At 36.4% G+C, this 72,089-nt stretch overlaps 5 protein-coding genes across 6 annotated transcripts in view; 2 read left to right on the top strand and 3 right to left on the bottom strand.

Annotated features, from left to right (window-relative positions):
* Nucleotides 1–6,685, top strand: part of LOC141712100 (uncharacterized) — a 7,166-nt gene extending 481 nt beyond the window's left edge. The window contains exons 1-2 of one of the 2 annotated variants that reach the window (XM_074514901.1): nt 1–616; nt 6,150–6,685. The exon at nt 1–616 is cut by the window's left edge and continues 481 nt beyond it. In XM_074514901.1, coding sequence (XP_074371002.1) covers nt 1–586 — 586 coding nt within the window. In that variant the 3' untranslated portion in view covers nt 587–616; nt 6,150–6,685. Of the gene's footprint in view, nt 617–712; nt 945–6,149 lie in introns of those variants that run through there. The other variant, XM_074514900.1, reaches the window with a different exon arrangement.
* A 16,882-nt stretch (nt 6,686–23,567) lies between these two features.
* LOC141714099 (uncharacterized) lies at nt 23,568–24,290 on the bottom strand. The gene has a single exon (XM_074517640.1). The coding sequence runs from the start codon at nt 24,288–24,290 to the stop codon at nt 23,568–23,570; it is 723 nt and encodes a 240-aa protein (XP_074373741.1).
* A 17,243-nt stretch (nt 24,291–41,533) lies between these two features.
* On the top strand, nt 41,534–42,452 carry LOC141712099 (TLC domain-containing protein At5g14285-like). The gene has a single exon (XM_074514899.1). The coding sequence runs from the start codon at nt 41,624–41,626 to the stop codon at nt 42,365–42,367; it is 744 nt and encodes a 247-aa protein (XP_074371000.1). The 5' UTR covers nt 41,534–41,623; the 3' UTR covers nt 42,368–42,452.
* Nucleotides 42,453–44,140: 1,688 nt separating this feature from the next.
* LOC141714098 (lysine histidine transporter 1-like) lies at nt 44,141–47,973 on the bottom strand. Its single transcript, XM_074517639.1, has 9 exons — nt 47,913–47,973; nt 47,275–47,351; nt 46,644–46,813; nt 45,901–46,284; nt 45,408–45,801; nt 45,214–45,319; nt 45,027–45,118; nt 44,877–44,945; nt 44,141–44,782 (listed from the first exon to the last, which is right to left on the bottom strand). The coding sequence occupies exons 1-9, from the start codon at nt 47,971–47,973 to the stop codon at nt 44,684–44,686; spliced, it is 1,452 nt and encodes a 483-aa protein (XP_074373740.1). The 3' UTR covers nt 44,141–44,683.
* A 1,305-nt stretch (nt 47,974–49,278) lies between these two features.
* Nucleotides 49,279–53,012, bottom strand: LOC141712098 (lysine histidine transporter 1-like). The gene is made up of 8 exons (XM_074514898.1): nt 52,843–53,012; nt 51,416–51,573; nt 50,893–51,276; nt 50,397–50,790; nt 50,214–50,319; nt 50,022–50,113; nt 49,827–49,895; nt 49,279–49,741 (listed from the first exon to the last, which is right to left on the bottom strand). The coding sequence occupies exons 1-8, from the start codon at nt 52,885–52,887 to the stop codon at nt 49,643–49,645; spliced, it is 1,347 nt and encodes a 448-aa protein (XP_074370999.1). The 5' UTR covers nt 52,888–53,012; the 3' UTR covers nt 49,279–49,642.
* Nucleotides 53,013–72,089: the final 19,077 nt, after the last annotated feature.

Below are 72,089 nucleotides of genomic sequence, written 5' to 3'. Positions count from 1 at the left end.
GAAAAGAACAAAGAGAAAGTACGTTAGGGTTAATAAAAATGTGAAAAAGAATAGTGTAGAGAAAACACAGAAAAAAAGTGATGATGAAACTAGTTGGTTGGATGAAACGCATGTAAGAGTGACGTTAGAATTGCTTCCGGGGAGCTCAGTGGAAAGAGGGGGTAATAATCTATCAGATCTGAGAGGAGTGGAGTCATGGGTGAGTATAGAGTGTGTGACAGGTGGTTTCGGACATGGGAGGAGGATAGGGTGTACGGATGTGGAGAAAGTGAGGAGTTTGGAGAGGGACACGTGTCCAGGGTTTGTGTCTGATGGAGATGGAGGGGTGAGGTGGGTCAATCTGGCTTATAGGAGGATGGTTAATGGGACTGGGACTGGGACTGGACCTGAGGGAGTGGTGGTATGGTTGATGAATAAGGAGAGGATTCCGGTGGGGATGGAAGCTTTTTCATGCAGAGTAAGGGTAGAGTGCGGCGGAGGAAGGAGGGGGAAGGTGGTGCCGTGTGATGTGTGGAGGATGGATGGTGAGTTGGGTTTGTATGCATGGAGATTGGATTTGGAAGCTGCTCTTAGCTTGGGCCGTTGATTCCTCCATCTCTCACCTATCATCATCCAGGTATAATTGTATAATATCTATCTATGTGTGTGTGAGTGTGAGACCCTGGTTATCAAAGTGTTTTATACATATAACTGGTGGAATAAATGGTTGCAGCTAGCTTCTAAACAAAGTACAGGCAGCAGCAGTACCAAACTTGAGCAATATGGTTCCTTAACTCCAAAAAATTGGGGTTTATATTTGTTCTTGTTAAGTAATACCCCTGGAATATTGACAAGGGATAAGAATATAAACTCCCTCATTTTCAGGGTGTAACTAATTATTTAACTATTGCAATGCAAATTTGGTAATGAACCGGAAATGTGAAGGTGTATTTGTGTGTGGTTTACATATACCTTCATCGGACAGAATCTAAGATTTTAAATTATCCGTCGTATCTCATTCGTAAGTAGGGTCTCTCGCATACTGGGATATAAAAAAATATACAAATGTTTAAGAATATGACTATATATACTTTTATATATGAATATGACCAATGAACTTGTTGTATGATCCGTATAATAAGTCTATGTATATCACCAAATATATATAAGAATGTAATTGAATTAAGAAGAAGATAAGGTTGAATACCCAGGTAGGTGTTGTGGAATCTGAGAAAAGCTCCAGTAACAATTTTAATATTTGGTTCTTTCTCTTTTTGCTGGGTCTGCCAAACTAAGAGATGTGGTGTAGCAGTTCCTGATGAATAATCAAAACTCCATACAGTACTTATATTCCTTAATACTTGTGATTTTTCTGATAATATTACACTAATATTTTTGCAAAGACCATTTCTGTAAAGGCTAACATTTTGACAGCACATCATCTATATGAGCCTTTACCTAAAACAAAACGAGAAACATACTTGCATGATGAGAGTAGTACATTTTACCTTGCTGTCTACATATATTTAGTAGTGTGTATATTCAGTCAAACGGAAGGCCTACCCAAAAAAATAGGGACTCGTGCCTATTTACTTAACTTAAGCCTCTGATTATATATAACTGCTCTATTCGATGAGTTCAACCGAACAGCGACCGAGTTACGACTTCTGAGTTAGCACAGAAATCTACTACAGTTTTAATAAGAAAACCGGAACGGCCTTTCCTAGCTAACTACTAGTTACACTAGTTACTAGCTACTAGACATGCATAATGTAGGAGACCGCTTAAATTCGAGGGTAAGAATTGTGCATGGTACACTTTAAATCTTTCATGCCTTAGAGTATGTCCAATAACTTCTTTAAAAATACTCTTAACTCCAAATATAAAACATGATAAAAAATTGCACTCCAAAAGTGTTTTAGTGATTTTGTTATATATATATGAGCTCTTAAGTTCGATTATAAGAATTTTGACAAAAAATGGCACTCCAACAGTGTCTTACTACTTTCTTATATCACCAAAACATGAGCTTCATTCTTCCCTTATAACATTTTTAGCAATAAAAAATTCATTTCTCTATTTTCTTTTTTACATTTCTCTCTTTTTATTCCACTTTTTGTCCATATTTTTTCAAATATATTAATATAATAATAATAAGGAAGAAAAATAAGGATCATTGTTGGAGTTGAAATTTAAAATTATGTTTTAAATTACTAAGAGTTAATATTTTATAATATTTATAAGAAACCAATTAGAACAATGTTGGAACAGACTACTTATTCAAACTCTTAAGTTGAAATTTAAGGAATGAGGACCAAAACTCCACAAGGATTGGCTCAGTTGTTTAAAGAGAAGAAAATTGTCGAAATGCGGTTTACCTTGATTCACGTGGTTTGCAGGCTATTGCGGGAGCACATAGGCTGCGGGTTACCTACGATAAAAAAAAGTATGCTCCAACAGTCTCTTAGTAATTACTTAAATCACTAAAATCATCCATTCACTTTTTATTTTTAATAACTAGCACCATTTTTTTAAGAATCCTCTAACCATTATTTTATAATATATTATGGGGACTACTATCTCTTTCTTACTCTTTTACATTATATTTTAATTGATTCAATGTATTTTTAATAGTAAAATATTTTATAAGAAACAAATTTAAGGTGTATTGTTAGAGACAAATATACTTTTTCATGTCTTAACTTACTAAAAGCTAATTTTTTATATTATATTTAAGGACTGAGTTAGCATAGTGTTGGACTTGCTCTAAGACAACTATCTCATGCCTTATTTCAAAAAACCACAAGTCATCCATTATTTCATTTTTATCAATAAAACATTGTTTCCTCTCTCTTCTTTTTAGTTTTTTTCTCTCTCTTCCTTTTATATCCCATTCAAATTTATTATTATTATAATAATAAGGAATGAAGATAAGGATTATTGTTGGAGTTCAAATTCAAAATTATGTTTTAAATCACTAAGATTTAATATTTTATAATATTTATAAGGAATCTGTTGGATTTGCTCTTAAACATTTAAATAAACTAAACACCTAATCAATTAGGCATGCTTGGCAAGATAGAAATAATAATTCGAAAGGGCTGCTTTGGTGTAATTTAAAATAAATAATTTATAGCTTAAACTTGATTAAGGTAATTTATAACTTTGAGTGATAGCAAGTTATTATTTATAAGTTATTAAGGTGTTTTGATCATTTGATTTATTAGTTATTGATGTGTCTGGCAAGTCATAATTTATAAATCATAATTATTTTAAAAAGAAAAAATCTAATTAAAAAATTTAATACATGATTATAAAATAAAAAAGATAAAATTATAAAACAAGAATAGAAATAAAAATTAATAAACGAAAAAACTTGTAATAAAAATTACAATATTTACATAATATAAGGAATATTTACATATTAATAAAAATGTAAAGTAAAAGTTATAAAATTATTATATCAATTTAATTTTGAAGAAATAAAAGAAGAGAAGTAGTGTCAATATTAATACTTAAAATCATTTTTTTATTTATAAAAAATGATAATATTTGTTTTGTTATAATAAATATAATAAATTATTTGTGCATGATAATTATAATTTTTTTTATTATATAAATATTTATGTATGGATGTTTTTAGTCATGTAAATTCCGAAAGAGCCTTTATAAAATGGAATATGGAACGCACACGGGTGGGCTGCAAACTAATAGTGTAGGGCCAAGTTTTATCTTAGTCAAGCTCAATTTTTTTCAAAATAAGTTGAACTGTGCCAATTTTAATAACCAAATAGAAAGTAATGTTCAAACTCAGACTTATTTCCGAGCCGAGCCTAGTCATTCATTAATAATTACGTATATTTTTTACTCAATTAAATTTAAAATATAATTGATAGTTTTGTACATTATTTTATGCTACATTTTATAATTTTACAAATTATATCAAGATCAAATATTAATTTTTATTCTATAATGATAGACACAATCACATGTTACACTTATTTCTTTATTTATATCATTTTATTTTTCAAGTCGAGTTTTAGAAATATATTCAATCTTATTTTGAATAATTGAGACATTCATAACTTAAGAGTACATTACTTTTTAATTTGTCAATGTCGAAATCTTATTATATTTTGATGTTTTAGTTAAATTTATTTTTTATAAATTACTAGTTATTTAATATTATATATGAAAATGTAAAGAATCATAGATGAATAGATAGTGATAATAATGTTTGATAGGTCAGTTACGAAAATATATGTGTTTAATTTATAAATAGAAACAAAAATTTTAAAATAATTAAATTATTAAAAAATAACGAGAAAAATGTAATAATTAAAATATTTAGGTAATGAGTCATAATTTATTATTTATAATATACATAAACTTTATCCAAACAGAGTCGAGTTACCCGAGTTCGAGCCGATTCCAAACTTAACGAGCCGAGTCTGTGGCGAATAGACAAAAAGCCCGACTCAACTAGTTTACATTTTAATTCATTTTCAAGGTCAACTTATTTAATAAAATAAACCGAGTTGAGTTCATTTCAATGAGTCAATTCCGACTTTTGTTTACGTACATCTCTATTTATTTGCAGTCATGGAATTTATACGTAGGAATGGCTTTTTAATAAAAAGAAATTTAAGAATACTAACTTAAAACCCGTGTCATGTACGAATGACACATAATTTTTTAAATATTATATAATTTTAAAAAAATATTTTGAATTCAATTCTTAATTTTATTTATTTAAAAACTTTAAATGATATTAATTCATGATAATTATATTAATAGACGTATATGTTGATAACTTTTTAGAACATTTACACTTATTTAAATTGATAGTATTAGTAAGTGGGGAAAATATTATTATAACGAAATTATTATTTTATTGAAGGTAAAAATATAATGTCTCCATTATGTTGGGACCTTAAAAAATATTATTTTAGCATGACGATTACTTAATCGATTAACTATAACTCTAAAAAAGATATTTGAAAAAGATAATATTATTAATTGAACGATATAGTTTTATTGATAATTATATTTAAAAAAAATATTTATGTTTTAATTAAAATTTGATTTTTTAGTTCACATTACTTGTTTCACGTGGTTTGCAGGCTATTACGTTATCCCGTAGGGTTTACCCAGTGCGCACCCGAAGGGTAGCGGCTGCGGGTTACCTACGATAAAAAAATATAATACAAATTATACCTAGTCTAATATTAATTTGATTTATCTCAAATAAGTGGTTTACATTATTTTATTTTAACCCCATACCCACTACACCAATCAAATCAAACTAATTATTTTTAGTCCAATTTTAAATTTTTAAACTCTAGATCAATAAGATAGTTTTGTTTTATACTTAATAATTAGTATAATGATTTTGTTTTTGTTGGTCGAATTGTATTTTTATTTTAGTTTTGTGTTAGTCTAAATCAATTGTATAATGTTTTTTTATTCTGAAAAATAAAATATTTTATTTTGTTTATCCAACTTCACTAGTATAATTATTTAGGAGGACCGATAGTATAATTATTTTATATTAGCCCGAGTCACATTATATCAACTAAATCTAAAACTTCTAAAGTAATGAGCCCATGCATTTAGACATTATATTTAGTTTGCTTAAGTTTGAAGTAACAAGTTAGAATAATATAGAACTTAATATGAATTAAAATTTAAATTGGTAGAAAAAGTTGAATTTAATATAAATTATAATGATATAGAGTTTGATATAAAATAAAATTGAAATTGGTAAAGCAACAGAGTAAGTTGACTGCAATATCAATTAGAATTAGAATTAAACCCAATAATTATTGACTTATTTTATGTTTAATTCCAGCTCATTAAAATAGTTGAGTAAGGGTAATTAAGTAATTTTGTTAGGAATATGTGTATTAGTTTGATGATAAGTTAAACAAAATACTTAAGTATAAATCTAGTGTTTGTAGCCTCAACGGATAAGACCATTTTGGCTATCCGTTGAAGGAGTAGCTTTACTTAGAAATAAGTTTGATATTGTAGTACATTTCATTCTCTGTATTTAAGTTGTAATTTTTAATTGTTGTGGGAAATTATGAGTCATGTTGAATACTAGTGGATATGCAAATAGGAGGGCTAATTGTAAATATTTCATGCCTTGTAATTTTGTATAAGTGAAGTAGTATCAACTGATATTAAAGGCCTTCAACGGATGAGAAACAAAACTTCAACGGATAACATCCATCAACGGATGATTGCATCAACGGATAAAGCTTCAACCGCTAATGCATCAACGGATAAAGCTTCAACGGATAAAGCCATCAACGGATGAAAGCTTCAACGGATGCTAAGTTCAATAGCAGTTGATCGTGACAATTCATAAGCTGACAGAGGTACATGGATTGACAGAGACAAACTGGAATGTGGTAGCCTCTTGGAGGAATCAAGAAAAAGCAGCATTTCCATTATGGTGCAAACAATGAAGTATTCAAAGATTCACAGCTAAACCTAAATTGCATTGGATAGAGAAATGAAGAAGAAATATGTGAAGAATCTTTTAATTGTATTTTACAGTTTTGTCTTCACTTGTAAACTTGGTGATATATATAAACCAAGTAGCAGCTAGTAATTAGTGTGAATTTTCTAGAGCTGCTTAGAAAAATCCAGAGAGAAAATCATCTAGTTTGTACTAGGACGCAACTGAGATATAATTTTTTGAACCACAGATTTTCTGAAATAACACATCTCTGGTGGAACAACAAATCCACCAGAAAAGTTTTTAAGTTCTTTGTGTTCTTTACATTTGTGTTTGAATATATATATCTGTCTGTATTAGCTTCAAGCAATTCACACACACTTGTTCATTAAAACACTTAGCCTTAGAAACTGCTCAAAACTTGAAAAAGTTTTGAGATTTACATTCAACCCCCCTTCTGTAAATCTCATTGTTAGTCCACTGGGAATAATAATTGGTATCAGAGCGAGCTCTTAAACATACAAAGAGTTTAAAGATCTATTCTGTTAATATCATGAGTAAGAAGGATATTGGTGTAAAGATTCCAATCCTGGAAAGAGATAACTATCATCACTGGAAAGTGAAGATGCATTTACATCTTCTCTCTCAAGATGAAAGCTACATCAACTGCATTGAAAATGGTCCTCACATCCCTCACAAGGATCAATAAGGTAATTTAAAAGCTTGGATGCTGGGTAATGAAAGAATTGGATAACAAGGGAATCAACATTTCAGGGTTTCAAAGATTTGGGCTGTCAAAGCATAGGATGCAATAATTGAGTATACAAGTAATTCAGTTCAGTGTTTGGGATTTTGTTTGCATGTATTTGTAGAGTAGTATCGTGTGCTTGAGATTCGTGTTTGGGTACACAACAATCAATGGTCTAGAAAGAATAAGGTTCATGGCTCAAGAGCAATAACTGAAATCAGGGTTTGGGTTTCAGTGCTTCAAAGCACTTGCAATATCAACAAGACTATCAAGTACTACAATATCTCGAGAAAGATCAGAACACTTGCCTGGTATTAGCTTACTACACTGCACTCGCTTCCAATCACAACCATCTTACTCCTCAACTATCTGTTTCCCTTTCCTACGCCTTGCCTCTTCTGCTTACATATCATAAGCATCTATCAATAATCGACTCATAGAATTCTATTCAACACATACTTCTATCTACCCTTCGTTTTACCCAAATCCGATTAACGGATTGAAAGTTACGCAATAATTAGTAAATATCGAATATATAAACCGACAGTCAACCAACATATCACATATAACACATAATACGTCACATAATCAATGAAATATCATTTATAAAGACATTTCTGGTCATAAATAGGCTTTCTGGTATTTAAAATGATTTTTAAAATATTTTTCGGAATTAAAACGGGTCGTTGGATCAATTTCGGGATAATAAACAGGGTTCGGTTGGCCAATTCTTGCTCTGAAACAATTTTAGAATAATTATCGAGTCTTGAAAATAATTTAGAATAATATTTTAAACCTCGAAACTATTTTTTGAAATTTTTAAATCATTTTTAAATAATTAAATCTAATTAAATAATTAATTAATAATTAATTAATAATTAATTAAATCAATTAATCAATTAATTTTTGAATTAATTGACTAATTAATCAATTAAAAATTAACTGAAATTAATTAACTAATTAATTCAGATTTATTTGTGAATTAAAAATAATTTTCGAAATTAAAATAATAATTTTTAGAATTTTCAGAAATTAAAAACGAATTTTTTATAATAAAAATAAATAGGAAATATGATTTTTAAACATTTTTAAAACAGGAATCCAATTTTTGCAAAGTCCGGAAACCTGGGGGACCAAACTTCATCATCTACAAAACTACATGGACTAAACTGCAATTTTTGCAGTTCCAGCCGCCGACTCGCCGGAGTGTGGCCGGAGAACACGATTCCGGCCACCTCAGGCCACCAAACTGTCCAGATTTAATCTACAGGTTACCAACAACTTATTCGTGCAATCAAAACTCAATAATCATCTCTGTTCTCACTACTAGAAAAAGTAGAATAGACATCGCCTCTTAGACATCAGTTGCTGATGGCACCGATGTAAAACGTATTTTTTACATCGATTAATCACCACCGATGTCTTTGAGTAACATTGACATTAGTTTTTGAATTTCAACTGATGTTGTAAGTTTGGTTTAAAAAAAATGGATCCACACATTCCTTTCCCGTAGCCAAATATTTCAGCTCCCTCTTAAATCTCCCCCCTTCTTCCTTAAATTTTTTTCAAACTCCCCCCTTTTGAATTACACCCCTTTTTTAACTTTACACATTAAAATTAAAACATAAACACAGATCTCATATCATTATCTCTCTCACACACACACACAAAATCTCACCCCTCTACGAAGAACCCTAAATTTCACCAAACTCTATATCTATCTGACTTCCATATACCATCAAGCTAAAGTTATTACACCTTAATTTAATTTTGGAATCACTAACCTCAATTTGTTCGAGTGGATTAGTTAGAAACTCAATTCGATTTGTTCGAAGCTACAAAGCTTGAATTGGTTAGTGGGCAATCTTGCATTTATATGTAAAACCAATTTAGTTTTATTTAGTTTCACATAGTGGATTTTTAATCAGAAATCGTAATTTTTTTAATTTGTTCTTTCTTACTTTTGATACTTGAAGGAGGTTGGAGAAAGTGGCAGAGGAGTTTATTAAGAAGCAGGTGAAGGAAGGGAAGAAGCAAGCTAAAGGAGGGGAGAGTGCGGCGAAGAAGTATGTCGAGAAGTATGTTAAGGATTCGTAGAAGTGTAGGATGGAGGTTGACAAGTCGGTTAGGGTTTCTTTTAAGAGGAGTGGGAAGAGGAAGGGTGGCGATAAGGAGGCTAGTTCTTCTAAGAAATCAAAGATTTGGTAAGATTTTATATTGCCGATTTTTTATCTTGCATTCTTCGTATCTGGTTATATATGTAATGTTCTTTTTATGATTGATCATGTGTATTGTTGGTATTGGGATATTGTCATGTTCTCGTCACACGCACACGCTTGTATATAACACTAGTAAGTATAGTGTACTGTTATTAACACTAGTAGGTTATGCTTATGTAGTTCTAATGATTTAGTATTTTCAGGATTGGTTTAATTGCTTCGTATTAATCATGACAAAAATCAAAATTAAGATTCTGAATCGTTGTTCTAGTCTACCGCATAATGTTTCTTTGGAAACATTGTTTAATTTAAATTTCTCAGTTTCACAGGCTTGGAATATTAATGTGATATGGATGTTATGTGCAATGCAAATGCCATTAAATAGTTGATTGAATAATTTATTAATTGACTCAGTGGCCAGAATAATGTCTTCTCCTGCAGTAAGACTACATACCGAGTGGGATATTGTTTGCAGGGAGCAAAACATCTAAACTTTACGGTACTAAATTTTTTCCATCCAAATTAATAGGCTACAATGTAACCTTTTTCTGCATCTGTTTGCTATTTAAAGAGAGGTGAGGGATAATCATTGCAGCTAATTCCTAGATTTTGAGCCCTCAAGTCCCTGGCTTATCTCTGTTTTATCTGTTTGTCATCAAATTCCTCATGTCTCATTCACATGGTATTTTCCTTGAACTTCCAGATAGGGTCCACGTAATGGATCGAGCAAAACCTTGCAACTTTAGACTCCAAGGCTGTAGCTTATATTAATCTTGATTGTGCGGTTCAAGGGCCTAGACTTTTTGCAAGCACTACTTCTCAACTAGACGATCATCTTGTTGAGGTCACAAAGAAGGTAAAGCAAAACATTGAAACATTGATTTTAATTACTTGATGACTATAGTTTATTAATTTGTACTATCTAAACCATGAAACTTTATTCTATTCTGTATTTGTACGACCTAAACTACCTCTTGCTTAAGCTAGTCTGACTGGAATTTGGTAAGCTTTGCAATAGCCTTTTAAAAGCTTTGCAATTTGTACAAAAGAACCATAACATCATCAAAAGATGGAGTACCCACCAGAAAATGCCCAAACTTAACGAAATACTCAGAGGCAGTTTTATACCAAATCAATTTCGGGTACTTTTAATTCAGAAAAAAAATCAGTATCGAGTTTACAAATTAACATGGTTCAGGTTCCATATTAGACAATACCAATTGGGTTTTTTAATAATTCGACTAGTGTTGTTCAGCACTTCACCGTGATTCTGCTTTTATTTTAGCTAAAACGAATTGCAGTATATATTTAGATCTTTTTAATTTCCAGCATTGAATTCTAGTATCGAGTTTTTGTCATCTCTGGATTATAGGACACAACATATTACTTACAAACCTTTTTTAGCTAATACAGTAGATTCCATTTAAAATGTTTAAGATCACAAGTATTTAGTTAATACTTATTATTTTTGCTTTGCTAGTTATTCCTAATATTTAAGACTCTGCCTCCTGACAAAATTTTGGTTCAATCAGTTATTATCTTATATCATTTTTAATCATTGAAAATACACTGTAGGAATTTGGAGTAACAATATGATGTTGTAGCCAGGGGCATAGCAACGAGAGTTTGCAGAAGACGGGTAGCTAATTTTTTGCTCAACTCTTGAGATGCTGCTTTTATCTGCTTCACTATGAGTAATCTGCCATTTCATTCTATAGAATGGGTTGAACATATGAGCATATTTCTATTTGCTTATAATTTTAAACTAGTAAAGTGGGCTTATTACATATCAATTGTGTGTCCTGTACTCCCGTTACCTAAAATAATAGTTTATGATATGCATAATTTGAGAGGAATATAATAAAGGTTATTATAATATAGTCATCATCTCCACCCATTTGTGGAAAGATTCTGCAATGCTGGAATTACAAGTATGCAGCTGTCAGAGATGATAATTGTAGACTTTTTACTTGAGGAGACTTTTGCAGTGTGTTCAATAATTAAGGAATTATATGTGGCTGGTTAGCTTCTTATATGTTGCAGGTTATACTTGTATATTTATTATTACTTATGATGATGACACTATGGCTTATTTTCATGTCCACAATTAGTAGCGGAGGCCAGATATCCCTTTGCATCATTAGCTTTTAGTGTGGAAAAGAAGATATCATCTGCAAGCAGTATGGGAGCTATTAACTGGAAAGGTAATATAAAAGTTATGCCATAATTTATATGTGTACTACAGTAAGATAAATATGTATGTTAGCCTTATTTACAATGTTATTACATGTCGATTTTCCAGCTTCCATACGAGAACATAACACTAGTTCAAGCGGCTGTTGGAGTTGTCCAGAAGGTAAATGCATGGGTATTGCCTATCCCTCTTCTGTGAATTCGCTAGCTTATACACGTTCCTCCTATTCTTTCTTGGTGTTGTTCCTCCTATTTATTTAAATGTTCCTAAAAACTTGTGCTGGTCTTCTTTGATTTTGTTATACAGGGGCTACGGCCAACTATTCCGAAGCACACTCTTCCAAAACTTGTTGACCTTCTTGAGAATTACTGGCAGCAAGATCCAGTTTTAAGGCCTGACTTCACTGAAATAATAAGAATTTTACAGCAAATAGTCAAGGAGGTAGTCCTCTTCTTTCTGGTTTCGCAATAGCATTCACAATTATATGTTTATGAACACATATATTAAGTTTAAGTACTCCAGTTTGTAGTTCAACATGTGACCTAGAAGCATTGTCATACTTATTTTGATATTGATCATGCTGATTTTAGGGCATCGTTATCTAATATTTACTTTAAGTATGATGTAGTCTTAAGTGCTATATTTAAATTAGACTCACAAGAATGCACACTCGTGAATATATTTAATCAATTGTGACAGAATAGCATGTAAGATTCTGAATATAAAATATGAAATTTTTACTATATTCCAGTCGGTAATTGAGGATATTTATAAAGTACATGCATTATATTTGGATATGAATTTAAATGTTTATGATGTGTGAAATGTTACATTACAATATTTGGAAGTCTCTTGAACTTTTAGATCATTAATAAATCACAAGTTCATGCATTTACCTTGCGCGTATCACTCGCAGATAGATAGAATGGGATAACAGGATTCTTCTGTAGAGGATGAGGTCCGATATCGATACAATAGCGTCATCTTGCATTACAGGAAGACATTTATTCAAGAAAACGCTCAAAGGTACATATGCTTATTGTTATCATACGGGACCAGAGGCTACATGAGCTTTATTAAGGACTGGGAAGATGCAGAAGAACGAGGGCATTCCTCAAATGATATTTTACATGCTATTGTCGGTACCAAGTCAAATTCTTTGTATAGACAGTAGTAGAATATATGAATGGATGGATATGTGTAATACTTGATATTTGGATTAGATGAATCTGTTGTACCAGATGTTTGAATATTTATTGTTAGATGTATAGATAACTGGTATTATGCAGCAATTGGTTTTGGTAGTTCATTGGTTTTTGGAATGTATAGTTTTTAAATATTCATTAATAAAACAGGTACAAATATCATTACAATGGAAAATGATGTCTGTCAAAGCTTAATACATCAGTTCTAGTGGACCATTAACATCAGTAAAAATTGATGTTAAATACTACAACAACAAAAATCTTAAAACAAAAAACTGATGTTATTAAGTATTATAGACATCAGTTTGTTACAAATAGACATCGGTTACCAATTAAGAACAGATGTCAAAGGTATTGTTAACATCGGTTTTTTATGAAAACTGTTGTTACTGGTACGAGTAACATCAGTTTATTGGTTAAATTGAAAGATTTTGCTTAGCTCATATATATTTAAGTTGATAAAAATATCATATTCTGATGATATATGAATATTAGATATGCATGAGAAATTTAATATCAAGATATATAAATCGGTTTTAAACAAAGAACTGATGTTATATGCTGCATTTAACATCAGTTTAAAACCGATGTTAAATGGGGGGTCTTTAACATCACCCACGAAGACATCGGATTTTTGCATTCATAGACATCGGTTTTTAGCCGATGTCTATTGACGTTTTTCTAGTAGTGTCTGGCCGGAAATTGGCCAAGAACATCGTCGGTTTCCGGCGAACATCGAAAACTTTCAAAACACAACTCCCTTCTCTACAGACCTCGTTAATTCATGAAACTTATACGACTGGGTTGCAAATTTTACAGAGAACACAACTCACTATATCACAACATCAATCTATTACAGAATAAGAAACCCCCAAATTTCAATTAAGAACATTCATACGGGTTATAAACCCTAATTTTAAAATTCGAAAATCAAACTCAAATTTGAACATGTTATTGAACTCCAAATCAGACGTATGACATATGAAAATCATCAGGAAAACAAGCTCTACAACATGCAATCATCAAATCATACAAACAATCATCCGAACAAAAATTCATATTTTTAATAAAATAAATTCGAAAATAAATAAATTTTCAGAAAATAAACCTTTGATTCTGCAGTAAAACAAGTTCTGGAATCTGATAGTACCCCTTGAGACCTTCAAACTGGTTACTCCAACTTTCCAAACGGATTTCACTAACACCTTGAATTTGTGGTTTGATTCTCAGAAAGGTTTATGAATATATGATTTTTCTCTGTAAAACTATATAATTATCTGTCTGCATATGATTTTGATACGAAATAAAATACGGTAAAAACTATTTATAATTACGGAAAATTAGTATCCCGTTGGATCATTCCGGATATAAAATGGTACGTTTATTTATAAAAACTGATCCAAACGGTATCGGTTTTCGGGATAATTATCCAAATCAGTACAATTTATACTGCGGTCTTGGTCTCAGCGCCTAGTTACACGTACTACGAAGTGATAATTGGGATAGTTTAATAAAAAGCTCCCGTTTATCGAAAATACGGGTTTTATTGATTTACCGAAACGAATATTGTATCGAAAATGTTGCGCCGGGACCCACGCAGGATAAACTGTACACCGGATCGAAAAAGTCGAAACATGGAATATGCTCGGAATATTACAATTAGGTTAGGAAGGAGTTCTCGGAAGAGTTTCGGGTTCCAAAAACGTAACAACGGGTGACGTCAGTTGGTTCCCGTTTTTATAAAATAGATTTTAATTACCCGGAAAAAGATTTTATAAATTTCATATGATTCTTATAAATCCATAAATCAACATAAAAATAATTAGGAAGATATGACAATTATTTATATTTTATTTTGGACATATAAAAATTAAAATACTCAATTAATATTATTTTTGAATATCCAAGTACAGATATCACTTAACAATTAACTCACAGAATAGATACTGAACACACATAATAATTATTTAATAGCAAAAATAATTACACGATATATCCCGGATATTACATATATCATCTATTATTTATCCGATATAATTTTTAAAAAGTGCATATCACACCGCAACATATTTTTCAACTATATAATATGTACACATCTTTAACATATGAGTTTATAAAATGTTTGTATCTCGTACCGGTTATAAAGAACAAAGATCGAAAAACTCATTCTTACATAAGAGGTTACTGTACACAAATAACTCCATGTAACATAAAATATATTTTATTCCACATGCATTTATACCAGTTTTTTTATAATAGTTGATGTTAGATCATCCTCGTGCCTCACACAGACTATAGAGCTAATAAAACTAGAGGGGATAACTATCTTCTTGGCCACGGGTTCGAATCCCAAGGGAGAAGAATCCATGATTATGCCTCCTGAGTCAGAGCCTATCGTTTAAATACGGTTTACCTTGGTTCACGTGTTTTGCAGGTTATTGCGTGAGCCTGTAGGGTTTACCCAGTGCGCACCCAAAAAGTAGCGGTTGCGGGTTACCTATTGTTATAGGGAGAATTTCGTATAACAGTGTTTTGGAGGTTATTAGCCGGAATAAAGATCAAGGGTGGTGTTTGAGGGCGGAGGAAGGTTATGTATGGTGGTGGCTGAGCTTGTATGTTGACTCCTTAAAAAAGAATAGGGTTTTGTTATTCTCTATCAAATGTCGACTTATGTCTCATACAAGTGCCTACGTACCCAATTTATAGGGATAAAATCTCATGTAGTTCTTGGGGAACAAGTCACATAGGCTAGGGTTAGGGTTCTTCGACCCGTGCAGCCCAAGCCCATGATAAAGTCAGGCATTCAGCCAATTAGTCACGTATATATCGACCGGCTCCACACGCTTCCTACAATCTCGCGGCATCTCCGTATTTCTTCCCGTAATTGCAGGAATAACCGGTGTCAGCCCCGAAATTTATGAGCAACTCAGTCATCTTTGAGTCACTTTCCATATTACACACAAAGTCCTCAAACGCGGGCCGGCCTGGTCGCCTCGGCCCGCACAGTCTTTCCTCTCAATCAATAAATATGATGTTTCCTTTATTTCCATAAGATGTGGGCTCATGGTCCCGGCTCGCATATGGGCACCTGAGCCCAGCTCGCATGTGGGCACCTGAGCCCAGTTTACATGTGAGGACCCAACTCACATGTGAGAGCCCAGCTCACATGTGTGGGCCCAAATCACACATCACGAGCCCAGCTCGCATGTGCTATTCCAAGTCCCATGAATCCACAATTCTAGCTCACATGTAAGAGCCCAGCTCACATGTGAGAGCCCGACTCTTTAATGCACCCATGGGGACCTGTTTAGGGCCCATGACCGAAAGCGGGCATAACAACTACCCCCCAAAATTCCTAGTCACATTTGGGGCTATGAATTTTTCAACATTAGATTTTTTGACCTCGCGAGTACGAGCCCACGAGGTTGCACCCAGCCGCCTCGCATGCCTTTCAATAGTCATGAGTTTATAAACCCATGAGAGCTATAGAACAGCTGGCGTAGGAATGCGTGTCATCCTCTGAGATGATGACATGTGGCACCTCCCATTTCTCTCTCCTATCTCCTATAAATATGTGAGATTCTCATTTCATTTCTCATAATTCCAAGAACACTTATCAAACTACTGCCCATTTTGATCAAGGATCTACCACGGTAAAAACCATCATCACCACAAGAATTGTCTACCGGCGGTGATATTCTTCGAGAACAGATTCATCAGGATCATCCTACGATTCACCTACAGATACCCTTTTGATCTTCAATCATTCATCTTCATTATTATTTGTTCATATGTACCATGCGAGCATACACCACCTATTCGATGCGAGCCCACACACAATTACGAACGACGATGCGAGCCCGTCTGCCCCCATAGATACTTAGGCGCGACCCTGTGTGTGAGGTGAGGACACTTAGGTGCGACCCCATACTTGTTTCTACTTTTTTTAGGGCTACACGCTAATATTCACCATCTTTTACAGATGTCGAGTGCGTCTTCAGCCCGCTCCTACGGATCGTCTCGCTCTTCTTCGAGTCCGGCTCATTCATCTGCTAGTCCGACTCGCTCTTCAACTACTCCATCTCCATTAAACCAATACCCACCTGAGCAGCGAGGCTCGAAGGACTTTCAACGCGAGCTGACCTCCCTCTCCGGCCGTCTCATCTAACCTATTTCTCCTAGTTCTGCCATCACCCCTCAAGGGGCCCTAAACATTGCTCGAGTTGAGAACTCGATGCGAGCCAGTGGCTCCGACACGCTGAACATCCACCTCGATCCTAACCCTGAAGACTACACCAGGGAGACTAACATTTATGACTGGAGAAATAGGCATGTGGACCTTTCCAAGATACTGGCATCTCTCGGGATGGAGGAACTTTTACGCCGCGAGCCCGCTCCTATAGACAAATAACGGGCCGAGGAGATTCTGAGGGAAATGGCTGGAGAGAGAGAGAGAGAGAGAGAGAGAGCGGGGGGGGGGGGGCTCGCCTTAAGCAAGCTGTAGCCAATGACCTCGACCCCATTCATCTTGACTCTGAGTCTACTGACAGCGATCTGGGTAGTACTTACTATGATACTAAGAGAGTTAAGGAGCCTGTTACCGCAGAGTATCCCATTCTGGGGCTCGAGGGTGAGGAAGACGGCTTGTATTGGTCTTATGAATCCCCTCAAAGCGAGGAGGTTGTAACACCCCCAAATCCGGGGTCGGGGATCCGGGTTGTCACGAGTTCCATTTCCCTTAATAACACCCAATCTTAATAAATAATCAACTGCTCTGATACCACTTCTGTAACACCCCCAAATCTGGGGTCGGGGATCCGGGTTGTCACGAGTTCCATTTCCCTTAATAACACCCAATCTTAATAAATAATCAACTACTCTGTACTGTGACCCCACAATAAACACACACACCACAAGTTATAGTCTCAGAGATGAATATCCAAAAATAATCACAAGTCATTTTATTCCACAATTATATGCCAATACACCTTAAACGGGTTTCTGAATAAATTTACATTTCTTTGCCATTATTACAATTGATAAAGATACATAAGTCTGGTACATCAAAAGTTGAAAGCCTAGCCTATTGGTAGTTCCTACCTCAGCTACAGCGATATCAACGCCTATAGGAAACTGCGGAACATTTCCTAATCTCTTGCAAATCGGGAGCTTGATCATGTTCATCTTTTCTATCTGTTGTTGTGTGATGAAAGAAGAAAGCAAGGGTGAGCAGCAAGCCCACCAAAATAATATGTATAATGATTAACAATATATGAGCCTTCTCATAGTACTCATGAAAGTCTTGGTCAAAAGAAATGAACCAAGTTTGATATCTTAATGCGATGAAGTCGCAAAATATTCAGTATATATACATATATACTTTTCAAAATCTTGGAAGTCCTCTTCCATGCATAATATACACAGAGTTCTAGTTTATAACTGTATAAAACTATCGTTGCAAGGTGATCTCATATATCTAACCTTGTTTCAACGTTTTTCTGAAAATCTTTGTCATGCATAAGATAATCATTTACTAGATATAAGTATATTGGAGTATCTTGTAACTTCATCTTTTAAACTTATATCTAGTAAATGATTATCTTATGCATGACAAAGATTTTCAGAAAAACGTTGAGACAAGGTTAGATATATGAGATCACCTTGCAACAATAGTTTTATACAGTTATAAACTAGAACTCTGTGTATATTATGCATGGAAGAGGACTTCCAAGATTTTGAAAAGTATATATGTATATATACTGAATATTTTGCGACTTCATCGCATTAAGATATCAAACTTGGTTCATTTCTTTTGACCAAGACTTTCATGAGTACTATGAGAAGGCTCATATATTATTAATCATTATACATATTATTTTGGTGGGCTTGCTGCTCACCCTTACTTTCTTCTTTCATCACACAACAACAGATAGAAAAGATGAACAGGATCAAGCTCCCGATTCGCAAGCGATTAGGATACGTTTCGCAGTTTCCTATAGGCGTTGATGTCGCTGTAGCTGAGGTAGGAACTACCAATAGGCTAGGCTTTTAACTTTTGATGTACCAGACTTATGTATCTTTATCAATTGTAATAATGGCAAAGAAATGTAAATTTATTCAGAAACCCGTTTAAGGTGTATTGGCATATAATTGTGGAATAAAACGACTTGTGATTATTTTTGGATATTCATCTCTGAGACTATAACTTGTGGTGTGTGTGTTTATTGTGGGGTCACAGTACAGAGTAGTTGATTATTTATTAAGATTGGGTGTTATTAAGGGAAATGGAACTCGTGACAACCCGGATCCCCGACCCCGGATTTGGGGGTGTTATAGAGGTGGTAGATGTGACAAGTTATTTCAAAATCTGCAACTACAACTACGTTTTTGCGGCTTCTCCTGAGCCTTACATACCTCCTGCCCAGCCCGAACTTGAGGGTGAAATCATTTTTTGAAAGCAGATCACCCCAGATGGGGAGGAGAGTTCCACCTCGGCCGAGGAGATAAAGGTGCTCGCTTGTCGCGACATGCCCACCTCGCTTACTCAAAATCATCTGGCCGAGCTCATCGAACAATTCCAGCTCGAGGGTCACGTTATCTTGCCCAGGACGCACATACGATGCTATAGGTCCAACCATCAAGAGAATGGAGGCAGCGTGTCTCGCATGGTTTTGTCAACTTTCTTGGCTAGGAATCTCTTCACCTCTCCACCCCTGCATTAGGGACGTCTGTGAATACTACCAGCTCCCACCCTTGCAGATCAACCCGAATGGATACCGGGCCACCCTCGCTCTGTACATCATGTACCATAAATGCGGGTACCCTACTTTAACCGTGAGGCAGCTAGGCTACTTTCTCAACTTGAAGCACTCGCCAAACGACTGTGGGTATTTCTATCTCTCTGTCTGGCCATGCTTCAATAAGAAAAACCTCATCCACAACGGGCCGAGCAACTCAGGAAAGTGGAAGAGCCCCTACTTCTACATTCACGAGGTGCCTCGAGTTCAAACTCACTTCTACTACAACCCATATAAGATAAGTCCTTTATGGTCGCATTTCTTTTCTTTATAATAGTTCTCTTTTAACAATCAACCGTTTTACTCATCTCCAGCCACCTCGCCTCGCACTGTCCTCCAGGGGAAGGAAAAAATAAACGCAGACAGCCTTTTAGGACTTCCTAGGGCGGACAGGGATATTCGAAAACTTATAACGACCTCGAACCTGGTCGCATGTGGGTTTTTAAAGGAAGGAGTGAAGCTGAATCCTCAAAAGAAGAAGTCAAAGAAAAGATCCAGGAAGGGTAAGAATATCGGGCCCGCATATGCGAGCTCATGTACTCGCATTTTTATATTTTCTGCACGCGTCTCACTTTACATTGCATTTTTATTTCCTGCATCTCTTACCTGCTCGCATCTTTCTTTAAATTGGTTAAGGTTTTTATCTTGCATGCACCCTACTGTAACTAATATATTGCTTATTGTCATCTTTCAGAAATGGCCATCTCACACATTCCCTTCATGGAGGAGGCTGAGCAAGCCGCGACCTCGGGCCTAGTTCAGCCCGTAGCTGCGACCACAGTGGCTCGCTCTTAAGTTAATCCTCCAGCTTGCATGACCACTCTCACTGAGCACCTCAAGAGCGGAGGGCCCTCTCCTCGGCTAAAAAGGTATCAAGGCCCCAAAGAGGGAAAAACCAGTGAGCCCGACCCGAAAAAGGCTGCTCCATCTGATGCCCCCCTCCCCACTTCTTCCTCTGCTAACGCGGTCATGACCATATTTTTCCGGCTCTCTCAGGCTCATATCAGCGACCAGGATGTGAAAAATTGGACTTCTTCTCTTGAGGCCAACAATGATGCGCTGACCAGGGCTGCGGCTGAGATGTACTACCGCCAGTTGTCTAGGGCTCGAGAAATGCGAGCCATCAGCCAGGCCAATATAAAGCTCAATTCCAAGGTAAAGTCCCTTCAGAGCAAGGTCAACGAGCACGGGCAGGATAAAGTTAAGCTTGTATTCAATTACAATCATAATATGCTTGATCTATCCTCTGCCCATGAGAAGGCGCTAAGGGACTAGAAGGAGGCCCATGACCTGGCCGCGGATGAGTGGAAGAGGGAGAAAGAGGCCCTCGAGGAGAAGGTGCTCGAGCTGGAGGGGTCAGTTTCTGCCTTGACCGCGGGCGGTGAGGCCGCCCTCGCAGATGCTAGGAACCTGGGGGCTAGGAACTTCATGAAATTTTTTTTATCAGCAAGGTTCCTGACTTCGATTGGGGTGCTTTGGGCGCTAGTACAGCTAGGCATGCTGAGAAGTTGAAGCTGAAGATGGAGAGGGATGCTCAGATAGCCAAGGAGGCCCGACTCGTAACAGAGCAGGCCTGGCTCGCAGATGAGCGAGCTCGAAAGGAGGCAGAGGCTGACAAGCCTTAGTTTAATTTAATTCGAAGATAGACTTTTGAATGGGTAAGCAGGCACCTTACTCGCCTCGTGTATGTATTTGAAATTTCTTGCCTTCGGGCTCAAATATTTATAACTTTGTTTGTATAAATTGTCAAGTCTTTTGTGCCCGCATTTACTTTTATCGTGCTAGTTGATTTTCCTTATTAACTTTCTCTATTTTGTATAAACTTAATGTGCCCCTGCTGACCAAGGGTTATCATAACCCTGGCCGCGTATGGCGGATGCTACACATTGACAGCGAGCCGAGCTCACCAGCTCGCATCGTTGTCTACTTTTCGGGTAAAACAAGTAAAATCAATGATAATTTTAAGTAAAACAAGCTCACATCCATGCTAACTCACAGTTGTTTCATGTATACTTGCATTAGCGAGCCGGGCCCATGGGCTCGCATCTCGTTCATGTGTCCTCTCTTCGCATAATATTAGCCATACAATTCAAATCAGATTTGCTCGCCTTCTTATTCCTTTTTCAGAAATGATCTTTTGCCACTACTGGTCTAGGGTTATCATAACCCTGGCCACGTATGGCAAACATCTTTATTTGGTAGAAGGCTGGGATCCTCGGCTCGCACCCTCGAGCTCATGTTGCCTTTTTAAACTTGAAATAAACCCAAGGAAAATAAATTCGCATCCCTATTGGCCTATTATTGTTGTCTGGCCGCATATGGCTGGTTTGTTTCCCTAGAAGCGGGATGGGACCATAAGTTTTAACAAAGGGGACGTGAGCCAAGGATATAGGCTCGCATCGCGGCTATCCTTAAATTTAGAGTCAGTTCTAAACTCACAAGGTATGCTTCTAGGTGATCGTGTGGGCACCTCTTTCTACTTTCACAGTTTTATCTTCATCTTTAACAATCCGTTTTGTGCTAACTATTTTTTCAAGTGGGCCGAGGCCCAGCTCGATTTATAGAGTTGTTGTAAAGTGGGGCGAGGCCCGTCTTGACTTATGATCTTAACATGTTAATGAAGCAACTGTTTTGTCCTCACATGGGCTCCCAAGGATGGGCTCCCCTGCTGGTATTTTAATCAATTAACATGTGTCAAAATATCAAGGCAATAAATAAATAGAAACCATTCATTCATAGATAATGGAAAGTGAAAAGATTACATGCCTGTGGTCTCAGGGAGGAACCTATATGGCATCCATATACCAAGGAGAAAGGGGTCTCCCCAGTTGTAGTCCTAGGGGTCGTTTGTAAGATCTCAGGACCTGTGTGAGTTCTTCTGGCCATGTTCCTTTCTTGAGTCTTTTAGCGACTTATTTAGGGCTCTCTTCTTCATCACTGGCCTCTTCTACAATACCCTCTTATACCAACATGATGGGCTGAGAGGCCTCCATCAGCAGGGCCCCTGGGTGCGGTTCCACTTGAATCCCCATGTGCTCAAAATAGTTCTCGGGCAATTCCTCGATTGAGATCATGTTACAAGTCTCGTGTCCCTCAAAATGTACTCTTTTTCTACCTTATGCCTCTTCCATGAGGTCATCATTTTCTCCCGGATTGACCGTCTCCTTTGATGTGTTCCCTAACTCTGCTGCCCTGAGTGTCTGGTTGTAGTAGACTCTCGATTCGTATTGACAGCTCTTCAAGAAGCCTACCCCCGTGAGGGTTGGGAATTTTATTGTCATGTGATGGATCGAGGCCACCATCCTCATTGCCCTCATAAGAGGCCTGCCCATTATAACATTGTAGGCACACGGCTGATCTACAACTATAAACATAGCGATCTGGGTGGCCACATAAGGCTCTTCTCCTACGGTCACCGGGAGCCGAATCGTCCCTTTTACTCCAATTGATTTTCCCGTGAACCCGTACAAGTGTCCACCTGTCGAGGTTAGTTCTCTATCCAGCAGCCCTAGTTTTTTATAGGCATCATAGGTTAGAACGTTTGTCGAGCTCCCAGTATCCACCAATGCTCGATGAACATTTACTGTCCCAATCTTCATTTTTATGACCAGGGCATCAGTATGGGGGTAGTGCACCCATTTTGCATTATTCTTCCTAAACACAATGTCATCAGCCTCCTTTTCAAAGAGCTCCGGGGGCCTTTGGCTCAGATGGTTGACGTTGGTAAGGGGTTTGTCCTTTGCTTCCCAGGCATATCTGTCCATCGCCTTCCGGCTGTATCCACCAATATGAGACCCGCCTAGAATAATATGAATACTGTCGGCCCGAGGTACCCTCTCTTTGTCTTTTGGGGGTGGGGGAGGGACGGTATAATAATCAGTCCTATGTTTTCGAACCTCCTTGAAAACCCACTCTGTAAGCTTCCCTTGTCTTATCAGCATCTCGATTTCATCCTTTAATTATCTATAATCAGCGGTATCATGCCCCGTGACCTCGTGGTATGCACAATACTTCGAAGTATCCCTCTTGTTGTAGTCTGTGAGAGGGGCTGCCTTCCTGGACACCCCCTTCCCAGCATAGGTAGCATATATGTGGTCGATGGAGGCTATCAGAGGGGTGTGTGTCTGCCATTTTCTTGTATAGGGCCTCCCCAAATCTTTATTTATCTTCTTGGGGATTGAACTACGCTGATATGTCTTCCTCCTCTCATCAGGGCTCGAGGACCGGTCTCTCTTGTCTCGATAGTTTTCTCTAATTTTCAGCTCCCTCATCGACTTCTCCACCTTCTTAAAGGGTTCCGCTTGCTTATAGAATTCTGCCAAGTTCCTTGGCTCGCTAGCCTGGAGGCTTTTCCAAAATTTTGACCCTTTTTTCAACCCCGCTATCAGAAAGTTCTTGATGGTCTCTTCTCTAGCACCTCTCACCTTAGGAACTTCATTATTGAACCGGCGAAAGTATTCCGCCAGATGCTCCCCCTTACTCTGCTTGATGTTGGCAAGCGTGGCCACATGAGGTGAGTAGTGGAGGGTGGATTGAAATTGTCGAATGAACAGGTCTTCCAATTGCCGCCATGTCCTTATGCTAGCCAGCCCTAATTTAGAGAACCATTGTTGGGAACTCCCTCGGAGTGATGTTGCAAAGAGTCTGCAGTGGGTTGGCTCTGGCACCAGATAGACCTCCATCTCTGTGTTGAATTGTATAAGTTATTCCGCCGGGTCGGCTTCGCTGTTGAACAGAAGATCGGGGTTGTGCCTGAATACTCAAGGCAAGGGAGATGATCGAATAGCAGCCGTGAACGGAGAAGGGGTCTGTTAGTTCCTAATAATGCAGAAAGAATTACAGAAGGGGGGTTGAATGTAATTCTTGTAAACTTTTTCTTGAACAATAAAATGTTCTAACTCAAACTATATATATAAGTGTTTTGATTTGCAAGGTGCGGAATCACAAGTTAAATAAATCAAAAAAACAAAGTAATAAAAAACACAAATTGTCTCACAGCTGCTTTACAAGTGAACAAACAAACTATAGAGAAATTTTTAACAGTTACAGCTTTTTATATTTCTCTTCTAAAAGTATTTGCTTAGTTGTTTATTCAACTAGCTACACTTGGTTTATATACCACCAAGTTTACATGGTAATACGACAGGATAATAACACAAAACTATCAAGTCAAACTCCATGCTGCTTCACTACTCTATTCCAGCATCTTTGAAAATCTTCTTAGCTTGCATGGAAATGGTAATGCTGCTTTGTTTTTCATTTCCTGTTAAACAGGCTGTCACATTCCTTTTGCAAACACCCAACGCATGTGACTATGCTGTCACTGTCAACAGATGTTTGAATTGATCATCCATCGGGTACATGTTTGTCATCCGTCGGGTTGTCTTGTTGATCATCCGTCAGGTAGCTTTGTTAATCATCCGTCGGGTACCCATTTATCAATTGACTCCATTTCATTTGTGCAGAATTACAAGACATCTTATATTTATATTTAATCAACCTATTCTGCACATCTACTAGCAGTCTACATGACTCATAAGCTATTATAGAATCTACACAAAGATGTTTACAGAAATGTACTACATGACTTATTATTACATAAGCTACTCACCCGATAGATATCAATTAGTCATCCGTCGGGACTATATTGAATCATCCATCAGGACTATAATTGATCATCCGTCGGGTGCTACATTTTTCACTAAGTTAAATCTACTAAGGTATTTTGTTAAAGTAATCATCAAGTTCACAACATATTCCCAACAATCTCCCCTAATTTATGTCTACTAGAATTGTAGCCATAAATTAAGAGAAACTTGATGAAAACAAAACACCCTAAAAATACAAATTTAAAAGGTAGTAGATAATACTAAAAAGTGCTGCAAAATTTATTGAAGAATTTACAAGACATAGTGTATAAAAATTTGCTCACAGTCATTTTCAAGGTGCTCCTCTAGTCTGAGCAGATTGATCTATTTCCTTGATGTTCTCGATTTCTTTCCAAGCTTCCTGTTGTTTTCTTCTATCTGATTTTGGAGCTGTCTGTGGAATTCAAGTTCATCAGCTTCTGACAGATCTAGCATTTCTTGCATTTTCAGTAGAGTCTCATTGTTAGAGATGCTTAGCTGGTCCTCTAGTCTGAAGAATCTTCAAACTCCCTTATCATCCATGAATTCCATCAGCCAGTAGGGCCTTAGATGCACTCCACTCCCTGTGTAAGGAATAGTTAAAGTCTTTGGGAGTGCATATTTAGCTCTAATACTCCTCAGTTCTTCAATCTTCTTTAGAACTAGTCTTCTAGTTGTCACATTGAATCCAAAGTTCTTCTTGAAAGATGAATAGACTTTTATCAGTTTAGATTGGCTCTCTTGAAGAATCCTGTGAAGTGGCCATGTCATTTCTTTTCCTCCCTTGTACTTGAATACTAGCCTTTCAGGTAGCTTCCTGTAAGCATCAATCCCTCTAACTTCTTCCAGTTCATCTAGATAGAGGTTTAGATCAGAGAACTCCTTGATGTCACAGATGTACATGATGTCTCCCTTGTTGACCTTGGTTTGAGCTTTAGTTAGGGATTTGGATCTGAGAGTTGAGGGCTTCACTTTCTTGACTGCTCTGGTCTTTATTTTCGTTGGCTTCATGAAATGAGGTAAATTGAGTTCAGAAATTGGTAGACTCCCCTAGTCTATTGGCTCATCCTTTGTAATGATAGGTTCGCAATGAAAATTCTTGGATGGATCTATCTTGAATTCTTCATGTGCCACAAAGGGCATTGATGTTTGAGTTGTTGTAGAAGTAGATTCTTTGGGAAAGTTGTTTTCCATCTCCTCATCACTGAAATCCAATTTTATCTTAGAAGGAAGCTTGTATCTAATTTTTCTTTTCTTTTGAGGTGCCTCTTGCATTTTCTGATCTTAAGATTCAGTGGTTTCATATGGTTGTTCAGGAATTTGTTGTGTGGGTTTCACAGCTTGTAACTTGGCCAAGATAGCAGCTTGCTCCTTCTTTTGTTTGAGCTTTTTAGCATCTAGAGCAGCTTGCTTCTTTTCTTGCTTCAATCTTGCCTTTTCTTCCCTTTTTGCTTCAACAAATTGAGGGTGTCCAGCCACCACACAAATTTCCTTACCATTTCTGAAAACCTTGGCAATTCTCCTTTTTAGAGCTGAATCTACAGGATCTTTGTTGAATGCTATAGACCTGGCAAATAGCTTCTTCTCATCAGGCTTTGGTGTTTCATACACTGTGTCCAAAGGGTTCTTGAGTGAAGACTTTGGGTAGTTCACCTTTGGCTTCATGATTAGATCTGCCTTTGGGGGTTTGATACAGGATGTTTAGCCTCTCTCTAGATAGTTCATGCTCATATCATTCACAGAAATTTGCCTGACTTGAGAGTGATGAATGACTGATTTTTCTGGCTTCTTTGCTAGACCAAATTTCTTTTGAATATCCTCATCAATTTTCTCCCAGTTGATTGGACTCAACTGCTTCTTCTCAGCTGCTCTCAAAGTGGTTGTTGCTTCATTTATCAGATCAATGCTATCTGTAGCTGGTGGCTTTGTGAAAGCAATTGTTGGCACAATTGCTTTACTCACTTGAATGTTAAGCGCTTTTTGCTCCCCCTTACTCCTAGAACTCTCTTTCTCCCCCTTTTTGTTATCAACAAGTTGAGTAGAGGAGGAGGTCTGTGCAGCCACCAGTTTTTGAAGAAAGTCTGTTTGTTGAGCTTGGTGTAGATGGATTGTTGTAAGAGAAGCTTCCATAGCAACCATTCTTTTGTCCAAGGAATCCACCTTGGTTGCAAGATCAGAATTTTTCCTGAGTTGTCTTTTGATGTCTGTCATTGTTGTCTCTGGAAGTCTAGCTTCCAACTTGTCAGAGATGTCTTTTTTAAGTTGATCAACTTCATTTTTTATTAGAGAAACATTTTGACTTTATTGGTAGCCTGAAATTTGCTGTAGTTAGAGAGAAGTAAGATGTGCTTGCAGAAGCTTCTTGGTGCTAGCATTTGTGGTTGATTGAAGTGCAGACTGTGTTTGGCTAATAAGTTGGATGAGTGTGGTCTTGAAATGGTGATCATCACATTGCTTGGAGAAGGCCCATGATGGCATGCTTGATCTGGAACTAGGGCCTAGTTCTCCCCCTATGTCCAATGGCTCTTCTTCACTATCTCCATCCGCACCTCCAAAGAATTCTTCTGAACCACTAGTCTCATAATCAACATCACCAGCTGTTGAGGGCAAAGCTTTGATGGCATCCTTAGCTCTTTGCATGGACTGTGTGGTGTGCACCAAATTGAGCATTCTTTCTGTATTGGCATTGCCCTGTCCAGCTAGAAGTTGATATGCTGAAATATGGTAAATAATTGTCTCAACATCCAAGGAGGTAGAATCTATAATAGCTTGAGTTTGCTGAGATAGTCCCTCCCTGTTTGCATCCTGGACATTCATTAACTCACTTACAATGACATCCACCCTTATATCTCCATTACCTGCATTTCTCTCATGTTCTCTCTTTTCTTGCATCAAGGTCTCATCTTGGCTCCACACCCTCACACCCTCACCTTCACCATCTAAGATGGGACTCCTCACACTCACTTTTTCCAGTCCTGGAGAAATGGACTGCATTGGATCACTCTTTTCCTCTCCTTTTTCCTGGGAGCAACCCAGACTCTCACTCAAGTCACTACCTTGCCTTAATCCTAATAGTGATTGTACAATTACTAAGTCATCTGTAATTGTAACTATAGTTGAACTTTGGAGTTGTGCAGAAACACCCGACGGATGAGATATATCCATCGGGTTAGTAATTTGACTATCCGACGGATGACTGCTGTTAGGCACATCCGTCGGGATACAATCACTACTCGACGGATGAACAATATCCATCGAGTGAGTAGAAATGAATGAGTGTGGAGTGAAGACTATTGTAGATTCTGTGCAGATTGATGAAAATTTTGGCATAGATGTCTCAACAGTCTCAGAAAGAAATGGCAAGTGAGCCAACAAATCATCTAGAAGATGATGCTCACTTGCATGGATTTTTGGCTTCTCCAAGAGAGTTAAAGATGGAGAATATAGTTGAGATTTTTGAATCATGTCAACATTCAAAGAGTGTGTGGGAGAATTTGGTATTTGAGGTGTTTCAATTTGTACAGATTTTGGCTGTGACTCCATATTTGTTGGAGCCACATCAATTTGACTTTGAGATGGTGCAGTGACTGGGTCTTTAGCTCCAGTTTGCACTGTGTGTGTAACCTGTGCATCCCCAAGGGTTTTAGGTTTTTTTTTTCTTGTGTAAGTTTGTGGTGACCTTGTGTCCCTACCCCTTTTGTTCTGTGCTCCTGGTTGAGAGCTTGTTTCAATAGTTACATCCTTTTGGGAGGATGAAACTAGAATTGAGCTTTTGTCCTTATTAACAACCACAGTTTGTTGGGAAACTGTGGTGTGGCTTAGTTTGGGTACACTATGCTCACCATCCTTATTCTTAGGGCTTCTTTGATTTTCACCTTGTCCCTCACCTATCTTTCCCACCTTCACACTCCCCTCTTTGTGTTTAGTGGATTTTACAACTGGCATCTTTTGAGAGACACCAGGGGGCTTTCTTTGTCTTTGTTTTTGAAACTTTGGTTTTGGTAGCTTGGGTAGGCATCTGTCTGGTCATTGACACAGATGCCACTACTACACTAGAAGGCAAAGAAATGTTTGAGGTTGGAAGAGTAAAGACAGTTGAAATTACATCACTTACCTGAGGTGCCTCCATTACTTGAAAGTAGAAGAGTGGCACCCCTTTGTGGTGATCTGCTCTATTGAGATCTGCAATAATTCTTCTTTCTTAAACCCAACAATTTAACTTGTTGGTTGGGTTCTCAATCACAATGTCCTCGGAGAGGTGGTTAGCAAGCATCATGAAAAAATCTAGCATAATACACACTCTTACCCCTCTTATTGAGCTCCCCTAACTTAAACCCCAACTTAAACAAGACTAGATCACTAAAAATTAAAGTATTTATCAGTTACAAGCATGTAAAGCATGGAGATATTAATAGAATCAAAATTGCTAATTTTACCAGAAAATACTTTAGTAACTACATCACACAGGTAACTCCATTCTTTCCTAAGACCCAATCTCCTAATTTCACTTAATTTAGAGATGGTGAGTGCATAACCCATGGAGTTTAACATGTTAACAATATCAGTGTCTGTGTGTGGAGTAGTGACATATATTATCAGGAATCTTAAAGCATGCTTTAACAATGTCACTATTAACACAGAATTCCTTACATTTAATAGTGAAAGTGATGGCCTTGTCAGTTGAGTTGTACACTGCAGTTGTCCATATCTCCTCCACAACCTCACAGTAGATAGTGGGAGAATCTAGCATGACATAGTTGAGCTTACAGCCTTGCACAAAATCCATCATTTTGTGGTAGTCGCCAAACAGTTGAATCCCCTTGTTCACTAGAACTGTGAAATTGTTCTTCTCATAGATAAATCCAGTTTGAGATATGATTTTGACGACTGGTGCTATTGTTAGAGAGTAAAAATTGCACAGAGAGAGGGTAATTGCTTTTGAGAAAGAAAGAAGTTAGAGCAGATGAATTGAGAATGATAAAAGAAAAGTAATGAAAATGAATTTTACTTTAATACTCTCTCAAAAATAAACTGACAAAAGTAATAAAGAACAAATCAAATTTGCCCAAAATAGCCGTTTAAAGTAAAATAAACTGTCAAAATTCTATCAACCATCCGTAGAAATATACTTACAGACTGTAAGTAAACTCGATGGATGATGTTCAGAGAATTAACGACCATGATTTAGACAACTCGACGAATGAGGATAAAATATTTGATCCGTTGGGTTATTAAAATAATCCAGAAAAATAATTGAATTTTAGATATTCAATTCTGATGGATGATCAAACTCGATGGATAATGATCATCCATTGGGATGTAAATTTTGACTTAGCCAAAATTTCATCCAAGGCAGAAAAATCAATTAAATTTATGGCTGCATTACAACTTGTAAAAATATTTGACATAATTCAAGAATAATTAAGCATACCTAACTCACTTACCAACCTTGAAAAAGTGGATTCATCCAGTGGCTTGGTAAATATATCTGCAAGCTGTTTTTCACTTGGAACAAAATGTAGTCCCACAGTACCATTCATTACGTGTTCCCTTTTGAAGTGGTACTTGATGTATATGTGCTTTGTTCTTGAATGTTGTACTGGATTTTCAGTTATGGAAATTGCACTTGTGTTATCACAGAAAATAGGAATCCTATCCACTTGTAGACCATAGTCCAACAATTGGTTTTTCATCCATAGAATCTGTGCACAGCAACTACCAGCAGCAATATATTCAGCTTCAGCTGTAGAAGTAGAAAGTGAATTTTGCTTTTTACTGAACCAGAACATAAGCTTGTTTCCTAGAAACTGACAGGTTCCTGTTGTACTTTTTTTGTCTATTTTACAACCTGCATAATCTGCATCTGAATAACCAGTTAGATTAAAACCAGAATCTCTAGGGTACCAAATGCCAAGTTTTGGTGTTCCCTTGAGATATCTGAAAATTCTCTTAATAGCTATTAAATGAGATTCTCTAGGATCAGCCTGAAATCTAACACAAAGATAAGTAGCAAACATTATATCTGGCCTACTAGCAGTTAAGTACAGAAGTGAACCAACCATTCCCCTATAACTTGAAATATCCACAGACTTTTAAGTAGTGTTTAATTCAAGCTTAGTTGCAGTGGTCATGGGAGTTTTTGCAGATGTGCAATCCATTAGATCAAACTTTTTTAAAAGATCATGAATGTATTGAGTTTGACTAATGAATATTCCATCACTAACTTGCTTAACTTGTAAACCAAGAAAGTAATTTAGTTCTCTCATCATGCTCATTTTATACTTACTTTGCATCAATTTGGCAAACTTTTTGCAAAGTTTTTTTTATCTATAGAGCCAAATATAATATCATCTACATAGATTTGAACAAGTATACTAGAGCCTTTAACATTTTTCAAGAATAAAGTTTTATCCACAGTACCTCTTGTGAAGTGATTTTCCAAAAGGAACTTTGATAAAGTGTCATACCAGGCTCTAGGTGCTTGCTTCCGTCCATAGAGTGCTTTCAAAAGATAGTAGACATGATTTGAGAAACTTGGGTCTTCAAAACCAGGAGGTTGACTGACAAAGACTTCCTCCTCCAAATCTCCATTTAGAAAAGCACTCTTGACATCCATTTGATAGACCTTGAAATTGCATGAGCTGCATAGGCTAAGAAGATTCTGATGGCTTCAAGTCTTGTAACAGGAGCAAAGGTTTCATCAAAATTTATTCCTTCTTGTTGATAATAGCCCTTAGCAACCAATCTAGCTTTGTTCCTGACTACCATACAATTTTCATCCATCTTGTTTCTGAATACCCATTTGGTGTCTATTGGATTCTTTCCTTTAGGTTTGGGTACCAGCTTCCATACTTTATTCCTTTCAAATTGGTTTAGCTCCTCCTGCATAGCTAAAATCCAATCAAAATATAACAGAGCTTCTTCTACCTTCTTTGGTTCTTCCTTAGATAAGAAGCTGCTATATAGACATTCTTCTTGAGTTGCTTTCCTTGTCTGAACTCTAGAAGATGCATCACCAATAATTAGCTCATAGGGGTGATCTCTTGTTTATTTTCTCTGTTGTTATAGATTAGCTCTAGATGAAGATGCCTCATTATTGTCTTGATGTGTGACTGAGTTTTGATTATGAGAAACTCCCCCTAAGTTAGTGAGACTTTGATTTGAGAAAGGGGAACTTTCTGTGAGTGATCTAGCTTCACTTTCAGCTTCTCTTAATGACCCGACAGATGAAGCACTTTGAGTTCCGACGAATGAGGCTGATTGTCTCCCGATGGATGATGCAGATTGTCTCCCGATGGATGAAGCATTTTGTAACTCGATGGATGTTGAGTTATTAGCTTCATTAGTTGTAGATTTTTATGCACTATCCTTAGTTGTAGTTTCTTGATTACTTTCATCACCACTATCATCACTAACCATCTCCACATTGTCGAATTTGAGGCTCTCATGGAAATCTCCATCTTGCAGTCTTTCAATCTTTTTATCATCAAACACAACATGCATTGATTCCACAACAATGTTGGTTCTTAGATTATAGACTCTATATGCTTTTCCCACAACATATCCAACAAAAATTCATTCATCTGCTTTAACATCAAACTTCCCATGTTGATCAGTTTGATTCTTCAAGATATAACATTTGCAGCCAAAGACATGAAGAAAATTTAGAGTTAGTTTCCTGTTCTTGAATAATTGGTAGGGAGTCATGCATTTTTCTTGATTTACCAAAGAGATATTTTGAGTGTAGCAGGTAGTGTTCACAGCTTCAGCCAAAAAAGTATGTTGGTAACTTTGATTCTTCAAGCATTATCCTTACAGCTTCAATAAGGGATCTGTTCTTTCTTTCTACCACTCCATTTTGTTGTGGAGTCCTTGCTGCAGAAAATTCATGCATAATCCCAGTTTCTTCATAAAATGATCTCATCACAGAATTCTTGAACTCAGTTCCATTGTCACTCCTGATTCTTCTTACTTTAAAATTAGGATGATTGTTGACTTGCCATATGTGATTGATGATGATTTAACTAGCTTCATCTTTAAACTTTAGGAAATATGTCCAAGAGAACTTTGAGAAATCATCCACAATTACTAGGCAAAACCTTTTCCTTGAGATGGACAAAACATTGACCATCACACAATCCATCCTTAGAAAAATCCACTTGAGGAATACCTCTAACCAGTTCTTTCTTTACAAGCTCATTCATGGTCTTGAAGTTTAGATAGGACAGCTTCTTGTGTCATAGCCAACTTTTATCTTGACTTGCTTTACTGAGAAGATAAGTGACAAATTCTGCATTTGATGAGTTGAAGTCAGCTAGATACATATTTCCTTTTCTCACTCCAGTGAGAACCAATTTGTTGCTCCTCTTGTTTGTCACAACACAGGCTTCTGAATTGAAGGTTACCGAATTGCCCTTGTCACAAAGTTGGCTGATACTCAGCAAATTATGCTTGAGCTCATCCACTAGGGCAACCTCCTTGGTGGTTTGCGGAAATAAGGAGAAAGAACTACATCAAGATGATCATCATTTGCTGTGTTATCAATTTCAGATGCCTTGATGTTGTTGAAATAAGGGGAAACAACTGCAGCATGAACCCCAGCAGCATCACTAAATGTCTTCTTCTTGTTGTTGTTGTTAAAATAAGGTGAAAGTACTACAGGAGGAGGAGGAGGAACCCTAACCCTCCGATTTTTCAAGGATCTGATTTTGGGTTTGATGATATTTGATTCAATACTCCTGCTCCTCCACTTCACTGGCTTAACAGCTGCACAGCTTTGATTTTTATCACCACCGATCGAATCACCCATATTTAGATTCGACTTTACAGGACATTGTCTTTAGAAATCAAGTCATATCCCACAGTATAACCTTGTTGTCATCTCCAAAAGTAATACTTGGGCCAGCTCTCTCCTTGAACTCTGTGATCAGGGTAGAATCTCCAGTCATGTGTCTTGAACAACCACTATCCAAGTACCACAGATTCTTTCTGTTTCCCTGCACACATCAAAACCAAATCAAGTTAATTTAGGTACCCAAGTTTCCTTGGGTCCTGTCTTGTTAGTTTTCTTCTTTTATTTCTTAGGTTTTATCTCATTTGACTTGGGGATATCAGATTCATCCTTAGTCATCTGAGTTGGACCTTTGAAATCAGCCATTAAAATAGAATTATCATGCACATTTTGATTAACAGGAAATGGCATGCTATTTGCAAACATGTTATTCCAGTAGGGCATGCTAAATGGCATTTGAGGCATACTAAATGCAGCATAATAAGGATTAGGTGCAAATGGCATGTTAGCAAATTATGCATTCATATTCAGTGCAGACATAGCATTCATAGGCATAGAAGGCATAACACTCATGTTGGGAAAAGAAGGTGGTACAGATATGGGAGTAGGCATGGTAAGTTTGCAATTAATAGACAAATGATTAGCACTATCACACTTAATACAGATTTATCTTGGAGCATACTTATCAGGTGTGTAGTTGTTATGTTTGTTAATTCCTACTTTCCCATTTCTATTGTTTTTTACTTTTAGACCTCAATCTTTTCTAATCTGTCATTCAGTTGCTTGATGGACAGATGACCAACATTCACTTTCTTCTCCTTCTTCACTTGACTAGATTCTCCTGAAATAAAGTTTTTGGAAACTGATCCATATTTTTTATTTAACTTGGCAAGTTTGACTTTACTCACAGGTTTGCCCACAGCCGGCGGATGAGGATTTATGTCACTCGACGGATAACCTTTTTGATTATCCGACGGATGACTCTCATCATCCGTCGAGTCTACATCTGTTAGCAATCCCTCAACCAAATTGGATTACAGCTTCTCTTTACTCTTTTTCCAGGCTGTATCACAGAAGGACTTAATACCTTGAACTTTGGTGATTTGAGCATGGACATCTCTAGATGATTTCCATGCCTTAATCACCTCCTGTTCTCGTTCAAGCTGCTTCTTCAAAATCTCTTCTTTCTTCAAGGATTTAGTTAATTCATCCTTAGCAATCTTACATTATATTCTCAATTTTTCAAATTCAATAAACTGAGACTCTAGCACATTATTCCTCTCACTTAAAAACAAATTGTTTTCTTTGATTTTAGCATTTTCCTTAGTGAGGGACTTAGGTGTAACACGCAAATGATATATTTCTGTAGACATGTCATTTATTGCATCATTACACTCAGCTTTAGATAAATGTGCAAGGTTAGTGGTGATTACCTGATTACTTGAAGAACTTGTCTCTATTTCATCAGACTTGGCCATTAGGGCTAGATTGACATAGCTGACATATTCATCCTCATCCAGACCATTTGCTGCCGAGTTATTTTCTTGTGTAATAAAAGCCCTTTCCTTTTGTCTGAGCAACTCAAAATACTTCTATTTATAATCCACAGGCTCAAACTTCTTCTTGCTGGAATCTGACTTTCTACACTCACCGACAAAGTGCCATGCCAAGCCATATTTGAAACACTTGAATTTTGATTTATCCACCATGTTTCTATTTGGCTTAACTGCTCCAAAGTTCTTCTTGAACTTGAGCTTGACAAATCTTCTGGAAAGAAATACAAGATATTCATCAATATCATCTATATCATCCTGGCTCAAAGAATTTTCATTTTCTGCTACCAGCCCCTTGCCCTTATTTTCACAGACCTTTAAAGTAGACTCAACAGCTTCTATCTTCATCTCCTTCTCTTTTTATAACTCAGCAACTAGTGCAATGGACCCTCCTTTATTCCTCCCTTTCTCCATTCTTTCATCCTACTCTAATTCAAGCTCATAAGTCTTTAGAATGCCATGCAGTCTCTCTAGTATAAACTCCTTGTATTCTTGTGAATTTCTCAAGGAGACTGTCATTGGTTTTCATTCTTTTGGAAGGGATCTCAGGAATTTAAGGTTAGAATCTTTAGTTTGGTAGACTCTTCCATGCAGCTTCAGAGCATTTAGTAGCTTTTGAAATCTACTAAAGATATCAGTGAGAGTTTCACCTTCTTCAAAGTGGAAATGCTCATATTACTGAATTAGTAACTGCATCTTATTTTCTCTAACTTGTTCAGTGCCGTCACATATTATTTGAATAGTATCCCAAACTTCCTTGGCTGTCTTTCCGTTAATGATGTTATCAAACATGTCACCACCAACACCATTGAACAGAATATTCATGGCCTTCTTGTCTTTCCTGACTTGTTCATAAACAGGATCTGACCATTCATGCCTTGGCTTGAGAACTGATGGCTCATTTCCAGTTGCAGCTCTCATTGGTACATGAGGACCTCTCTCTATGCAATCCACATAGGCCTTATCTTGAGAAAGTAAATGAAGATGCATCTTTACCTTCCAGTGATGGTAATTATCTTTGTCCAGAAAAGGAATCTTGACTCCAACATCCTTCTTGTTTATCTTGCTGTTTGTTGTGATCTTTAAACTCTTTGTGCTTCAAGAGCTTGCTCTGATACCAATTGTTAGTCCCTAACAATGCAGCAAGAATTACAGAAGGGGGGTTAAATGTAATTCTTGTAAACTTTTTCTTGAACAATAAAATGTTCTAACTCAAACTATATATATAAGTGTTTTGATTTGCAAGGTGCGGAATCACAAGTTAAATAAATCAAAAACACAAAGTAATAAAAAACACAAGTCCTTAAAACTTTCTGGTGGATTTGAAAGTATCCACCAGAGATATATATATATATATATATATATATCGGATTAAGAACTTTGTGAAGAACAAATTGTCTCACAACTGTTTTACAAGTGAACAAACAAACTACAAAGAAATTCTTAACAGTTACAGCTTTTTCTATTTCTCTTCTAAAAGTGTTTGCTTAGTTGTTTGTTCTACTAGCTACACTTGGTTTATATACCACCAAGTTTACATGATAATACGACAGGATAATAAAACAAAACTATCAAGTCAAACTCCATGCTGCTTTACTACTCTATTCCAGCATCTTTGAAAATCTTCTTAGCTTGCATGAAAATGGTAATGCTTCTTTGTTCTTCATTTCCTGTTAAACAGGCTGCCACATTCCTTTTACAAACACCCAACGCATGTGACTGTGTTGTCGCTGTCAACAGATATTTGAATTGATAATCCGTCGGGTACATGCTTGTCATCCGTCGGGTTGTCTTGTTGATCATCCGTCGGGTAGCTTTGTTAATGTTACACCCTTGTACCTCATTGTATTTATATAATTGAATCTAATTGAATATATACTCATAAAACTAAATAGGTTCAAGCGCTCAAATTTTAAATTCACAAAAACATATGTATTAATATTACAACCCTCATTCTACCTTCAGTTATATAAACGGAATTCGACGCAAAACATAACAAACAACTTCCCAAAAGACTTAGCTACATATAGCTATATATACAGGTGCTGAAGAGTAGGGAGTCTGGAGCATTAGCTGGCCGACCTGACTTAAGCCTGTATTTACTACTCCAAACTTAATATCTCGCAAAAGTCTAGTTTTTAGAATAACCTGTAAAGTATTTGCATTTGATATGAGTTGCAACTCAATGAGCATAAATCATTATAACTTTTACTCTAACGAATTTAACAATATAAACGAACAATAAAATACTTATGCCATGTACACGAATACATATGCGTTAATATTCCCTTGACTTTTATTATTGTGACTGATCAATCTTTTAGTATCATTCCGGAATTCACATTGTTTCACGTTATTTGCCTTAACGGCTCATAATTCACGTTGATAGCCAAAATGGCTAGAAATTCACATTTATAGCCACAAAGGCTACTAATTAACGTTAAAGGCTAGCTAGGCCTATTTTTGCTACTATAAAATTGATGGTCACAACGCCTTTAATTAATCCAAGTGCTTATTCATCTTTATAGCATGTTAAAAAGAATCCAAGTAGCAGGTTATACGATTATAACTATTTTACAGCCAGCACAATACAGTAAGTATACAGTCACATAATATAAACAGTTACAACATGCACATGTAATTAAACAATATATTCAGGTAATATTCTCATGATCCAGTAATTAAAATGAACTTATAAAAATAATTATATTAGAACAAGGTTCCAATTTATACTCACCTTATACTTTTTAAAACTCGAGTATTTTATTCAGAAAGAGATCCTCTCCATTCTCATGATATGCGGTAGTATTTGTTGTTCCCCTCCTGTTTCTTCCCCTCTTTCTCTCTTTCATCCGTTTTTTTTTATTTTTTTTTTTTTATGATCATGTACGTAACTAGTTGATAGACTAAGTCCAAAATTTCCAAATGCCTAACTCACTTCATTTCTTTTAAATTCTCATTCTCATTTTCTTTTTCTTTTTTTTCTTATCCTTTTCTTATCCTTTACTTAACCTCATTATTAAAGTCTACAATGACAGAAGTCAGATACTAGTACTAGCTAATAAAATGAAAGCCCAATTGATCAAATTCTTATAACTTTAAGAATTTGACTTGCTGATCACTTTCTATTTTATGCCCATCTTGTAAACTCACTAAATCATTATTACCTTTTATTAGCTATACCCTTATTATTATATTAAATTATTAATTTATAAACTCTCGCTTAAGACCATGTATACAATCCAAACCAAATCTCTCTGGCCATGCAAGGGTCACGTGATAACCAATAGTTTTATAAATCTGAAAACTTAAATAATTAAATTACATAAAATTTTAATATAATAATATTTGAATATCATTAAATATTTTCTTCTTTGAAATTTTATTATAGAGAACACATTTGCTTTTTAACAATTAGGCTTTATACCTCTATATAGCTACTCAACATATTATAAAAACCACTCATATTATTTATTTATTTATTGCTAAGCTCCCCTTGTCCAATTGTCCAATATTTTAGTGTTACATGCAGCTCCTATCCTTTTAATACTCATTGGAGTCACCTTTGATTACTTGATTAAATTTATAACCTTAACATCTAGCACAATATTGTCGTATCTCAAAATTTAACTAAGACATAAAATAATACAAAATTAACCTCTCCATAATTAATTAAATAATTAAATAATAATTAAAAATTAGATTTAAAATATGTCATCCAATAAATTAACATGCATGTACAAAATTTTACAAGTTATAATATCAAGTATATATATCATGCAAGGAACACATCAAAACATTTAATAATTTTATAGATTTTCAATTCTATGAAATTTAGCTTCCTGTAAAATTATATTTATATATAATATGCATGTGTGTGTATTTGGGATAAGGTGTGTGTATTTGGGATAGAGATGTGAGAGTTAATCATCCGTCGGGTAGCCATTTATCACTTGACTCCATTTCATTTGTGCAGAATTAAAAGACATCTTATATTTACATTTAATCAACCTATTCTGCACATCTACTAGCAGTCTACATGACTCATAAGCTACTACAGACTCTACACAAAGATGTTTGCAGAAATGTGCTACATGACTTATTATTAAATAAGCTACTCACCCGATGGATATCAATTAGTCATCCGTCAAGACTATATTGAATCATCCTTCAGGACTATAATTGATCATCCGTCGGGTGCTATATTTTTTACTAAGTTAAATCTACTAAGGTGTTTTGTTAAAATCATCAAGTTCACAACATATTCCCAACAAGGTCGTCGAGGCCAGGGGTCCCCTCTTCTCCTGTTCCATCTGATCTAGGATCCTCCTTAGGTCACCCACTCTAACGACTTCTCTTTCTCTATCACTATTTGCATTATTAGAGTGGTGAGAGCCCTGAGGTCGCTAATGCCGTCCCCTTCCTCCAGCTTGCACATGCGACTCCTCTTCATGATTGTCTCTGCGCCTACGTCATCCCTCCCTCCTAGGCGGGGTGCGCTGTCGTCTTTCTGGAGGAGTCGCTGCACGCCCTCTTTTTAGGGTTTTTTTTTATCTCTGGGCTCCTTCTCTTCTCTTTCTTTCTTGCTATTCTCCAATTTGAGCCTGAGGTCATGCTCACTTAGCTTCTTGCCCACGCGGTCTAGCACACTAGTCGACCTTGCCTCGGACGGAGCTGGCTTCTGCCCCGATCTCTTAGAGAGTTGGTTGCCTCGCTCAACCCGATCCTGAGGTATCTCTTCCTCTTCTAGTGATGCCTTTTTCTTCTGCTTGGTCTCGGTTTCCGCGTCATCAAACTCGTGGATTAGCCTTTTTCGAGGACCCTTGCCCTTTCAGCTACGTTGAGAGACCTTGAGGCGGTGTGCCTTCCGCTTGGCGTTCCGGACCGAGCTTTTCTCTACCCTCCCTTTAGTGACAAATGTTATAGGGAGAATTTCGTATAACAGTATTTTGGAGATTATTAGCCGGAATAAAGATTAAGGGTGGTGTTTGAGGGCGGAGGAAGGTTATGTATGGTGGTGGCTGAGCTTATATGTTGACTCCTTAAGAAATAATAGGGTTTTGTTATTCTCTATCAAGTGTCAACGCATATCTCATACAAGTGCCTATGTACCCTATTTATAGGATCAAACCTCACATAGTTCTTGGGAAACAAGTCACATAGGCTAGGGTTAGGGTTTTTCGACCTGTGCAGCCCAAGCCCATGATAAAGTCAGGCCTTCAGCCAATTAGCCACGTAAATCTCGACCGGCTCCACACGTTTCCTACAATATCTTGGCATCTCCGCATTTCTTCCCGTAATTGCAAGAATAACCCGTGTCGGCCCCGAAATTTACGAGCAACTCAGTCATATATGAGTCACTTTCCATGTTACACACAAAGTCCTCAAACACGGGCCAGCCTGGTCGCCTCGGCCCGCACCGTCTTTCCTCTCAATCAATAAATATAATATTTCCTTTATTTCTATAAGATGTGGGCTTATGGGCCCGACTCGCATATGGGCACCTGAGCCCAGCTCGCATGTGGGCACCTAAGCCCAACTTGCATGTGAGGGCCCAGCTCACATGTGTGGGCCTAGATCGAACATCACGAGCCCAACTCGCATATGTTATTCCAAGTCACATGAATCCACAATTCTAGCAAATATGTAAGAGCCCAGCTCACATGTTAGAACCCAGCTCTTCAATGTACCCATATGGACCTGTTTAGGATCCATGATCGAAAGCGGGTATAACACCTACGATTAAAAAAAAAGAAAAGAAAATGATTTTTTTTAATTAAAAAAAATATGAGAAATGACTTTTGATCGTGGTTCTTAAAATTCACAATTTTATTAATTAATCCTCGATTAATTTTCTAAACAATACGTTACTGATCCGATTAATTATCATGTATTCTTCTTAATCAATATATTAAAAATAAACTATTCAATACAAATATAGCATTGCTCTTTGTTTTCTTTCTAAACTCTCTAAACAAAAACTTGAGGCACTATTATACAGATGGATTTGTACATACAACTCCATCTCACCTGATATACTTCCAATGGAAACCTTAATTCCTCCACTCCCAGATCTCCTTGTCTTCTTTTCATTCTATCTCACAATATATCTCCTAGCCCACTTCCTCATTTTCAATAACTGGAGCTCCAACCTCCGACCCGAAGCTGCAAGCTGCTTAATCTCCTACTTCCATGGCTCTCCGGCCGTTTTTCTCGCTGGAAAAGCCTTACTTTCCGATCAAAATCGTGGGTTTGCTTCAACCAACACTACTTTCCAGACCCTTGTTCTTGATTACAGTATTGCTTATTTTTTAATGGACCTCATTCATTATTTACTGTTTTACCCAAGTGATATTCTTTTTATTGCTCATCATTTAGCCACATTGTTTGTATTTATGACTTGTAGATTTGTTGTTTTTCATGGGGCTTATGCTGTTCTTGTGCTTTTGATTATTGCTGAAGTCACTAGCTTTTGTCAAAACACTTGGACTTTAGCTTGTGCTAGGAGGAAAGATTCTGAGTTTGCAGACAAGGTGTTTGATGTTTTGTCTCCCCCATTTTATGCTCTTTATAGTGTTGTTAGGGGTTTTGTGGGGCCTTGGTTTTTGTATCAAATGGGGGCTTTTTATTATAGTGGCAAAGCTGGGGATTTGATTCCTACTTGGGTTTGGGGTTCTTGGGTTTCGGTTGTGTTTATGGCTATTCTTGTTAGTATAGTTTGGATTTTTAATCTTTGGGTGGCGTTGTATAAGGAAAGAACTCGGAAATTTGAAACTAAAGTTCGATAGTTGGATGATGAAGATGGGTTTGATTTTTTTAAGTTATTGTATATTACATTGTTCAAAATCTGTGGAGATCAATGTTTATGTTACATTCTTCATGTGTTGTAGTGCCAAAATTTAATTTCCGATGAAATATATGCTGTCATTTCTTGTTAAGATAATATATATTGTTTTGAAAGTCAAGTCCGCCACCCTTACTCAAGCACACATGTCTCCGCTGAAATTTCAACCCTTGAGTTTACACTGGAGGCAGAGGGTTGATTCTAGCTTAGGTGGTTTAACCCTTGAGTTTACACTGAAATTTCACTAATGTTGTCTTTCAGATTAATGTTTAGTTGGTGATCTGAACAAGGTAGTTTATTGTACAGAATTGTTAGAGGTTGTCGTCAATTTTAAGTGCACAACTGACTAATATTTGTTGCTATATTTTAAGCCTTCAGTCATCTAGAAAATTTAGACTTAATGGCTTTTTTATATTAAAGATATCAAAATGTTGTTCTGTTAGAAGAAACCAAGCTTAGAATATCTAATTTATAAATGCTTGTACTAACATTTGCTTTGCTGTCTGAACTAAAAGACACAAAATCGATTATTATAATTCTCTGACTAGTACATAAACCTTATCTTGTAAGATTGATCTACCAGAGTGAATTATCTAATGTGTACAGTAGCTGTTGGTTGAGGTTTGTTGAGGGCTAGGTAGTTTTTTTGACATCTTGGGCGTTGGAAATTTTTTATTCATTTTTTGTTCTATTTATCTTACCGCAGAAAGTTAATCTTGGATCTTACATGTTGTAGTTTATTACTCCCTCCGTCCCAATTTATCTGTCTTGTTTGATTTTTGATGGTCAAATTGACTCAACTTTGACCATATATATAAACTCATTATTTTATTATTTTGAAAAACTGAAAAATACATATTGAAGTAGATTGAACATACTTTCTAATGATATAATTTTTATAAGTATTTTCGATAATGTACTATGTGTAATCTTCAGTCAAAATTGGGTCAATTTGACCGCAAAAAATCAACAAGACAGATAATTTGGGAGGGAGGGAAGGAGGGATTATATGACACACATGGTACTGCTTTATTCTGTTTGTACTCAAAATGCTGAAATAGTGATTCTCATGCATGCTTTCTGTTCTGTGAGCAGTTTTGGAGTTGGCATAAGTATTTATACGAGGACCTCTGTTATTCTGCTGTTGTATGTTCAGTCTTCACATCTAGAAGATTTAAAGACTTGGGGCTTTTAATTCTAATATTTGAAACTATTGGTATCCTGGTAGAAATCAAACTTAAAATGTTTAAAGTTTTTAAGTTTGAACTAACTTTTGCTTTGCTATCTGAACTGAAGCACACAAGGATATCATTTTTAACTTGTAGTCCCCATCTTGTAGGATTTATTAACTAGTGTGAATACTACTAATATGTTGATGCAGAAGTTGGATGGTGAAGCTTGTAGTTGTTTCACAAGTTGGGCTGTAGGGGCTAGGCAGTTTTTTTGACATGTTGTGGTGGCCTTAATACACTCTATTTATTTATTGTTCTGGTTGTCATGCTCCAGAAATTTAATAAAACTTTCTGTATATTGTTGAAGTTTATTGTAGAAGATGCGTGTGCTGATTGATTTTGATTTTTACTCGATATATGGAGAAGTGATGCGGAAGTAGTTATTAACTTATTTTATAAGCCGTTTCAGGATTAGTTTTCTCAACCGGTAATATTTTTTTTTAAGACGGGGAGCTAGTGGAAGTAGTTCCAATCGTTTCATGATGGAGACGTGCTTTTCTTGGATGGCCTTAATAATGTTTGTCTGTGTTTTTAGTGCTCATAGTCAACCACCAAGATGAAGTTAGTTTAGAGAATGTGTAAGGATCTGCATGTATGAGCGGAGGGGTAATTCACTATTTTAGTTGCGATTAAATTTGTTGGCAGAATTCGGAAGTATGACTACGGCATCTATTACCCTTGAACTATACAATATCTTAGAATTTAATCCTCTTTAGAAGCCAACAAATATGAATTTCATTGTTCTATTTAGGGCTTTCCGCCTTTTAGTATTTATCAGGGGGATGCAAACTTTTACCCTTTCAATTATAGCAAACATTAATATGAGTATTATAGATGTGCAGGCATAATCAAATCACAATGAAATAGAAGATACAACACACAATTGCAGCTGCTACTCGTGCTCACTCAAGGATATTATGTACCTATTGACCTCGATCTGTTCGTAGATGCTGCAGCAAAACAAGTTATTCCATGTTTATTTTCTAGTTCATTCCTATTTGCTGCAGTCCAAGGTTTTGGAAGATGACTTAGTTGTAGAATTTGTAGTCTTTGGCGCTCAAAATAATATTCCTCAACCCTCCAATAGGCGCTAAAGTCATCAGAAGTAGGCCTAGAACAATGCAAACCTGGAAACCATCGAGCCAAAACAGTTTGTGATTATAAAAAATCTTAACATACTGAATTTATAAACAGAAATTAAGATTTCATAGCATGTTATACCCAATTAGTAAACCAAGATAAGCTGAATCTCTTGGGTTTAACGATAGCTAGCCACATCACGCATGGGAGCTGGAACACAAAAGTATAGATGTGAGATTTCAGATTAGTAGTTCTGCTTCGAAATCTATGTAAAAACAAGGGGGTACTTACAAAGTAAGTTGTTGGGGCAAAAGCAAACCCTCCAAAAAATCCAAGGAGACCCCCAAAGAATGGAAACGTGATAGCAACAAACATTGTAAACGCTGGAAGCAAAATGAATGTATCATAATATGTAATTGAATGTTTCAGGCCCTAAATCACAATTGACATTAGCAATGCATTGGCTGAATTTACTAACCAACATATGTGTTTCGTGTGATAAATCGAAGTAGTATACTGGGCTTGAAGTGCAGTTTTTTCACCAACAAGGTTTCTAGCATGTCAAAGACAGGCATTGCATAGATCTGCATTTAAAATCAGATAGAACTTGGTGAATATGTCCGATGTGCATCAAGAGTTTGATAACTAAATATGTCAGACACTCAACTCCACCTGATAACTTCCAATAACGTGGATGACGACAAACATGTTTGCTGCTGCAATAAGCCATGCAGGTTTTTCTAAAGAGATGAGGATGTTGTCTTCGACAGAGTTTCCAAACATTCTGTAGCCAATCAGCGCAACCGGAAAGTAGCACAAGGCTACCACAAAGTAAGCAACCATCACTCCTTTCCACATGGGCCCTTTGGATGGCTTCTCAGGGGTTGAAGGTATTGTTGCCTGTATCTCCAGCACCACATTGTGCCCAGCATATGCAAAGGCTACATCACCCAAGGCATTGAAGAAGTTAAAGACTGTTCCTGAGGTGGATTTAGATTTGTATCCGTATTCGACATTTGGTTGGACTCCTTTGTGGACAGAAGCTGACCAAGCAATCGTGGAGTAACTGTACAATACCAGTAACAGAAAAGTACTTGTATTAGACAAAAAAGAGGAACTACAAGTGATCATAATGGAAATTGATGTAGAAAGAGATGAGGTTTACGTCAAAGACATGACTGCAGCTGCCAAAGATACTCCAGAGATAGAGTTGAAGTTGGGGAGGTGGGATAGTACAAAATGAACAGAAGCGAAGATCATGATGAAATATGTGAGTTTGATATCCTTGCAATCAGGACATACGGTTTGATGGAACTTCTGTAGAGATTTTCCTCCCGTGACCATATAAACTATATCCACACCAACCTCAACGATCAACTGCTGGGGTACCACGATATAAAGGCCAAGCTTTTCACCGAATGCATATTGGCCTAATTCATGGTAACGATCAAATCGTTTCCCAGGAACCATTTCATGCATCTCAACCATTTGCCAGAGGGTGTACAAAGTAATGATCCAGGACAAGATAAGTATCACAACACCAGGTCCCCTGCATTAGGATCAGATACACATCTCTCAGTCAAGAAATTCATTTCCACCTGATAAAGCTTTTCAGCATATCAATTATCAAGTCAAAGAGATGTGTTATGGAATTTTCAAAGATAATCCCAATTAAAACTTGTTTTGATTGTTGTGGAATCCACCACTATTATTATAAATCTTTAGAGAGTGTTTATGCATAATGTTTGGTTTATTGTTGCACAATCTAACTACGATTATTAGCTTTTTTCAGCCATCCTCGTACTACTCTCGCCCAAGCCCGCTTAACTATTTTAAGATTGTTTATTTGTTTTTCTGATTGTTGAAATTAATTGCAATATATTGAACTCCTGAGTTTTTGGTACTAACCATCCAAGACCTGCCATAGCAGAAGGTAGACTTAGGACTCCAGCGCCAACCATAGCAGTGACATTGTGGAAAGCTGAGTACCACCATTTTGCATTCCTCGATGAGGTGATAGGAAGCCAATCGTCGATTGCCTTCTGCTCTGCTGTCTTCTCTGCTGCTAACTTCTCGACCTGGAATTGGCATCAAAATTGCAATAAATAAATACATAAATCTATATGGAATAACTTGCATGGATTTATTTACTGACTCATATGACTGGTTTGAGGTGAAAACTGCAAGTAATCCCTTGAATGGACCTGGATGTCCAAGGAGAAGCAGAAAGCTTCCGGGAATTTGGCAGTCTATCAGTTTTTTAAGATTGCAAGTTAAAACTGCCAGTGTTGCAGGTATTATGTACGCAAGTGTTAAATCTTTTCAATTGATATATCTGTACTTTGCTTCTAGACAATTTTTTATTCTTTTGATGCAATTTTGAATCGTCACAAATATGTTGCATGACATGATAATTTAGGAGCCAAAAGAGTGAAATAATTGTAGCAGATAATAAGAAAATAAAGCAAGTTTGTTTGTTCTTATGTTAAGTAAATAGCATAAAACAAAAACGAAAACAAGAGTGTACATGCAAGGGTACTTGAGAGTTTGCGTCTGATGGGGCTGAAGCTGCAGCATATGATTTTTCGTCCTCTGATAAAGCTTGAGTTCCCATGGCTAAAATAGAAAGATTAAGCAGAAAACAAAACGATCGCTATAGTTACTTGCATCGTAGTTATATATAAACTTGGGAACGATGGAATCTGTGTGAACAGCTGTTGAGTATAATGACCTGCCGTATGTACTACGGTTTAAGGTAGAAAAATATATAGAGCTGATTAGATTAATGACATTCATGTTGTCCTTCTGTTTTTTCCTTTAACTTGTAGTAAGCTAGTCGGAGAGGGATCTTCTAATAAACAACTGAAGAAACCAAGTCTCTGTACTTTGGAAGCTGAAAGCTATGGAGATATAATTTAGTTAATATTAAAATTCATTCTTGTTAATTACGAACCAGTTGATTAGGAAGCTTACACCTATGGCACTGTCTTTAATGTCTTGTATTGAAACATATCTTAGAGATGTACATCATCTAAACAACGGTGAATCTGTATAATGTTATAAAATGGAAGTTATCTACAATTTCTTGTCTTTACCTAAAGACCTATGCAACATGGAAGTACATTCTTCGAAACTTTCATTCTTTTGAGGTACACTGAATCACTATTTAAAATATACGTCTATTATAAGTCGTTACAGCGTTATTTACAACGTTCTTTCCGTCTCCTGCATCTGGCATTTTTTTGTCTGTCACGTAGATTGTATCCAATATCTACTTGGCACTTGCAAGCTGTAGAGATGATTGGAAGAGATACATGGTGTATCAGAGCTGTTATTCTTCTGTTTCATTAGCCTGGATATAAGGTCAAACGCAAAGGAGAAGTTACTTATGTTGTCCTTGTTAGACTAATAATATAAGATCCTGGAAATGACCTTCCTCTACATCCTTAAGGTTGTAGAGCGACCGGTTCTTTAACATGATATTAGAGCTCAGCCTGGCGGAAGGACTCAGTTATGCCCCACAGATGGGCGTCCGTGATCCAATTTTCGACCGAAAAATGGGCTCTCAGGGGGGTTTAGTTCCTTAACAGTCCTAAGGCAATTAATGCGTTCACTTGAATGATCTTGTAGCAACAATCTTAAAATTGGCTTCTTTTCTTCTCGAGCAATCTTTCGATTTTTATAGGTTTTCCGATTTCAAGACAAAAATGGCACAGTAAATTTGGAAACAACAGTCTTTTCTTCTTGAGAAAAACTATGGCTATGACACTCGGTTATCTGCAGTAAGAAATGTATTCCAATGTCTATAGCAATCAGCTGACAGTTACCGTTATGACACTTTTTTACCCCTCGCGAGGGGCTACAAGAGCTCAACCACTGCACTAATACTTGGTTCGCACACTTATGACACTGGGCCTGGTCACAAGCATTGTTGGTGACAAACTAATTTTTCCAAGGTGCTTCTGATCTCAGAATTGTAACACTAACAATTTTGAAACAGAATATCTTCAAAAAAGTGAAAATAGTAACCTGAGTGATGCCTTGGTTGACATATTTTGGGTACAGAAATATAATTCAGTTTATGTTCTATAATTGTTGTAGGCATTAATATTGTACAAACGGTACGAAGAAGAGTCCCACACGGACGGCTGAATACAAATATCAAATGGACATAGATTATGTAAAAAGTTGACAGTAATCTCTATATGCTGCAAATAAGCTGCCGGCTGGTGCCATGGGAAGAAAACAATAACTAAATGGTTTTAGCCATTTGGCAGATAGGGATGCTGCCAATATGTCACCAACAACAACTAATCACAGGTAGGACCTGAACTTTCCTAAACTGTGCTCATAAAAATCGGATTAATTTATGTCGGTATATAATTTGTTGTGCTCTTCCGGTTTCAAATTTGATATAGCATTTATGCCTTTGTTCTGCGAAATTATAGCACTCCATAAAAGTCAAGACCCCTACGTGTTTCTGCTGTTAGACAAAGGCCAAGACCCTTCCTAGATCTTATATTAGTATTCTAATATCTGCAGATTTGCTTCAAAAGATTATAAATTTGGTATCGATCATCCATTACAAATATTAACCGCAAGAAAAAGCACACACGTATAGTATTATACACACAAATAAAGCAAAACTATAAAGCCTTGTGGAGGATTATGTTGGTATCTTTGGGTCTTTCCATTCGGTGTATTGAACGTTCCATATGATAGCAATACTCCTGTAATCTTTAGCTATTCCCTCTAACACAAAGGCTTCTCTAGTTGTCTTCCATGTTCCATCTAAAATGCACAGTATAATTTGATCATGACCGGTGGGAAGTCGTCACAACTCACAAGCTTCTTTAATTTTCATTTTATGATAATCTACCAAATCCATCATTCTTGCTGATAGATGCTTATGAGAAAAATTCATAGGTCTTGGCTTGGAGCACGATCTGCCTTAGGCCTCCGATAGGTGCCAAAACCATGAGGCATATGCCAATGAAAATGCATATCTGAAATTGACGATAGCAGTTTGAGTCAAATCAGCTACAAATTTACCATTTTGAAGATTTCTAAACAACTATAAGCTTCACTTACCCAGTTTGTAAACCAAGACAGACTGAATCTCCTCGGCTTGTAGATAGCAAGCCACATTACGCAAGGAAGCTACATAAAACAATGAATATTATGAGCTTTTTCTTCAAGTTTAGCTTCATTATATAATGAATACACATGACATTGCACAATCAAAATGTAACTTACTATTTACTTCGAAAAAATAGATTAACTTACAAAATATGTGGTTGGCGCAAAGGCGAATCCTCCAAAGAATGCAAGAAGACCACCGAAGAAAGGAAAGCAAATGGCGACAAACATCGTAAATGCTGAAACAGAAAAGTAATGGTTTAATCCTCAATTTCAAGTATCTCCCTTTGCAAAGAAATCACAGCATGTAATCTAGTGTCTAAAGGCACATTTACTTACCAACATATACATTCCTTGTAATAAAACGTAGTGCTGCAGTTGGTCTGAAATTTAGTTTCTTTACCAGCAAAGTTTCAATCATATCAAATACCGGCATAGCATAAATCTACAGTTACAAAAACAATATCAGCCAATCAGCAATTGATAAACGTCCTACTTGAACTCAGTTATATAGACTTGTACCTGATAGCTCCCGATAACATGGAAAACAACAAACATGTTGGCCATTGCAATGAGCCATTTGGGTTTCTCCAAGCTTATAAGAATGTTATCTGAAACGCCATTCCCGAAAATATAAAATCCAATAAGAGCAACAGGGAAGTAACACAAGGCTACAACTATGTATGCCACGATCACTCCCTTCCACATTGGACCCTTGGAAGGCTTCTCGGGTGTAGAAGGGATTGTTGCCTGAATTTCTAAAACCACATTGTGTCCGGCATATGCAAATGCAACATCTCCCAATGCACTAAAAAAGTTAAAAACTTTCCCTGCAGTAGACTTGGCCTTGTAGCCATAGTCCACATCTGGTTGAACACCTTTGTCAACAGAGGCTGACCAAGCAATGGTAGAGTAACTGCATGACATATATATAATCTTAGGCTTTCCCTCACAAATTTATGTTCTGTTTTTATCTTTTAAAAAGAATTATGATCAGTAAGTGAAAATTGACAGTTACCTCAAGGACATGATTGCTGCTACCAAAGAAACCCAAGAGATGGAATTAAAGTTGGGTAGATGGGAGAGAACAAAGTGAACAGAGGCAAAAATCATAATGAAGTAGGTGAGTTTGATTTTTTTGCAATCATCGCAGACTGTATCATGGAATTTTTGCAGGGATTTTCCTCCGGTAACCATGTAGATAATGTTGACACTAACCTCAACAATTAGTTGTTGAGGCACCACGATATAGAGACCAAGCTTCTCACCAAAAGCTTGCTGGCCTAGCTCGTGGTATCTGTCAAAACGTTTACCAGGTATCATCTCGTGCATTTGCACCATTTGCCACAAAGTATATAATGTGATAATCCATGAGATAACCAGCACTGCTATACCAGGACCCCTGAACATTTTCACATAGCACTGCAATTTAGATATACTCTACTTTTATATGTTCATGTTAATATATCTGTAACTGATATACGACCATTTACGGGGAAAAACAGAATTATAAATTCTTGGGGATGAGCATCAAAATTTACCAGCCAAGTTCTGACATGGCATAAGGGAGACTGAGGACTCCAGCTCCAACCATAGCAGTGACATTGTGGAATGCTGAATACCACCATTTTGCATTTCTCGCAGACGTTATGGGAAGCCAGTCGTCGATGGCCTTCTCTCTGGCTGTCCTTTGATCTACCTATTAAAATGATGACCGCTTCATTTGAAATCCACCGAAAAAATAAAAGTAAAATTTGAGGTGGATGGGAAAATAAATCTAATTTTCCCAAGACAAATGATAAGGTATCGTATAAGTTTAAATTTGACATTTCAACGGAATCTCCAAGTTTTGGGGATGGTAGGACAGCATACCCTTTGTCTTTACTAGGAGTCTGTGTGTCTCATCTCCATACACTTTTTTAAAGATTCTTACTTAAAGATTCTTACACAGTCAACAGGCACGCCGCCTCCATTATTCACAAAAACAAAACTTCTAGACTACTTCAAATAATTATTTGAGTAGCGTGATTAAATTAACAAGTGGAATAGATCGTATTCCAAGCCTGAGAATCAGCTCTAGTGTGAAGACTTGAAAATAGGGTGTGAAAATGGACACATGACTATATCTATTGTTATAGCAGGTAGCGGAACCAGACTGTTGTTGTCGACAAAACTATTAGTCTATTAGTCCATTATCAACGCTACAAGTTATTAAATCCTAAGGAGCAAAACATATTAAACTGGAATCTTTTTGGGGCTTCGGTCTACTGCAAACGATTGTTACAACATTTCCGTATCGTCGTAATATTACGTGGCACGTGTTCATTAGGGCTTTTGGTGTGAATACATGAAGCTCCCAGCCTCCTATCATTTTATCGCAAAATTATAGTGCCATATGATATGCTGCTAACAATTACTTGTCATGTACCATTTCAATTCTAATGATAGGTAAATGAAAATATAGTCAATCTAGTATCTAGATAGCTAATCTAAGATGAAAAGTAAATTAAGAACATGGCAAACAGCAATTTCGATTGACTAAGGCATAACATGATTACTTGATCATATTTATGCTTGCAGGCCTCCTATAAATCAGATTTAAAGTAAAGCTATGCATGCCTGTCAGTTTGTGTGTGCGTACATATGATAAATGGTCTAGAGTAACATGCACATTTTTTTTCCCAAACACACACAGTGAACACTTGATCTAAACCATTAGTGTTGCAAATGTTTAACTGTTTAAGGGATGCAAATATTGGACCAACAAGACTCGGACTCTTCATTTCATGTCGATTATGCATGTCAGACAGAGAGTACGAGCACTCAACCCCTCAAAACATGGAAAACTTTCAAAATATTGTTATTCGACACTTCCAGCCAAGACCGAATATTACAAAGCGACTAAAAGTTGTAGAAGTTTAAGTGACTGAAAAGTAATGCATAGAAGAGAGGAAGAAAGAGATATTACATTGTTGTTGTCATCATAATGACCATTTTCAGATTGAGTCACCATGACTTTACAATTGAATGAAGCTAGAATTGCAAGACAAAACAGAAGCTGATGAAACGGTGAACTTTCAGTTTAACTCAAAGCTCATAACAACTGAAATGTATCCTTCTCTGTATTTATAATAAAAGAGTCGGGCTTCTACTACATTAATTTGAGTTTACACTCAATTAATACAAGACGTACAATTGTCTCCTTCCCCAAGTGTTGACTCCCAGTTTTGAATGCATCCTATACTTTACTATTCATTTCGCAGAAACAACCCACACCCTTAGTCAGCAATTGCTATCTTTTATAGTTTCGTTGAAATTTCAGCTGACTTTAAAATATAACAGCTTTAAACGTATACACATTAATCTTCTTCTTATTTCATGTGCTTGTAAAATATTCAACATTTAAGTTTTTCATCATAACTTTTTGACGTCCTCGATTCTTATATTAAACAAAGTTGGATTTTTTTTGCAAATACAGTCTATTTAATACCTGTAATTTTCTTTCAAGTAGAAAATGCTTGAAAACAAACTTCCTGTTCCAGGTATTGGTATTCAACTATACAAACACCTGACTGTTAAGTCATAGTTCAGACTAGGGCTGGAGTTCGAGCCGGGAGAGTTAGGCTGGAGGTTTCAAATCGTCTAATTAAACGAACCGGCTTAACTCGACTTGATTCGTGAAATTAAATGAGCCGAGTTCAGGTAGTGTTTTAGGTTCGATTTAATGTAAAATTAAATTAGCCGGCTCGCCCGACTCATTTAAACCAGCACATTAGCTAAAATGTCAGCTCGACTCGACTCGTGAAAATAAACGAGTCAAGTTCGGGAAGAAGTTTAGCCATAAATTATTAAATGAGTCGGCTGGGCTCGACTGGAGTCGATTTCAACCCTACACACTAACTTACCAGGAACCATGTTATCATTACTCAAACTGCAATTAATTATGCTCATGTCATTTTACTTTATAAATTATTGTTTGTATTTACTTTCTTATCTTTGTATTTACTTAAATTTACGTGAATTACAAATTATTGATATACCTCTTAAAAGTGCTGATATAGAAAATAATTTTATAGTATGACAAAAAATCAAAAATAATTATTTACTTGAAAAACGGAATGGATAATATACAGGTCCTTGTCTTTGTCGTGTAAATCAAATGGGCAGTTGAATAAGAAAATGTGTACAGATTCTGAATTGTGTGTACGGAAGACTGAAAGAATAAAATAAAAAAACGGAACATGGTGGTTTGGGGCGGGGTGGTCATCATATTTAATGGGCAACTAGTCCAGTGGTTTCGTCCAGCAGCTAAATTGCACAACCACCCACTGAATATATGCTCCCAAACAAAAATTAAGGTCAACTTGTATTTTTTTGAATCAATTAGCCAAGCCGTTACTGTCTCATATTTTTGTAAGAATATTCAAATTTAGTACACAGACGACTTGGACTTTTCTATCACCGTAATCCTGTAGTAATTGTTTTCTGCGGCAATCTGAATTCTGAACACACCTATATTCCATCTCCGTGAGTTGTTTGTTCAATTCAATGCATCATATTTTTTAACTCAAATACTACTCCTACATTTTGAGAAACTCATCCTTTATTATTTTCAAGCCAAAGTGTGGTAGCAAATTGAATTTTTTTTATTGAGATTTCTAACTTTTTTTATTTAAATACTCTCGTAACAAACACTGTGTCTAACTTAACTCGGTGAATTGGAATTTGTTAAAAATGGATGACGATTTCAGTAAAATAAAAAATTGAAGTTGTTGGGTTGTATAAAGGTTTTGGATGAACCATTCTAAGCCCATTCTGTTTCATTAGTCAATATAATCGTTTCAACATTATTTCATTATAAATGTATCCTGGTCTAGGGATGACAACTGGTCGGGTTCGGATCGAGTATTGTAAAATCTAAATCCAAATATTTTCGAGTTATTCAAATCCAAATTCGTCGGGTTTCGGATTGGATCGGGTATCTTTCAAATATCCAAAATTCTGAATAATGTATTCAAATTTAATCTATATATCCATCTATCTACACTACTTATATTATTATATTAAAAACGAAACATTAAAAGTTTTGTTGTTGGTCGTTGTTGGCCATTGATCACTCAATCCAGAGTCGTCAGATCAAATAGATAAGAACCGTTAAATGCATTCTTAAAAATTTGTATTATTTAGGAGATATAAGGTTCAAATCCTGCTAGCAATATATCAAAATTATAAAAAAAAATTAAGAGGTATAAGTTTCGAATTCTGCCAGCAACATATTAAAATTAGAATTTAAAATATATAATGATAAAAACAATCGTGCATCGCACGGGTTATATACTAGTATTATTATATTAAAGACGAAATATCAAAAGTTTGGTTGTTGGTGTTTGGTGGTCATTGATCACTCAAACTATATTCGTCAGATCAAATTGATAAGAACCGATAGATTTATTTTTAAAAATTAGTATTATTTAATAGGTATAAGGTTCGAATCATGGCAACAACATAATAAAATTAAAAAAAAAAATTAGTATTCCTTAAGAGGTATAAGCTTCGAATCCTGTCAGTAACATATTAAAATTAGAATTTACAATATATAATTATAAAAACAACCGTGAATTGCACAGGTTATATACTAGTACTATCTATACTATACTATAATAGCCGAAATTGAGATAATTTGGTTCAACGGTTTGGTTCAACGATAATTCTCTAATTTTGATTATTACAAAAATAGATAAATAGTGTTATATATAGAATAGACTACTAAATTATTAAACTACTATTAAATATAGTATACTTATCCTACTAAACTACGAATACAACTTATCATGCTAAACGACGAATACAACTTATCCTATTATTAAAAGATATAAATAATAGTGTTATATATCTGCTAAACTACTAAATTGTTAAACTACTAGAAATAGTCTATTTATTCTACTAAATTACGACCACATGTTAGTCTATTATTTTTATTATAAATTTATAATCATTATATATTTATATAAATATTTTAAAAATATAATATAACTGGATAAATAAAAATTTAAAATATTAATGGGAACACGTGCATCGCACGGGATTTATGCTAGTTATATTAAAGACGAAGCATTGAAAGTTTGGTTGTTGGTGGTTGGTGGGCATTGATCATTCAATCCAGAATCGTCAGATCAAATTGATAAGAACCGTTAGATTTATTCTTAAAAATTAGTGTTATATAAGAGGTATAAGGTTCGAATCTTAGCAACAACATATTAAAATTATATATAAAAAATAGTATTATTTAAGAGGTATAAGGTTCGAATCCTGCCAGCAACATATTAAAAACAGAATTTACAATATATAATGATAAAAACAATTTTGCATCGCATGGGTTATATACTAGTATTATTTATACATACAAACACTATTAATCACATTTATATGCTAGCTAAAATTAAAATATATTAACTAATAAGTAGTTAAATACATTATTTTGCACGGGTTGACATGGTGAGTAATATCTAAGATATGTTTGATGGCAGCTCCTTCCGACACTGTTCTTGGACCTTCTGGGTGTGAATGAGGTGTAGCTGCTGTTGGGAGCCTGCAAAACAACACCGGAGGGGGATTTTGTCCCCGCGGCGCCTTCGGCGTAAGAATAAGAAGCTGGTTGGGGAAGATGAAGGTAGAGAGGATTAAGGTTGTTGTGTGTGTATAGGCTGAGTGTATGAGAGTGTGTGTAATGGAAGTATTTTTCTAACCCCTAAACCCTTCATCTTTGAGGGTACATATAGCCCAAAGGTAGGGTTTAGGGGTTGGTACCTCTAGATAAGGGTCGTTGGTTCTTGGAGGCAGAGGACTCCTGGCTTGGGTGGATTGCATACACGTGTTCAGGGGAGGACCACGCGCGGTGTTTGTCTGATATATTGGTTGTTGATAGCTGTCATCATCATGTGCCCACGTACTCTTCCTTGGAGGGTTGCGGAACGTGCATATGCTTGCTGGGACCCCCCTCAGGGTGATCCTGGTTCAGGGCTCGATCCAGGTAGGCAGGTGATCCAGGTCATGGGCTGGACCCTGGTAGGCAGGTGATCCAGGTCATGGGCCGGACCTTGGTTAGGAGAAGATCCAGGTCATGGGTTGGAACCTGGTAGGAGATGATTCAGGTCCTAGGTTGGCCCTGAGCCTGGGTCTCTCTAGTGTGATTCTACTCAAATCCCTTCCTTCTCTGATTGCAGAGATCTTTTGTTCCAAATGATCAGGGAGAGTAAACAAGAACTTCAAATTCACTTCTTCAATATCATAGAATTTATCATGAAGCTGCACATCATTTATCAGCTTATTAAACCTTTCAAACACATCAGTGATACATTCCTTTGGTTTAGCCATAAAACCCTCATACTGAGAAATCAATATCCTTCTTTGATTTGACTAAACCTCCTCAGTTCCTTCACAGAGTATCTCAATCTTTTCCCAGATCTGTTTAGCAGTGTCACAGTTGACAATGTTATTATACATTACATTGTCAAGTGACTCAATCAGTATTAGTTGCAAAGCACTGTCTAGGGAAACTTTCTCTCTTTCAGGTTCAGTATACTCAGAGGCATCCTTGGGAACATAATGAGCTGGAATAATCATGTTTCCATCTGTGGTTTCCTCAACTCTAATCATAGGATTGAAGGGTCCATTCTTGAGGATCTGAATGTAAAGGTGATTGGCCATTCTTATAAACAACAACATTTTCTTTTTCCATAAAGTGTAGTTGGCCTTATCAAAGGGAGGAATCTTGATACTACTGATTTTCTGTGTATTCATTTTTCCAAGATCTAATCTGTTTGCTTTCAGATTTTACTCTGATACCACTTGTTAGATATGAATACAATACAGGGGGTGAATGTGTTTTGGCTTAAATGTTTACTTTTTGATCGACTTTGGCTTTAGCAGTTGGTTGTTATCAATGATTTGGTAGAATAGATGTTAAACATAAATAACAATGCAAATATGTAAAACAAAGATCTTCAAACTCACTTAATTTTATATTAAAAATCAAGCAGTATTTTGCTACAAAATCTCTAAGTTCTTGGTTTAGAACTTAGCTTCTTTCTTGAGAGAGAATACAAGATTTTCTATCTAGATTGTTACAACTGACTAAGGACCAGTGTTAACTTTATAACTCAGTTAACTGCTGGTTTACACAGTGTGTAATAAGACATGCTATTAGCTTTTCTAAACTGTCACTTGTCATTTCTATTTATAGAAAAACAGATCTTCCATTTCTGGCTTAGCATATCTTTAGCATCTCGTGTTCTGATTAAGGACCAGTGTTAACTTTATACCTCAGTTAACTGCTGGTTTATACAGTGTGTAATAAGACATGCTATTAGTTTTCCTAAACTGTCACTTGTCATTTCTATTTATAGAAAAACAGATCTTCCATTTCTGGCTTAGCATATCTTTAGCATCCCGTGTTTACTTTAATCTTCCTTTGTCAGTTAATCTTTACCATTAATCTTGCACATCTCTCAAGCTGCTTTTTGTAGACTTGTCAATCCAGCTGTGTGAATTGTTTGTTGATTTGCAACCTTGGATATTAAACTGTTCTGCAATTCTGTACTTAGAGAAATTTCTTCACTTTGAGATCTCCAATTAAGCTGTAGAGAACTCGATATCTCGATAGGCATGTTGGCTTGTCGATATCTCTGAAACTTCATTGTTGACTTGACTTATCGATAACTCCGAGTTCTCTAGTGAATTTTGGTTTATCGATAAATCAGAGTTCTCTAATGGACTTTGGTTTATCGATAACTCAGAGTTCTCTAATGAATGTATACTTGTCGATATCTCTGAGTTCTCGAATGGGTATCTGACTTATCGATATCTCCAATAGCATTTCCTGAGTTCTCGATAGACAATTCCTGAGTTCTCGATAGGTCTTTCTGAGTTCTCGAATGACTTCTCTATAACACTAATTCTGTGACTTGTAGAGATCTTGACTTAGAATGTTTTTCACCAAACAGAATTATTTAACTCCAAGCTTCTTCATAATTCTTCTGAGGCATGACCTTCTTGATCTTCTTCCAGATAGAATTCTTAGGCTTGACACTGTTTAGGGAAAAATGCTCCAGTCTGCTCCATTTACATTTTACAGACATTAAGTGTTACAAGTATAAATTACAGATTAAGGTTACAGTACAACTAATCTTAGGGTTGGCCCCAAGCTTAACTGATTGCTAATGACATTGTCAGCATCATTAATCTTTGACATCATCATGTTAATGACATTATTAGCTCCAGTAATCTTTGACATCAGATCATTGAAGATTAATGACATTGTTAGCTCCAGTAATCTTTGACATCAGATCATTGAAGATTAATGACATTGTTAGCTCCAGTAATCTTTGACATCAGATCATTGAAGATTAATGACATTATTAGCTCCAGTAATCTTTGACATCATCTATTATATATTACAATCTCCCCCAACTTGTTCATTATGAAATTATGCACAAGTTCTGATTGATGATGTCAAAACTTTAACTAAATGCAGAAACCAAAACCAATCTTCCCATCAGGTCTTCTTTTGTTGAGTTGCATTTAGATTTATTCAACATCCATTAGCTGTTTTGGTATTTAGATATATATTCTCCCCCTTTTTGACATTATCTCCAGGAAGAAAGATCCAGCTAAATGCACATTGTTCAAGCTGCTGTCATTGTCCATTTGGAACACTGTCTGCAGCTTCAAGCTTAATTGAGATTCACGGTAATGAGTTTATCAAAAAGAATAGAAGTTTCACTTAGATCTACAGAAAAAGTCTGTCAGTGATAAACATCCTAAGCTCTCTGTTCTTTTGAATAAGTAGTCTCACCAATTCTCACTGCACTAGTCTCATGACTTTTGAGAGTCAGAGTTCCCTCACAAGGATTACTAAATCCATACACTCATCTACCTCTCCTTTTGCCAGGAAGGATCATGTCTCTCTTATTATTTGTTTTTCACTCAATCTTTTCTCTTATCCTCACATGAAATGCTCAAATGTTGTTTGACCTATAGAAATAAGAGGTGGCTGAGAAGAGTTAATCTGTGATCATATGATTAGGGGAAGACCATATAGGGCTAATCATACTCATTTCACCAGAAAAATGAGTGCATAAGCATCTATGACTGGGGTCACAGTTTGACTCACAGATTGCTCTGTGGTTGTGACAGTGTGTTGTCCTCCACTTATAGTGGGAACCTCCAATTGAATTGGAGGGGATTTGACTGGGTTATTGCCATGTGCACCAGCCTCAAACCCTTGTGTGTCTTGCAACACACTGGCACTTGAATGTGCTAAGATTGCACTTCTTATGACATTATCATAGGCAATTGTTCTTCTAGCTTTGACTGCTAAGACAACTTCTGCTAGAGTTATGAGGGGAGTTGTTCCTTCTTGAGGAACCTCCAATTGAATTGGAGAGGATCTAGATAGCTCCCCCTCAGGAGTACTACCCTCAAACCTTTCAGTCTGTGAAGACTGTTTTGCACATGAAGGTGCATAAGGAATACTCATGAAATATTCAGTAAACTGATAAATTTTCATGTTTGGTGGATTCTTTTCTCAAACAATAGAACAATCTGAAGAACATCATGAAATTGTTATCCTTTTGTAAAACAGGTTCCTTTTGAGAGTTACCTGAGTGGGATTGTGTTTGAGTTTGTGTTGCTGTGCCTATGTTAGATATATTTGATAATCTCATGGCTAATGTGATTTATGTTTAGTTTTCAGATCTTACTTAAACAAGATAAATCAGTACTTACTGGAAGTCAGGACTTAAGGATATCAGTACTTATATTATCAGGAGATAATTATCAGAAGATGGATATCAGAACTTAAGTACTGAAGGACGTTCAGATAAGGAAGGCAGCTGGTTAAAGGGAAGAAGATCGAGACAAACATAAGAAGAGAATGCATGAAGAAGGAATTCTATGAAGAATAGAATACTTGGAAGAAAAGATATATGATTGATATATTTTAGGAAGCAGAATTATATTCCATATCAATTAGCGATTATCTTGTAACTGTGTAGTATATAAACACAGACATAGGGTTTACACTATAAGTGTTATCACAATCGAGAAGATTATTTATTGTAACCCTAGCAGCTCTCGTGATATTTTGTTCATCACTGAGAGAGAACAGTTCCATACTGTAACAGAGTTTATTGTTTCAATAAAGTTTATTTTCTGTTACTTGAGTTATTAAAGTTTGATTTGATTGTACTATACACTGTATTCACCCCCTCTACAGTGTGTGTGTGACCTAACAAGTGGTATCAGAGCCTATCTGTTAACGCACAAATAGTTTAAGATCTAAACACAATCATGTCTGAAACAGAAACTCCAGCTAAGCCCACCAAAACTGAAGAACCTCCAAAGACACAAATTCAAAGCCGATATGAGACTATCAGAGTTCCCATATTGAGACCATCTGAATATGCCATATGGAATGTGAGGATGACCATGTTTCTGGAAGCTACAGATCCAGAATATCTTGATAGAATCAAGGAAGGGCCTCACAAACCAACCAAGCTCGCTGTTACAGTTGCAAGTGAAGCAGCAAAGTCTGTACCAAAGGAGAAGAGTGATTACACTGCTGAAGATATCGCATCAATTGCTAAGGATGCTAAGGTACGACACTTACTGCATAGTGCTATTGATAATGTAATGTCAAACAGGGTAATAAACTGCAAGACTGCAAAGGAGATATGGGATGCTTTGGAAACAAGATGTTAGGGAACGGATACGATCAAGAAGAACAGGAAGACAATACTTACTCAAGAGTATGAAAACTTTGACTCAAAGGCTAATGAGTCATTGACTGATTTATATGATAGATTTGTCAAACTCTTGAATGATTTGTCACTGGTTAATAAGGAGTATGATCTTAAAGATTCAAACTTTAAATTCCTGTTAGTTCTTCCTGAATGCTGGGATTTGAAGGCAACAACAATAAGAGACAATTATAATCTTGATGAAACAACTCTTGATGAAATTTATGGAATGCTCAAGACTCATGAACTTGAGATGGAACAAAAAAGCAAGAGGAAAGGAGGAAAGTCAAGGACAGTTGCTCTTAAGGCTGAAGAAGAATCCCCCAAGGCAGCTACCTCAAGGAAAGATAAGGGTAAAGCTCTCTTTACAAAGTCTGATACTGAGTCATCAAGTTCTGAAAGTGATGATGACTCAGAATCTGAAAGCTTGCCTGAGATGGATGCTGATGAAGAGATGATGAAGCTGTGGGCTCTTATGGTGAAAGGGATCACAAAGATTGCATACAGGAAGTTCAGGATGGGAAAGAAGTTTTCCAGGAAAGGCACAAGTTCTGATAAGAAGAATTTCAGAAAATCTGAGGGAAGAGGAGGAAAGTCTGACAGAGGAGATTATACAAATGTCAAATGCTACAACTGTGGTGAGAAAGGCCACATATCTCCTGATTGCAAGAAAGTGAAAAGTGACAAAGGCAAGGCTCTTGTCACAAAGAAGAAAAGCTGGACAGACACCTCAGATTCTGAAAGTGAGGAGAATTATGCCTTGATGGAAAATACTGATAAGGCAAGTGCTGAAAGCAGTTCTGAAGCTGCTGAATTAAAGGTACCTCAAACTACTTATGCTTTTCATACTGATGATATTAATGAGTTGAGAAGATATCTTAAAACCATGTTCATTAGTTACAGAGATCAAACTTTAACATGTGAAAGATTAACTTCTGAAAATCTTGCTTGCAAAAAGAGGAATGATTATTTAGAAAAAGAGTTAGTAATGTTCCATCAAACTCAGAAAGATAGAGATGATGCTTTCTATATTAGGGATGAAGTGCTTAAAATGAATGAATCTCTAAAAGCTGAGTTAGAAAAGGAAAGAGAGATTATCAGGACTTGGACTAACTCTGGCAGAACAACTCAGAATTTGTTAAGTAGTGAAAACTGGAAAGGGGGCTTAGGTTATGGAGAGGATAAGAATGATAAAGGAACTGTAGATGTTAAGCCTATAGCTGTTAACCAAAAATCTAAGCTAAAGCCTGTTAAGTTTGTAGCTGTAAAGTCTGATAATGAGAAATCAGAAGTTAAAAAGGAATTAACTTCTGATAAACTAAAACAGGAAAAGACAACTGAAGTAAACGTAGGCTTAATGACTAAGAAGCAGCTTAAGCATAAGCTGAAAGATGTTAAGAATGCAAACAAGGTAAAATCACCTAGGAAAAATAGGAATGGAAAAGAAGGTGTGAATTAAAGCAATGATTATAAGCCTGTTCCTGAAGCTCCTAGGAAAACGTGTCATAATTGTGGAAGTTCTAACCATATGGCTTCTTTTTGCAGGAAGAATAAAAACATAAACTCCTTACCTTCAAAGTCAGGAGTTAAGAGTCAGTTTGTTAGATATAAGCCACAAAATCCTTGTTTTTATTGTGGTAGTTTATGGCATTCCATTTATACTTGTAAGGAATATCATAGTCTATACTATGATTATTATCAAATAAAACCTTCTTTAAAGAAAGTTACCATTGTTCCTTCTAGTGTAAGTTCTGATTTAAAGTTTGATAGTGTAAATTCTGATAAGAAAAATGTTAACATAAGCTCTGATGCTAAATCCGCTGCAAATGTTAACAGACTTAATAAGGCCAAAGGATCCAAGCATGGCTGGGTCCTTAAAACTAATCATTAATGGTCTTTGTGATTGCAGGGCAACAGGAAAAACATCCTAGTTCTGGACAGTGGATGTTCAGGACATATGACTGGAAATAAAGCCCTGCTATCAGATTTTGTGGAGAAGGCTGACCCAAGTGTTTCTTATGGAGATGGCAACATTGGAAAAACATTGGGATATGGCAATATCAATCTTGGGAATGTCATCATTAAAGAAGTAGCTCTGGTCTCAGGACTCAAACACAATCTGCTGAGTGTTAGTCAAATCTGTGACAGAGGTTATCATGTGGATTTCTTTGAAGAACACTGTGAAGTTGTAAATAAATCTACAGGTAAAGTTGTTCTGAAAGGATACAGGCGTGGTAACATCTATGAAGCCAAGCTTTCAACAAGTATTGATGGTTCTGCAATCTGTCTGATGAGTAGAGCTTCAATCGAAGAAAGCTGGAATTGGCACAAGAAACTCTCTCATTTAAATTTCAACAATATAAATGAGCTAGTCAAGAAAGATCTTGTGAGAGGACTGCCAAAGTCAGTATTTGCTCCTGACAGCATTTGTGATTCTTGTCAGAAGGCCAAACAAAGAAAATCTTCATTCAAGAGCAAGACTGAATCATCAATTCTTGAGCCTTATCACATACTACATGTTGATCTATTTGGTCCAGTAAATGTCATGTCTATTGCAAAGAAGAAATATGCTATGGTCATAGTGGATGAGTTCACCAGATACACATGGGTGTATTTCTTGCACACAAAAAGTGAAACTGCATCTATCTTGATTGATCATGTCAGGCAACTGGATAAATTGGTCAAAGATTATGTGAAAATAAGAAGGAGTGATAATGGTACTGAGTTCAAGAATTTGATAATGTAAGAGTTCTGCAAAAACCATGGAATCAAGCAGGAATTTTCTGCTCATGGAACTCCACAGCAAAATGGAGTTGTTGAAAGGAAGAATAGAACTCTCATTGAAGCTGCACGTACAATGCTTGATGAAGCAGAGCTTCCAACCTATTTCTGGGCTGAAGCTGTGCAAACTTCTTGTTTTACTCAGAATGCAACACTAATTAACAAGCATGGAAAGACACCATAGGAGATGATGAAGAAAAAGAAGCCAAATCTGAAGTATTTTCATGTATTTGGATGTTAGTGTTTTGTTTTTAAGACTCACCCTGAACAGCTATCCAAATTTTATTTAAAAGCTGATGAAGGAATCTTTGTTGGATATCCACTTTCCACAAAAGCCTTCAGAGTCTATAACTTGAGAACAAGAGTGGTCATGGAATCTATCAATGTCTCTTTTGATGATAAGAAGATTACCGGACTTGAAGATTTTATTGATCATGAGCAGCTGAGATTTGAAAATGAAGACTTAAATTCTGATACTGAAAATCCTGACAATCTAAATCCTGATACTGCAAACTCTGATGGATCAAACTCTGATGTTATTAAAACTGTGGTGACTACGCCAAAGGAAGATGCATCTATGTAGGGGGAGCATACTCAAGATCTTACCACATCTCAAGAAGCATTAGAGCATACATCTGGCTCTTCAAGTTCTGATTCGTCAAGTTCTGATAAGCCAAGTTCTGATAGTTCTGAAAATCTAAATTCTGAAGAATCCAACTCAGAGAGCATAGTTTCAGGGGGAGCATCAGAAAATGTTAATGAAGACAGCATGGATCATGGGGGAGCATCCAGTTCTAGAGAAAACCTTCCATCTGCAAAGAAGTGGACTAAATCACATACACCTGATTTGATAATTGGAAATCCTGATGCAGGTGTCAGAACTAGAACAGCTACTTCAAGTGAATGTCTTTACAATTCTTTTCTTTCTCAGACTGAGCCAAAGAAAGTGGAAGAAGCTCTTCAAGATGCTGATTGGGTGCAAGCAATGTAGGAAGAGTTAAATGAATTTGAAAGAAACAAAGTCTGGACCCTAGTGCCAAGACCAAAGAACAGATCTGTTATTGGTACAAAATGGGTATTCAGAAACAAAACTGATAGTGATGGCATAATTACAAGGAATAAGGCAAGGCTGGTTGCAAAAGGATATTCTCAACAGGAGGGAATCGATTATGATGAAACATTTGCACCAGTTACTAGATTGGAATGCATAAGGATATTTTTGGCTTATGCTGCTCATAAAAAGTTTACTATCTTTCAAATGGATGTGAAAAGTGCTTTTCTCAATGGAGAATTGGAGGAAGAAGTATATGTTGAACAACCTCCAGGCTTTGTAGATTCCAAATATCCAGATTATGTCTACAGGCTTGATAAAGCACTTTATGGACTTAAGCAAGCTCCAAGAGCATGGTATGAGACATTAGCTCAGTTTCTTCTGGAAAGTGGATTTAACAGAGGAACTATAGACAAAACACTGTTCTACCTCAACCATGGAAAGGACTTACTTCTGGTCCAGATTTATGTTGATGATATCATCTTTGGTTCTATGAATGATAGACTTTGTAAGAAGTTTGCCAAACTGATGCAGTCAAAATATCAAATGAGTGTGATGGGGGAACTTAGCTATTTTCTGGGCCTTCAAGTCAAGCAGAATGAAGAAGGTACTTTTATTTATCAAACTAAGTACACCAGAAATTTGCTGAAGAAATTTGGAATGCAAGATTGTTCAAGTGCATCCACTCCCATGGCCACTGCAACAAAACTGGATAAGGATACTGGTAAATCAGTAGATATTACTGATTACAGAGGTATGATTGGCTCTCTACTCTATCTAACTGCTAGTAGACCTGATATCATGTATGCTACCTGCCTTTGTGCAAGATTTCAAGCAGATCCAAGAGAACCTCACTTAACAGCTGTGAAAAGAATTTTCAAGTATCTTAAGGGAATAGCTGATCTGGGATTGTGGTATCCCAGAGAAACAGATTTTAAACTAATAGGTTACTCAGATGCAGATTTTGCAGGTTGCAAAACTGACAGGAAAAGCACAAGTGGAAGCTGCCAATTTCTTGGAGGCAGATTGGTTTCTTGGTTTAGCAAGAAACAAAAGTCAATTTCCACATCAACTGCAGAAGCAGAGTACATTGCTGCAGGAAGTTGTTGTGCACAGATTCTTTGGATGAAGAATCAGTTTCTGGATTATGGGTTAACATATTTCAAAATCCCTATTTACTGTGATAATCAAAGTGCTATTGCTATGACAGGTAATCCAGTTCAACACTCAATGACAAAGCACATCAGCATCAGGTACCACTTCATAAGGGAACATGTGGATGAAGGTACAGTGGAATTGCACTTTGTTCCAACAGATCAACAACTAGCAGATATCTTCACAAAACCACTGTGTGGAGCTACTTTTACAAGATTGGTAAATGAACTTGGAATGGTTTCAGGTTCTTTCTCTAAATTTGCTTAGTTTTGTTCTGATGCATCAGACTTTATGATCAGTATTTACAGAAATTACTCTCTTTGTGTATTCTGTGATTAATTGAAAATTGCTTAAGTACTAACTGGTGTCTGATGTGACTTTCTAAACTCTGATAGTGATATGTCTGTTTAAGTAACTATTCTATCCTATGAAGATACCTGTGCTAGATGCTGACCTAGTAGTCTTCAATAAACTAAAGATCCCATGTTAGAAGTAATTATTTCTGTGGAAATTTATTGACACAAGCAAATTCTGATATTGAGCTTAGTTGAGTTTACTTTGTCTATCTTATTCCTAAGTCATAAACTAGAATAATGCTTCTCATCTGTTAAGTTCTGATGCTAGTAAATCTGTTGAATGTACTAAGTGCTGATAAACCTCACTTATCAAAGGAAAAAGAAAAGAATCAAGGAATTAAAATCAGGTACTCCTTTGAGATCTAGAGTAAAAATGTGGAAGGGACGACCCAAGTGCATTGCTGGTATTAAGTAATATGCATTAGAAAAGCAAATACATATTTTCTTGGTGACTTTTCACACTCTATGATTACTGGAGAAATACTCTGATAATAGCATAAATTCTGATAAGCAGTCGTGACTCACTTACACTGAGAAGCCACTGTAAAATGGAATTTAAAAAGATGCACAAAATTAGCACAAAATAGTTGAGGTGGACTCAAGCATGAACTCATTCAATAGTAGGCTTCAGAATAATGACAGATTTTTAGTAAAGTTTTAGTTATGCCTTATTTCTAAGATGTACTGAAGTGAATCAGACTTTACTCTTTGTCTGATATTTAGCTTAATGCACACACTAAACACTCCATATGAATGATGAAAATTACTGTGGTGATCTTCTATGTTATTTTAGATGAACAGTTTATATGTCACATTACATAATCTCTGAGGACAAGTTTTGTTGAACGTTCTGATGATTAAGTTCTGAAGAATCTATATCAGAATTTGTGTGAAGAATTACAAAGATAGGCATTCATTTTTTGAGTTAAGAAATCACGTTCTGATAACTGTTAAGTTCTGATATAAGTCTGAGTTCTGATATTAAATTCTGATCCTTTACTTGACTTATTTGTGGATAAAATCTAAAAACAGTCTCATTTTAAATCAGAATATGTTTGGGTAGAATATTAACAGTCAATTTAATTAGGAATGGTGGTACACATACATGCACAGTAATTTTTACTTGTTTCTTATGCGCATTAAACCTAGTTTTACCTTTCCAATGACTGTTTTTCGTCTTCCAAGTCTAGGGAGACGAGGTAGAATTAATTCTACCTGTCAGCAGTAAATTTCCTTGCGTCTCCTGGCATTCTCTTGCCTATATAAACAAACACTTCGCAACAGCCTACACATCAATTCTTTTCTCACAAACTCACCTTCATTTTCTTCATACCAACAAAACCATGGTCAACTATAACATGTTTTTGAACTATGAAACATTCAACATGGAGCTGAGCTGTGAAGTATGGTAGCAGGAATGGCACGTCACTGCCATTCCTGATGAGATTTGGGACTCGGTTCCCCAGGAGGTTCTCACCCACCTCCTGTTCTTTTACATGGACTACCATCGCCATCTGGAGCGATTGAAGGAAGAAAGGCTGGAAGCTCTCCGCCAGCAAGAGCGAATCATCAGACTCGCTATTCTTTTTGTAGAGAGTAGGAAGAAGAAATAATTTATTTTCTTCTTCCTGTTTTTCTTCATCGTCAGCCTTGCCCTGCTTCTTGAGCTAGGACAAAAGCTGTTGATGTTAGGTTTAGAAGCTTAGGACAATCTTGTAAAGTTCTGATGTAATTTAAATTTCATGAATGTATTCTCTTAATATATTAATGGAATTTCTACTTTTTGCAAGTTTTTGTCTCTAAGATTTTTGTAATTTAAATGCACTGATAAATCCTGATATATCCATATTCTGATGACCATTTCTATTTTGATTTAAATTAAGTTCTGATCTTACAATATCAGTACTTATTTACTTGATTTAATTTTGGTCATTCTCATCCTTGAATTTCTTCACAGAATATTGGTTTTACAGTGAAAAATAATTGAATAAGTGGGAACAGTTTCAATTTTGAATTAAAACTGATTTACCTCGATTAATGGAATTACTGGGTAAGTGGAACGGTTTTTCCTTGAAAAACTGCAAGTGGGTAAGTAATGATTACTGTTTTCCCGTGCCCATTAACTATTCATTATTACTGCATGTCTGACAGGTGTCCAACGGTTATATTTTTTTACAAGTATAAGTAGGACAGAGAGAAGATTTTCCAATCTTTTATTTACTTTTACACTTTATCTATCTTTCTTTGCTTTTACTCTCTTTCATCTCCTGACGTTGGTTTTTCATACAGATAATTTATCAAACACCTAACAGGCACTCTTAAATCTCAATTATTCTCATGGCACCTAAGGATTTGATCATTGATGGAGCTAAGTTCATTCCAAATAATTATGCTGCAATTCTCGATCATGCTGAAGCTCCGTCTGAGTTGCATTTTATGCAAGATCTTCCTGCACACAGTGAAATTGGGTATGCATTGACCCAGCCTTCAGTCTTTTCAAGCCAACAAGTTCTGACGTTTTGGCGGACTGGGCACCTTGATAATGGTGGTACACATGGTACTCCCAGTATTGTTTTCGAAGTGGATGATTCTACACATGTGGTAACTCCTGGTACAATTCGCAAGGCCCTACAATTACCAGAAGGATATACTTTTTCAACCCCGGAGGAATCAGCTCTTCAAGAGTTAATGGCCAATTTGGGGTATGAGCAGAGTTTGGCTAAGCTTGGGCAGTTGAAACGGGCTCATATCAGAAAGGAATGGAGCTTCTTCTTCAACTGCATCACTAAAGCTTTTGGGAATAAGTGTTCCAACTTTGATGCCATTCCTATAATGAGTCAGCACATCGGGTATGCTATCATTAACCAAACTCATTTTGATTTTGCAAGTGCTGTGATAGGTTTCATAGGGGATAGGATGACAGAAGATAGAAATGTAGTTTATTTTGCTAGATTCTGTCAGCTTATATATAACTTTTGCTGTACTAATCCCCCTCAACTAGCCAGTACCTTAATTCCACCATTCAAAATTGCAAAATGAGCCTTTAATGACCTGGTCAATGCTGACACTAAGAAAAAGGTTGTTAGACCTTTACCGATTCCTCAATCTGTAAAACAGATCTTGGTAAATGCCGATCCTCAAATCTATAGATCTGTTTATCCTGATGTCCAACCTACCACCACCTCCCAAACACCACAGCAACCATCAGAACATACCACTCATCCATCTATACCTCAACCATCCCTCAGAACATATCTCAAATCATATCTCTCAACTTCACAGATAGCTCAACCTTCATCCTCAACACCTACTGTGAAGCCTTCATCTTCCAAGCCAAAGAGGACAAAGACTGTTCCTCAAACACCTCAGAAGAGAAGGAGGATTGTTTTGAGAGATGTGTCTGATAGTGAGGAACATGTTTCTACTTCAGAACCTGTTGTCAAAGAAGCTGAGAAAGTTCCTTCTCAGAAGGATTCTGGAATTGGGGGATCTAAGCTTCTCAAAAGGCTTAGAAAAATGACTTCTACTGAAACTCCCAAGGAATCCCCACCTTCAAAGAGATACAAGAAATAGAGAGCTAAAAGGCCAGTTTCAGATGATGAGGAAGCAGCATCTAAGGAAAGAGATCAGGAATCTCTGATCTCACAAGAACCAGAATCTGATGAAGCCACTGCTTCTCCATTAACTCCACCTCAGGAAGCTGCTACTGAAATGGCAAACGCACCATCTGTGTCTCCTGTTCAAAAGACTGTATCTTCTGTTGATCCAGGCATAAGTGCTGAAATTGATATTCAGAACCTGGTTGTGCCTGAAGTACTTTATTTAGAAGCTCCAACAGCAATTAATCCATCAACAACACTTGTTACTGACGCTACTCAAACTCCAGAATTATCTACTACACCTTCTCTGCATCTAGATGATGATGATCAAAATATAGGTGAGCATCAGACTATGGTTGTTGATCAGAACTTGGAACTAGATCAGCACTTGAAGGATGATGCTAAAGCCTCAATTGCTTCTCATACCGTTGTTTTATCAGAAGATGCTGATTCTATAAGTTCTGATGCTGCAAATGCTGATGATACTGGTGATGCTGCTCCAAATGCAGATGCTGATGAAGCAGGTCCTTCAGGACATACACCTCAACAAACTGTTCCTAAATCTGAACTAGTTAAGAAGTTTGTTACAAGAGAAGCACCAGTGCCTTGGAGTGAAACTCCTGCAGGACAGGAGTGGACTAAGGAATGGAACTCAGTTACCTGTGTTCCATCTGCAAAAAATCTTGCTGAGCACTTGACAAAAGCTGATGAGATGTTAATTACTGATGATTTCAAAACACAGCTTCGAGTCACTGCATTGAGTACTAAACATCTGCAAGGTCTCCATTCAACTACTTATGCAGAAATACATATAATTCAGGAAGAATTACTCAAGAAAGAACAAGTTCAGAAAATTGACAAGAAAAAATTCTTCCAACCTATCTTTGACAGAGTTGCTTATATTGAGAAGACTCAAGAGAAACAACAATCTCAGATTGATGATATTTTGAAAATTTAAGCTTCTCAGCAATCTCAACTTAATGAAATCCAAGCCTCAGTGGAATTGCTTGTCTCTCTTCTCTTACCTGCTGATGCCAAAAATGGGGAGAAAGTAATTAAGTCCAAATGCAAAACTGATAAGAAACTGAAGGGGAAGGATGATGAAAAAGATGACAAAGGAACCTCTGGAAGGGGTGGAGGTCATAGTCAAGGTAGAGGTTTCTCATCAAAAAAAGCTGAAATCACAAGTCACAGGACAAGTTCTGATGCTGGAAAAGGAATTACTTCTTCTACTGGTAGAAGGATAAGTTCTGATGAACTTTTAGATCTTGATGAAGAAATGTCAAGACAGTTATTTCTTAAGGAAAATCCAGGAATGGACTTGGAGAGTCTAATGGAAGAAGAAGCCAGACTTAAATCAAAAAAAGTCAAATCTAAATCTGAAGCTTCTGGTAAAAAGAAAATTCCAACACTCAAAGGCATTGTGATAAAAGAAAGAACAAATCCTGAAGCAATCATGGCTAAATCACAACTAC

This window comes from Apium graveolens, chromosome 3 (genome assembly GCF_009905375.1).
Source record: "Apium graveolens cultivar Ventura chromosome 3, ASM990537v1, whole genome shotgun sequence".
NCBI lineage: Eukaryota > Viridiplantae > Streptophyta > Magnoliopsida > Apiales > Apiaceae > Apium > Apium graveolens.
Note: the sequence above shows the minus strand (reverse complement) of the source record. Positions and strands in the feature narration are given on the sequence as shown.

Coding starts and splice junctions, on each gene's coding strand:
- LOC141714099 (XM_074517640.1), bottom strand. CDS start 24,290: ATGGAGGTCTATCTGGTGCCAGAGCCAACCCACTGCAGACTCTTTGCA.
- LOC141712098 (XM_074514898.1), bottom strand. CDS start 52,887: ATGGTGACTCAATCTGAAAATGGTCATTATGATGACAACAACAAT. Junction 49,896..50,021: donor TTGCGCCAACCACATATTTT/GTAAGTTAATCT, acceptor TGTTTTATGTAG/CTTCCTTGCGTAATGTGGCT. Junction 49,742..49,826: donor TGTCTTGGTTTACAAACTGG/GTAAGTGAAGCT, acceptor CGTCAATTTCAG/ATATGCATTTTCATTGGCAT.
- LOC141712099 (XM_074514899.1), top strand. CDS start 41,624: ATGGAAACCTTAATTCCTCCACTCCCAGATCTCCTTGTCTTCTTTTCA.
- LOC141714098 (XM_074517639.1), bottom strand. CDS start 47,973: ATGCCAGATGCAGGAGACGGAAAGAACGTTGTAAATAACGCTGTAACG. Junction 46,285..46,643: donor GCTATGGCAGGTCTTGGATG/GTTAGTACCAAA, acceptor ATCCTAATGCAG/GGGACCTGGTGTTGTGATAC. Junction 45,802..45,900: donor GCTGCAGTCATGTCTTTGAC/GTAAACCTCATC, acceptor GGTATTGTACAG/TTACTCCACGATTGCTTGGT.